Raw genomic sequence first — 71903 nt, forward strand, 5'->3', positions numbered from 1 at the left:
GAGTTGGACATGACTAAGCGACTGAACAACAACTTGTTTTTTTCTTTCCCACTAGAATCTAAATTCCATTAAGCTATAGACTCTATCTGTCTTGTTCACCATCTTATGCCCAGTGCCTTCACAGAGTCTATCATGGAGCAGCTCCTCAATAGATGTCTGTTGATGAGTAAATTAATACTGACTTTATTTTTTTTATTTTTTTTAATTTTTATTTAATACTGACTTTAAAGTTCACTATTCCCTAAGCATTCTATTTTATAAACAGTAAGTAGGAATATCCCATTTAAGCATAATACTGTATTTCTGATTCAGATTGGTACTCAGCAGCAAGCTTAGCTTTCTGTGTATTCCTAGAAAATTTTACATCAATGTTAAGTTTCTGAGAGTAGGAATATAAGCCTCACTCAGCAAAAGGTAAACATACTCAGTTTGATAAAAAACCAACTTGAATTGACACGCACCAAAAATGCACCAGTGTGTGTTGTTGGAAAAACATTTATTGCAATTCAGTGTCAAAAAAATTTTACAAAAATATGCCACCGTCTGGTACAAACAACTATAAAAAAAATCAGTTCGTCATGCAAGAAGAGAGTGCAAATAATTTATACAGAAGGACTCAGTTCACACAATATTAAATAAACATCTCTGCATGTAATTGGTCTAACCTTATACTTTTAGTTAAAATGTTCAATCCCCTATAGCATTTTTCATTAAAAAAGTACTTGAAAGCTTCTAAGCTTAGGATATGGACTTTCACATACACCTCCTCTAGCCAGGATGATTGGCAGTATCGGCAGAATAAAGATGGCGCCAAATGTGCTCAAGTGCAGAGCACAGCTTGGCGCCTTCTGTTTAACAGCCTTGTATATCATTAATTAAATTAAACATTTCTATACTCAAAGACAGAAAAAGTCATGTTCAAACTCCAGAAGTAATGTTGCAGCAGATGGAGTTTCAAGCCGTTCAGAGTTTTGAAGCAGCCATCCATTTTTGGCCAAATGGAGCAGGGCCTGAATTTTGAGAGCTCTCTCAGAAAACTTTGTTTGCTGAGTTCAAGGATACTTTGAAAAATGTCTAGCAGACAAAGTCATGAATATCCTGGTTCCTTGCTCCTTGCCGCCTCATGCCCCCTTTGCTTGTGAGGTTTAGCAGAGAGTGACCTTCCACTGGTAGAAGCTCACTGGGTCTCACAGCAGGTACCAGAGGACCGGGAGATGGAAGGGAGGGGGTAAATGTACCTCTTAGTCTAGGGCGAGAGGAAACCTGCTTGGTTACCATCAGAATCTTAGTTTCTAGAAAGCAATCCAGGTGCTCAGCGGTCATCTGTTTCAGGGGGCACCTCTACAATTAAAATCTGAGTACCTAGGGAAAAATGAATTTGTCAACACAGGCTGCTAACTTTACGGCAAGAAGGTTGTACTCACTAGTATGCCGTACCCACAGCAGAGTCAGGGTTCTGTAAAAACATTAAGAGGCTCCTTAACTTCTCCAGGAAGAATCAGGGACTTCAAATGTTTTTAAAAAGTTAACAGCCAGACACCTAACACTGGACCACCAATGTGGAAGTCTTGAGAGGAATCAGCTCTGGTGTCACGTGCGTCCAGCCACAACAAAAGGTGCTGCGGTAGAGGGCACGAAGTCAAGGCTCACAGAGTCCCAGGTTTATACTCAGGACCACTGCTGAGTACCAGCTGGGTTGAGGCATGTCTCCCAAATATTCTGGACCCACTACCTCATCTGGAAAGGCAGAAGGAATGCCAGACTCCATCATCGCTAACCTTCCTCCCAGCACTAAAGTCTAGCAGAGGAGTTTCCTTCCTCTGGAAAACCACGAGACTTGACTCTCCTTAACAAAACAGAGGAGAAAGCGTCTACAGAAACCGTGGAGTTGAAAGGAATTACGATCTTGTTTGTTGAAGACATCAAGGGCCCAAGCTATATCAAAGAGCCCCATCTCTGCATTTGCCTAGAGGTTCAGGGTGTTTCTGAGGTCTGTTTAAACACTAATAGGATTTTAGGCCAGCATCCAGTCAGAGGGATGGTTCACAGACTCTGAGAGTTGGAAACAGATTAAAACGAAAAAACACAAAAAACAACAGATGTCAACATGGAAAATGATGATAGAGTTTAGTTTAAAAAATTCACACATAAAATTACAGTTAAAAAAATTCACACATAAAATAGTGTTTGCATAGCAAGATGTAATTGCCCTACAGCCTGGCAGAAATATATAAACTCAGGTGCATATTTTATGATAAACATTGTATTGAACACTAAGCATGATATACTGTTGAAATGACTGAACTTCTTGCAAATCACACCACTTGTTTAGACAAATCAGATTCCAAGCCCCTTCTCTTCTCCCACATAAAAACAATGGAAACGAGGAGCCTGTGTTAATTGCAAGCTCCCAAACAGTTTTTGAAGAGAGAACTGTGGCAATAAGGTAATCACACTTGTTACCTTCCTTCATTGTTGCCAAGTAAAGCCCTTTGTTGCCTTGACAGTTTTGCAGTGTAAATCCAGCCCATCTAAAATATCTCCTCTGATCTACTTCAATATAAAATGGATCATGGCTAAACAGAGGTCATCTCACAACTGATCCTTTTGATCTCAAAACTGGAGATGTTTTCACATTGTAGTTTCTGCCACCACCCTCCCAGGTGACTGGTCCATCTGCTAAAAGTAACAGTGTTGAGTCATAATGTGATCTACTTTAAAATGTCTGGATCTTGCTATAAATTGAGTCCTACGTGAGCTTCACATATTCTCCTTTCCTCAAACGCTGTGCCTTCTTCTCAAGAAACTCTAGGATTGTTCAGAAATGTTCACATTGAAACAAATCATTACACTCGCGTGGATCAGCTTCTACTGTCCTGGACAAAAACTCTTTCCTTCTCTGGTACTCTCATATTCGACATCAATCTTGAATCCTCCTTTCCAGAGTTGCGGTGGGGATAGGTAGGCACAGCAGAGACAGTGCAGCATTCTGTCTTCTCCAGCACTTTCCACTGGCATGTCCCTTCTGGCTTTTTAGGCCAGAAGTTCTGAGACAGAGATTCTTTGTTTTTTGGTTTTTAGGTCAGGTTGTCCTGGGAGGGTTTGCCAATAGAAATTCTATAGACAATCAGTGCCCAGGGAACAAGCATCTTCTTTTAAACTTTCTGGTTTTACTTATACGAGAGGCTCTGGCCACACTGCAGAGGTGCCCCGTGTCACCAGTAGAGATGCTCACACAGCTATGCTCTTTGTCCCCGCCACCCCCCGCTCATGCCCAAACCACAGCAGCAAAGACACACCACCGCTATTCCTTCCCCTCTCCCTCGCTACCTGCCATTTCTTTCCTTATTTTCCTCTTCCAAAGAAAGGGAATCACAAGTATTGGTTTCTTTTTTTTTTCCTTAAAAAATTTTCCTTGACTCTGTCCACACCACCTCCAGTGATGTCAAAGGAGATGGGGAGCGTTTGGAGTCACGATCTAGGTAAACATTTCAGAAAACTGTAAGCCTGTTCCTTGTGGTAGGGTCATTTTGCGTAGCTGTTCTTGCTGCCTGGGGCCTGCGGTGTGGTCTTGAGCACTCGGACAGTCCAAGTGATACTGGTTCCCCAGTTTCGTGCTGACAGTCAAAGCAGGCGACATTTCTGGAAACGTGAACCTGAAGGTGCTGAGGAGTGTCTGTTTACACCATCAGCATGAAGGTGCTGAGAACATGAATTTGGGGCAAGATGTGAAAGGCTATGAACGCCCCAAGTTGCCAGAGTCAAAGGTTCCAGAGCCCTCACCACAACAACGATCTCAGCTCCACTCACATCTTTAAGGAGGCTGAGACCTTGGAGAGAACCTGCCTGAATTAGGGCAGAATGAGCCTTTGATTCCATAGTCTGGACCTGCATTCTCAATGTGACCTTGACTGGGGTGGGCAGGATCCTGTTAGGTGTCACAGTGGTTTGTGACCCTCCAGAGCTCAACCTTAACCAATATCTTATTCTTTAATATTTACTTTCCCTCAAAATTGAAATACAATTTACCTTTTTCTTCTTAGGGGGGTGATGATGAAAAAAAAGATATTGAGAAATCCATAGGCATAGGCCTTGCACAGTGAGGAACATCAACTAGTGGTCAAGTTCTTTTCCAGATACTGGTACTTGGGTTGTGCTTTGAGAAAGGGCACGAAGGGGTCCCTCATCACTAGCTGGTCCCTTGGCTTGTTTCTGTGCATTCTTAACCATCTCTCCCCATTTCAGGTCACCCCCAATTCAATCCCTAAGAATACACTGTTGCTCAACATAAATGTGGACCAAGTTCCTATTTCTGCTTCACTCATTGGCCAAGATCATGGAGGGTGCCCACTTTACGTACACAAAAAAGGAAAGCAAATACAATTGCAAAAATATATACACTGTTGTAGAAAAGCAAAGTTCTATAAAAGGTAAAAAACAAAAACATTCCCCACTCCCTTCTAGGAATATTGACTCCTTAAGTCCTGAGATTTCCTTCTTCCACATATAACTACCTGTTGGTATTTGTCTAGCAAGTTCCCCTGGGGTTGAACTCAAAGTACCTCCATCCACTCCCTGTCTGGCGAGAACACCAGGCTTTATCAACCTCATAAGAAGCCCTAGCTCAGGTTGACTAAATTTCGGCTGGATGTAAAGAAAACTCATCAACCATCAAGAAGAACAGCAGCTGATATGTAAAACCTGTTCTACAAGTCTTTATCAGGCCTCTGGCTCCAAACAGTCCCCAGAGACAGGCTTATCCATCAAGATACCCTAGGAAGCCCAGACAAGCCAAGAAGTTAAACAGGAATAAGAAAATCTTCATGGCTATTGGGTGACTCATTCCATTTTTCCTGCAGCAGGATTTCCTCTGGGACTGCTTTTAATTGGCCTTATGTTGCATGACATAAGCTACAACGTGAAAGGGAAAAAGGCATAGGTGCTTTGGGGTTTCTTCTCAAAGAGAAGAAACCCCAAAGAGTGTCCCATTCGTCTAAAAGGGAAGCCTGAAGCATGAGGAAGGATGCCTCCAATCTCTCTTCCTGTTTCAAATCACTTTTGATGAAGACACAAAACAGACAGAGACCGTCTACTGGACCATGCGGTTTGTCAGAGCGAGCGTTGCAGCTTTCCGAGGTAGACTATTGTGCGGTGTCTTCGGAAGATAAGGCCCTATCTATACCCATGTGGGTTTAAGATGAGTGGTGCTTCCATTGCCTTTGCCAAACAAACCCCAAATCAAAACCCAAAGCCCAGGGGTTTCTCACATGTAGTTTTTCTTCTTAATTTTTTTTCCCAACACATTTTCACATTGTAAACGAAGAGCGTTCTATTTTGTATTTGAATTTTGCCCTCTCTTCCACAGCTCTAGGGAACTATCAAGGAGTTGCAGTGAACTTCAAGAGAATTCCATTTTCACCGATGAAATAGAATTCCTGCCTTACAGTCTTGCTGGCAAATCGTTAGGAAAAAAAGTTTATTTACAGGATTTCTGTTTTCCATACCAATTCTAACGAGAAGTCCATATGCTTAAACTTCCAGCCAGCAGCTGTTCTCTCCCCTTCAGTGTCCCTTATCTCAGAAGTTTTGAGCCAATGTTTAACATGTACACTATTTACAAATCAAGTGTCCAAACTCTGGATTCCCAACCATCCAATCATCAGGGGAACCCTTCTGAAGTGCTGTCATGTGCTGGGATTCAGAACTTGAACAAGTTGATAAAGTCCTGGGGTGAAAGTGAAACAGAACAGCTCGCTGGGTTATTGGCTGTGCACGGGTGATCGGTGCCCTGGAAAGGAACATCATGGTTAGGTGGGCATTCTCCACAGCATCCCATTGGCTTGTGGTACCCTATGGAATTGCTGCTGCTGCTGTTCAGTCGCTCAGTCATGTCTGACTCTTTTGCGACACCATGGACTGTAGCCCACCAGGCTCCTCTGTTCATGGGATTCTCCAGGCAAGAATACAGGAGTGGGTTTCCATTTCCTTCTCCAGAGGATTTTCCTGACCCAGGGATCGAACTCATGTCTCCTGCACTGGCAGGTGGATTCTCTACCACTGAGCCGCCAGGGAAGTCCTGGCATTGCCCAACCTCAAAACAACATTCCTCTCTCAAGAACGCCCTGTATTATGCAAAAGCTAAAGAGTGCTATATGTGTCTGTGTACCTGTGCACAGAGAGATGGGGGAATCTGGGGGCGCTGCAGGGAAAGCTGACACAGTGGGGTAAAGGAAATGAAAGTCTTTGACAGTTTCTCTCCCCAGGGCCTGCATCAGTCTTACCTTCGCCTTCACCTGGGGGCTACAACAGTGAAAGAGCAGGAAAGCATTTGGCGACACAGTGTGGGTGTCACTGGCTCTTGGGGGCTGGGCTTGGGGGTGTGTGGCCACCGCCTCTGAGACACATACCTTCCAGGAAAGAATGTGGCAGTGTCTGCAGAGCTGAAGGGTGTCTCCATACTGCTCTTTCCGTGGGTAGCATCGCACGAGTTTAAAATACATCTTCTTCCAATCCAGCTGTCCTTTGTCGGACAAGATTAATCGCTTGCGGATCTAAGTATCAAACACATAAAAGTTGCTCTGAAAAGTTCTGCTCCTGCCTTCTTTCCCCACCGTTTTCATCTATACCCTGATGATAGCCAGGGAAAAAATAGCAGAGATATAAAAATGTAGCTTCTGATCTCTACCCAGTGAAAGAAACAATAGCTTTTAACCAGTCTTTAAAAGAAACAGGTGGTTGGTGACATCTTCTGGTGTTGAAAGTTTAGGTGATCTCCATAAACAACTTCAATCTTTTCACTGCTACAGACTTGAGTGATTATTTCCAGGGAGATGCAGTGACTGTTTGGCACAGTGGCTCTATTTTATATCTAAATATTAGTGGCTTCGTGAACAGACTCTGTTGAACTCACACTTCTATATAAAGAAGTTGGGGGAAAAAAAAATCCGAGGCAGTGTGCGGAGGGGAAAAAGGCCTGGTGTCCGAAGACCCAAGTTCAAATCCAAGGCCATTTTCCTCACCTGGAGAGCATGCCACTAATTTGGATATGTCATTTAGCCACTTGTGGCCTCAGTCCCTCTGTCTGTTTAAAGTGGGCATAATGTGCTCAGTCGCTCAATTGTGTCCGACTCACTGCAACCCTATGGACTTTGCAGCCCGCCAGGCTCCTCTGTCCGTGGGGTTTCCCAGGTGAGAATACTGGAGTGGAGTTGCCATTTCCAACTCCGGGGCTACCTTTCCCTGGGTTATCAGCATAAAATGAAATAACATCAGGAAAATCCTCTAGCTGTAAAATGTCATAAAAATGTAAGTTCCTTTGTTATAGAAAAGAAGGGCTGTTGCCAATTTTATGAATTGTTTTCAGAGCAAGCTGTAAAATGGGAATGGGTTAAAATATAAGGTTTTGTTTTTTTTTTTTTCCTTCTTGAATCACATAAAAGAAATCTCACAAGTATTATTTAGAAACTCCTCGGACTGCTTTCTAGTCAAACTAGGGAGCCCCCCAGGGTGGGTTTGAGAAAGATGCCAAGGACGCTTGGCAGGGTGGCGGGCAGAGCGGGAGAGAAGGAAGGAACAGCGGCGGGGCCACGCCGACCTGCCTCTCGGAGAAGTGGTACTGGCAGAGCTTCTTCCACAAGAGCCGGTCCTCACTGAGCACGTGCAGGCCGGGGGCCACCTGGCCCAGGCTGACCAGGTCTCGCCCGTCGCTCAGCCTCTGCATGATATTCAGTTGTAAGCACAAAGGCAGGTCTGTGAAGGTGAGGCCTTTGAAGGCAGGCTGCGGGGAGAAGGACGGTGTTAAGTTGCAGGGCGGAGAGCAGCTAGGCACCAGGCAACACCCTCCAAGGATGCAGCTGTCCCCTTGGCCTCCAGCCTCAAGCTGGTTTACTGATCAGAGCAGCCATTCTCCCTGCCCCGAGTACAAGACAGGACCCATGACCAAGACGCACAAAGATCAGCCTGGAGCAGCTCCGGCCAATGGTGCCAGAGAAATTTTCCTAAGTTGCACAAAACTTGATGCTTAAAAAAAAAAAAAGGAACTGTAATTGACATACATTATCCCGTTAGTTCAGGTGTACTACATAGTGATTTGATATTTGCAGATGTTATGAAATGATCATCCAGTAAGTCTAGTAACATGTGTGCCCATATAAAGCTATTACAATATGATTGACCATATTCCTTATACTGTATATTACAGCCCCAGTGGCTCATTTGTTTTCTAATGGAGGTTTGTACCTCTTAATTTCCTTCACTGATTCACACTTTTACTGTGAAGTGCTAAGTTGCTTCAGTTGTATCTACCTCTTTGCAGCTCTAAGGACTGTAGCTCACCAGGCTCTTCTGTCCATGAGATTCTCAAGGCAAGAATACTGGAGTGGGTTGCCATACCCTTCTCCAGGGATGGAACCTGAATCTCTAATGTCTCCTGCATTGGCAGGCGGGTTCTTTACCACTAGCACCAACCGGAAAGATTCTAATATTGTGAGCTGGATTCCTGTGCTTCACTCAATTACAATAGTCCTGAAGGACTCACTGCCCTGGCAGGGCACCCCCCAACCCCAGCTCTCATGGCCTGCCTCCTTGTGACCACTGATCCCCCAAAACAGGCTTTCTCACTGGTCCCCAAACACTGTCCAGAAGGCTGTCACTCTGTCCAGGCCTCTGCTCATGTACAAGTGACTCTTCTCAGATCAAGTTCAATCTCGTGCATGCTAAGTCGCTTCAGTCGTGTCCAATTCTTTGCAACCCTGTAGACTATAGCCCACTAGGCTCCTCTGTTCATGGGGATTCTCCAGGCAAGAATACTGCAGGGGGTTGCCATGCCCTCCTCCTCCAGGGGATCTTCCCGACCCAGGGATCAAACCTGCATCTCTTAAGTCTACCTGCATTGGCAGGTATTGTTTTGTTTTTAACCAGTAGCACCACCTGGGGAGCCCCTGTTCAAACTCACCTCCTCTGAAAACTGCTATTGTGTCTCCCTCAAGTCTTAGGCACTGCATCTTCCTAGAATTCCTATGATCTCTTTCAGATACCATTGTCTTTTTTGGCTGCACCAAGGGGCATGCAGGATCTTAGTTTCCTGACCAAGGACTGAACCCTAGCCCCCTCCACTGGGAATGTGGAGTCTTACCCACTGGAATACCAAGGAAATCCCCTCTTTCAGAACCCATCTCCAAAAGAAAGCTTAATGGAACATTTCTGCTAGGATATAAGCTCCACAGAGGCAGAAATTTTTGTGGTTTTTCATTGCTATGTCTAGAAGAGTCTAGAAGTGTGCTAGGATATAGTAGGCACTCAATAAATATTTGTGGAATAATGAAAATAAAGTAATAATTAAACAGGTAAAAACAACCACAGTAGAAAGACTCTGTACTAGTGTGTGTGTGTGTACACATGTATGGACACTTTGGGAAGGGCTGGTCAAGAATCTTTCAGCCTAAAGATCCATCCGTTCAGGCATCTCTATTGAACCTTAGGCTCTGTGGAACATTTTGAAAACTACTGATCTGTGGAGAACAAACACATTGGCAATTAATCATGAGCTCTTTTAGAAGCTTCTTCTATTATATCCTTGCATTTACAGTTAAGCCCTTTATTGTTTAAATTTGGATGAGCTTATGTTTAGCCTATCCAGACCGAGATCCTTGAAGCCAAGAACTAAGCTTGTAACCCTCGCAGACTAGTCTAGCACAAAAACCCTCTTCTGGCACTGGACTTGCTGCAAGGGTGAGAGACCCAGAACATATGCAAATTATTGGAGAACAAAGGTTAAATGCCACCAAGGAGACAAGCAGAAAGTGCTATGGGAACCATCTGTACAGAAGGTCCTCGGTAGTGCTTGTTGCTATTTCTTGAACAGCAACTAGCTTCTGCCATCTGGATAAGAAGTCAGCACAAATCGCTTGAGACCAAGACCGTGGTTCTTTGTCCTTCCCATGCAAGTCCTGGGTGAGCTCTTGAACTTGAACTAGTGACATTTTTAGCTCAGTGTTCTATCACCTCTGGAGGTCAAAAGAGGGAAAAAAAAAACACAACACAAACAAACAGGACGAAGAAACCTTTCCTTAGCTAGGGGAAAATATCCTGGGAATGGGTATTGAGTTCCCCCCTTGAAATCTTAGCTAACTAAACTCTGTACGAGGCATGTCAAGGCTGGACCACGCAAGATTCCAGGGGGACACACAGTGTCAGCAATTCCCCCCTCCCGTGCCCTGCCGTGTCTTTGCAAAGCAGGACAGGCGTGGAGAGGGAAGGTGGGCAGTCACAGGGTGCCCTGGGACGTTGAATGATGAAGAACAGGAGGTGGCGTGGGAGGAACATGGGATGGAGCAGCAGCAGATGGAGATCCCATGGGAAATCTGGGTCTCAAATTCTGTCCGTCTGGTAAAGAAACTGCCTGCAATGCAGGAGACACAGGTTCGATCCCTGGGTGGGGAAGATCCCCTGGAGAAGGGAATGGCAACACACTCCACGGCCTGGAGAATTCCATGGACAGAGGAGCCTGGCAAGCTATAGTCCATGGGGTCGCAAAGGGTCAGACACGACTGAGCGACTAACACTTCCTTTCATACTTCCTTCGTGTCCAAAATGAGCAGGCTTAGAAGTCTCTGAGGATCCCCTCCAGCTCCAACCATCTCAGACTCGGAGTAGCATCAGCCTCCTAACCTGTCAGAAGTGTCTCTGACTTGACAATTTATATTGCTCAGGCTGCCGGGCTGAACTTACAATTGTTTGCAGAATTCAGGACTTTGCTGGACTGCAGAAGGTCCTAGACCTATTTGTCATTTATCATCTGCGGCTGATCATATGAGCCAATAAAACTGCTGTGAGATTTTCTTTTTGTTTCCAGCACTTCAAAGCATCTACTTTTTTGGTTAAAACTCCCAAGCCAATTATTACATGAACTCCTATTAAAGTCCACTTGGCAATTTCACTCTCAAATTTTCAAACCTGAACTTTTCCAAAATCCTTGCCCAGACCCCATGCTGAGCCTTTACTCCTGATAAATGATTAACTGCTTGCGTACCTTCTTCTATTTGAATATAAACATATTAAAGAAAAAGAAGTCACTCTTGCTCCCCCTATCAAGTGTTTGGCTAAAAATCCTTTTATATTCACCCTGCCTTCCCTGCCCCCCGACACTTCCAAACTCTGCCTTGCTCACAGCACACTGTGATTCTGTGTGATTCCCCCCACCAGCCCCCTGCCCACCGCAAGCCACTTCTCTTCATGTTTCTCCCTTTTATTATTTACTATATTAATTATTTTGCCAATAAAAATTGGCTCCATAGAATGAGATAGGAAATTCTGAAAGAAAACAAGATTATGTGCTGGGGAGATACTGATAGAACTTTGGCAAACAGAAAACAATGACTGTAAATGTCACCTTAACATTTTCATGTAATAACATACTTCTCTTTGGTCCAAACTGTTAAAAAGTTTTAAAATACAGTCCACACTGAAGTAATTAAATCCCTTGGGTTTCCCTGGTGGCTCAGATGGTAAAGAATCTGCCTGCAAAGCAGGAGACCTGGGTTCGATCCCTGGGTCAAGAAGATCCTCTGGAGAAGGGAATGGCAACCCACTCCAGTAATCTTGCCTGGAGAATTACATGGACAGAGGAGCCTGGTGGGCTACAGTCCATGGGGCTGCAGAGTCGGACACAGCTGAGCGACTGACTTTTTTTCTGTCCACCCCCACTTTCTCGCTCTCTCTCTGTCCATCTTTCTTTCCTCTGGAGACGTGGGCATTTCTGTGAAAAGCACTTCAGGGCTCTGTGGGTTCCCAGCACTGCTGTCAAAATAATGTAGCTGAGAGTCATGGAGGGTTGGGAAGGAGGGCATGAGGGAGCAGAGGCTGATGGGTTTCTTAAGCCTCTGCAGACGGGCCTGGGTTCAGTCCATATCCTACTGGTGGGGAGGCCCCAGCCAGATTATTCTTAACCACTCAGTCTGATTTTTCTCATGAGACAATGCCTGGAAGTACTGAGCACAGTGGCCAGCTAATATTAGCTTTTATAATGACCCCTCCTTACAATTAGTCACTAGATGAGTTAATTAATACATTAGAGGACTTTGAGGAGTGCCACCGAGTGAGCCCCTCATAACAGTAATAACAGCTGATGCGTTTACAGTACTACATGTCAGGCTCCGCTCTAAGTGCTTTCATATACTAACTTATTAACTCTCATACCAGGGCTATGAGATAGGCATGGTTGCTCCTATTTCCCAAACGAGAAAAGAGAGGCACAGAGATGTTCAATACCTATTCCCTACCTATCCTGCAGTTGGTAAATTTTCATCCTCATCTGTAATACAGGGCACTATTTTGCAACTGTATTCCTCTGAACACTGAGCAAGTTCTTTAGGTAGGTGTAGGGAGGAGAGTTGCCTTCAATCACTCATTCATTCAATTAATGTCTACTGACTGCTACCTGCTTTGGTCCAGGGACAGGAAACAGAGCAGGGAACTAGATGGTACTGTCCTTTCTTTGTGGCGTTTATAAGCCAGTGGATGAGACAGGAAGGTGACTATATGTATGAGATAATCTCATTTCATAAAAGCAGCTCAGTAAGATGACAGAGGCTTCAACAGACTGGATGGTCAGAAGCAGCAGCTATCCTCAAAGCCCTGAGGTAGGACCAAGCTGAGAATAGCTTGGGCTGGCTGGGGTGCCATGAGCAGAGGGGAGAGTCAGATGAATTTCAGGGTCTGATCCATCCTGTGTGAGATTTCATTGGATTTAAAAGGTTTGCAAAAAGCTGAATCACTGAATACATAGTTGGAAGAAAGCTGGATTGAAAAAATTTTGGAAACCACTGATGCTAAAAAGCTTTGCCATTTTAGGAATAAGAAGCTCAGGGTTCTGACCTCAGCTCTGGCCTGATTGCTGTGTTACTTGGGAAAGTCACTGGGCTTCTCTGATCCCTCCTCGCCCCTCACTCCATGAAGGGTCACAGCAACTACAACGAGTCCCTCCCAAGAGAGTCTGTAGATCAACTAAGGAGGGCTTTGGGGAGAGCAGACGCATGAAAGTGGGCAGACGTGGCCAAGGGAGGGGGCAGCTCCTGTGAGGGAAACAGAGAGAACAGAGGCAACTTCTGGGCAAGTGGGACCATCTAAATGGGTGTTCCAAGTTATTGGAGGGAAGATGCCCTTGAGACTAATGGGATTTGCTCATTTATATCATTGATTAGGTATCACTGGTTTCTATGTATTGTGTGTATGTGTGTGTATGTAGTGTAGCCTACATAATTCTAAGGAAGTCATAGAACTCTGAGGTTTCTAATTATTCCCTCTGTTTCTGAGTTTAAAAAAACCCAAGGAACAGAGAGGTTATTAACTGTAAAGTCAAGGACACTGCATTTTGCAAGCTTCATATAGTGAAACACTTAAAAGAGGTCAAAGAAGTTTTTTTTTTTTTTATGTTTCATTCTCAAGAGACAAGGCAGACCCTAACTTTATCAGCCTGGATCCCGGAACCACTTAAAACAGCCGTGGTGAGTGATGAGATAAGTCAGCCAAGTGCCATGTGAGCGGCCTAAGTGTGTATGTCCATTAGGGAGCCTTGAGAGATTACAACAACATCTTTCTCACATTTTTCGTATGTCTTGGTCCTTCTGCTCACTCTCAAGAGGACAAGTGCTAGGGTGCCAGCTTGTGTTTTAAAAGCCAGAAGAAACTACTGGTAGTAGTTTAGCTGGAAATGTGGGGGGGTCTGGTTTATTTGTTTGCCTTGAGTGAGACTTGCCCATCTCTTTCCCCACCTGTATGTTTACAGTCTTTACTCAAAGGCTTCCTTTCCTTCCAGTTAATAACTGGAACTAGAGTTTTAAAACGCTGGTAGCACCAGTTCTCCAAGCCACCACCATCATAGCGCCTTTGCAATCCAGGCAGCATCTTAAAGCTATAAACGAACTTGTACTTTAAGAGGAAATGGGCAGAAATCTCCAGATCCCACTGAAGATTTCAGTGGTATAGCCCACATCTGACCCAAAGGTCAAGTTTCCAGTTTTTCCCACCTTTCCATTGGTCATCATCCTCCGTGTGCTTTGATCCTGCTCTGCCAAGTTCTTCCCCCCCTCCCTTTATCAGAAAGCCCCCAGCCCACCCTCAGCACCCAAGAGACAACATCCGAGCAGAGCTGTCTAGACTCTTCCATCATCGGAGTGGGTTTAAAGTCCTGGTGAGGCTGCCCAGCATCTCGGCAGAGGAACTGACTGCAGAGGGGTTGTTCCTGCTGGGAGGAAGCTGGGGGGTTCCCGCTTACCCTGGTGATTTGGATGTTATTCAGCTGCTGCTGCCAGTGCAGGATCGTCTCCATCCGATACACCCACATGTTGATGTTCCCCACCAGCACAGACTTGCCGACTCTTTGGACCAGTGTACATAAGGATGTGTAGAGTGTCTGCAGGAGTTCCCTTATTAGTCTAATGTTTTGCTGGTCTTCAAGGACTTGAGTGGGGGAAGAAAAACAGTAGGAAGAGTTTATGAGGCTAGAACACTCCATAATTTTACAAGTGGTCCTTTCTTCTGTTCTACTGTGCTTGTGTTACCCAGGTACACCCATGGGGGATATGGTCTTCTTTCTCACTGGTGTTTATTCTATACTTGGCTAAGCTTCTGCACTCGAGGGTATGGGGTAGAGTTTCCATTATCTAGGTCCCTCTTTGTTCTCTTCTCTCCGTTTTCTACAAAGACTGTTTCTCTTTTCATTGGTCCCGCCAGCACCACGGGCTCACCTGATCTGAAAGCAGTGTCTCTTGCTTAGCAGTGATGTGTCTTTCAGATGATCAGTGGTAGAAGCACGGGTCTGGGGGTCAGGAACTTGGATTCATACCCAGTCTGGCTGCCTCTTTGTGTGATTGTGAATAAACCACTCTTTCTCTCATGTATACAATGAGTCAGTTGAGCCAGAGACGTCAAGTTCTTTCTAGCTCAGAGAGTCTGTGAATCTATCCTGCCTTGCACCCTGCTCACTTTTCTAGGAATGTGGAATCTAGAAGTTTGGTAGCCAAGGTTGGGACATGTGCCTCCACTGAGAAGCCTGAGAGGGAGACAGCAGGACAAATGGATGATTCCAATACAAGGACAAGATGGTGATCGTCTCACCCTTTGTCTTGAGCACGAATGGCCCTCCTTTCTCAACTGGAATCTGGCACCCATGAAATGCATCTGGAGTCATTCATTTCCATCCACTCACGTCCCCTTAATTCAGTGACATGTCCACTGCATTGGAAAATCCATCTGCCCAGCCCCAGGCCTATAAAAAGGGGTGAGAGAGTGGGAAAGAGCTCACCTTTCAGTACCACTTTTTCCAAAATGTTCATGAAGTTCTTCTGGGCAATGCCACTCAGGGATGTGAGCTGTGACTTCGCTATCAGTTCCAACAGCTGTGGATAAAAATAGAAGTTGCCAGGCTTAGACTACAGAGATGTTTTTCTCCTCTAATCTTCACTTTTGAGTCACGTGACACGTAGACACGGATTGACGGGGAGAGATAAATGGCAGACAGGGCCACAGTGCAATAAAAAGCAGATGCTCCGAGTAAAAGACAAATGGGGGTAATTCAAAACCTCGGCATCAGGCTGAATATTTAATTGCTTTTTTTCTTTTAAATATAAAGAGCTTGGCTTCAGTCAGGGCTAATTCATTCTACTTGTCCTACTTCAACAAGTGAAGCTGAAGTTCTCCAAGGGGAACAAAACCTCCCATGACCTGTGATGTTGGAGTTCTATATAATCACTCCCAGAGGGAGTTCTTCTACCCTGACTTGAACTTCTCCCCATTGGCTGGGACTGCTCTCAAGGTACCTAAATGCTCAAGTTCAGCAGTGATGTGCACTTTTCAAGGAAGTGGCAATTCTTATCCAGATATCTCCTGCTTATGCAGTGCTCAATAAACATGTCCATGAATTAGAATCTTTCATCACACTTAACTCTTTGTAGAAAGATGCCAATGCATGACTGAATCCCTTGGTGTCCACCTGAAACTATCACAACATTGTTAATTGTCTGTGTGCGTGCGTGCTAAGTCGCTTCAGTCATGTCTGACTCTTTGGTGACTCTATGGAGTGTAGCCCACCAGGCTCCTCGGTCGATGGGATTCTCTGGGCAGGAATACTTGAGTGGGTTGTCATGCCCTCTTCCAGGGGATCTTCCCAACCCAGGGATTAAACAGGCATCTCCTATGGCTCTTGCACTGCAAGCAGATTCTTTACCACTGAGCCACAGGGGAAGCCCCCTAATTGGCTATACTCTAATATAAAATAAAAAAAACAATATATGACATAGTCAAGTTCTAATAAAAACCTGTAGAGTGAACAAAAGAAAGAAGCTAATAACAGGAAGAGAGACCTTCAGGGATGTATAGTGTATATATATATCTTTCTACCTAGAAGTTAGGATCCTTGTAGTTCTTAGAATTATGCGCAAGTCTTGCTTTGACCACTTATTAGCTCTGTGACTCTGAGCAACTTCCTGAGTTTCTTGGTGCCCCAAGTTTCTTCATCTGTACTTGTAATACTTAGAGTCTTCAAGATTGGTGTGAGTGTTAAATAAGGAAACACACATAAAGCCCTTAGCAGAGCACTTGGCATAAATTAGGTAGAAAATAGAGGTTAGTTGGTATATTGTGGGGGTATGGTACATTCCCACCACCCATGTTATCACTAAACAAAAAGAAATAAAGATAATAATTTAAGTTGGTGCACCCTTAGCATAATCATTCTTTCCCTCAAAAGCAAAATTCTTACAGATATGGCAAGATTTTTTTTTAAATAAAAAATTTTGTCATTGAAAAAATGAAAATTTAGACTGAAATGGGGTCTTAGCGATCATACAGTTCAACCCAGTTAACAAATGAGCAAAACGAGGCTCAAGAGACTAAACTTCACCAACTACACCACAAAGAGTGAAAGGGATCAGCAGGATCTTCTTAACACACTTCATGCTTTCAGTTATTGAACGAAAGAGTCGATATAAAGGGAAAGTAATTAATTGCACCCGGAACCCCACCAGGCAAAGGAAAACTGACTAGTCTCACAGCCAGTCAATTAGAACCAAGTCAAGACTCCCCTTTATGTTAAAGCTTGAGTCTCTGCTCCTAGGAAACTTTCCAAAGAAGTTTCATCTCCTGGGCCAGGCCCCAGCCCAACTTCACTTCAGGTCAGTAAACACCAAGTATGACACTGTGCTGGGTGCTGGAATCCAGGCTGAGGGAACTAGCAAAGTGACATTTAAAAAATTGGGCTGTAGAGAAGAATTGAAACTTTTGGATCAAAGCCCCAGGCAATTCAAAGAACCTCTGCTTCCAAGGCATTTGTTTAAAAATTTTGTCCCCATGAAGCTCCTTAGGAGCCAGTCGAACCATGCACAGACTTTTAATTTCCTGAAAATAATTTTGCTCGAAGTTAAAAATATACTTGGGCCACCTGATGCTAAGAGCCAACTCATCGGAAAAGACCCTGATCCTGGGAAAGACTGAAGGCAAAAGGAGAAGGCGGCAGAAGATGAGATGGTTGGATGGCATCACCGACTCAACGGACATGAACTTGGGTGAACTCCAGGAGGTGGTGAGGAACAGGGAGGCCTGGTGCGCTGTAGTCCATGGGGTCATAAAGAGTCAGACACGACTCAGTGACTGAACAGTAACAAGACCCCCAATCCTTCCCTGCCTGGCTTGGGTATCTCTCACACATGCCGGGAGACGTGCCATCTTTGGGCTGGGGGAGGATGATGAAGAAAGGCTGGTTTACTAAGATCAGTACTGGGGATCCAAGGCTGGATGTCAGGAACTGACCAAATGCCCATGAGGAGGGGAAAGAAGTGAACACATCAGCAGAAGCTGCGTCCCTGGGGCAGTGACCAGACTGGATGTCCTCTGCATGTCCAGTTCAGCTCTGTCACCAACCGACACGTGAGTCAAGAGAGGAGCGAAAAATGGCACAAAGGGACTGGCCAAAACTTCCATTTATCTCCCTGACCAACAACAAGACTCAGAAGGCCAAGACCACGGTCTATTAATACCCTGAGCCTCACATGACCAGCACAAAGCAAGATGAAAGCAAACAACAGTCTTGAGGCGGCTCTGGGAAGGGCAGTCGGCCGTGCGCCATGACTCATCACGGGGTGGGAGGTGGGGCGGGGGGCGGGGTGGGAGGAGGGGAGGCAGAACTCTGCCTGAAATCCGTCCAAAAGCCCCACTCCATGTGACTGCCATCTCACCAGGGCGTCAGCTTCAGTCTTGTCTAAAATTGCACCAACCCCAAGAACACAAAAATTCTCAAGGCTATGACTGTGCATTTGAAGGGGAACAAGAAAAACCCTTTGGCCTGACTGAGATGATCTTTGACTAAGGAAGAGCAGCAAGATAGAGCAGCAAAAATCAGTCAATTGGCAGAAGAATAACATGTCAACCGCCCTCTGTTTGTCTCTGTGTCAAAAGAAAGTCCTTCTTTTCACTGCCAGGCAGCCTCGGGGTCATGAGAGAGCCCTGGAATAGGAGGAGACCGGATGCTCTAGCTGGGTGACCTTTGCATCTGTCAATCACTTAGCAAGTGTTTTCTGCATGTCAGTTCTGTTCTAGTGTTGTGGTAGGTGACGTGGATTAAGACACACGATCCCTAGACTCAGGGGGGTTTACCGTCTAGTCTGTGATGTAAATCATTTTACCTCCCAGAACCTCAGTTTCTTCATTTCTGAAGTGGACAAAAAAAAAAAGACTACCTGGGACTTCCCTGGTGGCCCAGCGGTTAAGAATCTGCCTGCCAATATAGGGGACACCGGTCCGACCCCTGGTTCGGGAAGATCCCACATGCCTCAGAGCAACTAAGCCCGTGCACTACAGCTACTGAAGCCTGGGAGCCTAGAGCCTGTGCTCTGCAACAAGAGAAGCTACTGCAATGAGAAGCCTGCACGCTGCAACTAGAGAATAGCCCCGCTTTCCACAACTAGAGAAAGCTTGTATGCAGCAACGAAGACCCAGCGCAACCAAAAATAAATAAATAGCTTAAAAAAAAAAGATTACCTACTTCACAGGGCTGTAATGAGAATTAAATGAGATCAGTATATAGAAACCAAATACAGGGCATCATTACAATAAGGTACTATTTCTTTCCCTTCCAAATCCCAGTCTTTCAGTGAAGTTTAAAGTTGGTATCAAGGGTTACCATTTCCATAAAGTTTTTTCTGTAAAGGGCTAGACAGTAAATATTTTTGCCTTTGAGAGCCATAAGGTCTATGTTGCAACTACTTAAGTCAGCAATGGTAGTACAAAAGCAGCCCTGGACAGTATGGAAAAGAACAGGTGTGGCTGTGTTCCAATAAAACTTTATTTATAAAAAGAGACATGGGGGGCAGATTCGGCTCTTGGGCTACAGTCTGTCAACTTCTGATAGAGTATAGAGTTTGATATATATATTTATCACAGAGTTCAAGAGTGAGGGCTCTAGAGCCAAACTGCCTACCTCTGTTTCCCTAGCTTTAAAATGTACATGGTAACAACAGAATCTACTTTAGAATTGTTGTGAAGATTAAATGCATCCATAAAGCACTTAGAACAGTGCCTGATACCAAAAATATACTCAATAAATTATTATCATTGGTTTTTATCATAGCACAGAGAATATTACTAGGTAAAATTATTGCCAAGGAAGGCATAGTGAATTAGTAGGGTAAAGTACAGCTGGTTTAAAGACCTTTAGAATCGTTGTAATTCAATTTTATATATTGTCAACCAAATGCTTAAATTCTTTCAAATTCTCATATTCCTTTCTGTCATTTTTATTATAGTTCTGATACATTTAATAGCTTATTGTCGGATGATAAAAGTTAATGTTGCTACATTAGATGATTCACGTAGTTCCATCTACCATGAAGTCTTATTTTGTTAACACCAACTGGTGGTTGCCAAATGCCAGTGACTGTGCTCAGTACCTTATATGTGTGATCTTATTTCACCTTCAATGGCAACGCAATGAAGTGGGTTCTCCACTAGTCAAAAGGGGATTCTGTGGCCCTGAGAAATTATGCAACTCATCTAAAGACATAACAGCTGTAGCAAGTAGAGGAGCCAGGACTTGGGCCCAGATATGTCTAACAGAGAACATATTTATTTATTTATTTATTTTAACTTTTTGGCTATGCCAGGTTGCATGTGGGATCTTAGTTCCCTGACCAGGGACCGAACCTGTGCCTCTTGCAGTGGAAGCACTGAGTCTTAACCACTGGACCACCAGGGAAGTCCTGAGAACAGGTTTTTCTGATAGTTTAAGGACTTCGGTTTCTCAAGGCTAATCAAATTTGCATCTAGGCCAAACTTTAAAAACAGTAGTAATATCATGTATTGCTATGTTCTAGGAAACAGGGTCTGAAAACCTTATATCAATATTACCCTGTGATAGGTAATCAGCTTGTAACATTAAGAAAGAAATAACATCCAGAAAGGGTTAATAACACGTTTGTGTGTGTGTGTGTTAGTTGCTGTCAAGTCCAACTCTCTGTGACCCCATGGACAGTAGCCCGCCAGGCTCCTCTACCCATGGGATTCTCCAGGCAAGAATATTGGAGTGGGTTGCCACGTCCTTCTCCAAACAACACGTTTGTGTGTGTGTTAGTTGTTCAGTCGTGATGAGGCAATGTGTGTGTGTGTGAAAGTCGCTCGGTTGTGTCTGACTCTTTGTGATCCCATGGACTATAGAGTCCCTGGAATTCTTCAGGCAAGAATACTGGAGTGGGTAGCCTTTCCCTTCTCCAGGGGATCTTCCCAACCCAGGGATCAAACCCAGGTCTCTCACATTGCTGGCAGATTCTTTACCAGCTGAGCCACAAGGGAAGCCCAAGAATACTGGAGTGGGTAGCCTATCCCTTCCCCAGCGGATCTTCCCAACCCAGGAATCAAACATGCAGGGTCTCCTGCATTGCAGGTGGATTCTTTACCAACTGAGCTATCAGGGAAGCCAATAGCTTTAGGTAAATCACATAGGTCTACTTTCCACGTCAGTGTAATTCTACAGATCCAGAACCAGTATTGTATGAACTAGTAGCAAGGAGGACAGAACTGATTAATTTTACTTGTGTCAAGGGAGCTGTATGCCTAGGAGTGTAGAGCTGTATCTAGCAATTTATTTATCAAGATGACTTAGCCAGTTGGATTCTTTGCCTCTGGCCACAAGAGAAAAAGCAGAGGAAAACGGACTATTTGCAAATGGCTGTTTTCTGCTGGGCAAATTTTAGTCCAGGTGCCAGTAATTTGTGGCTGTGTTTAAAGAGAGGTGGGGGCGGGGTGGGGGTGAGAAGAGGGTTCTAATTCCAGGCTGTCATTACCGCGGGGCCGCCTGGGGATCCAGGAGGATCCTCAGTGACTAGCTGTGCTGTAACAGGACCGGTTCTGGGCTCCTGGAGGAAGGGCTGGTGGTCACCGCATGCCGAAACCACATCCTGCCCTTTGGCTTTGACTCATGCTAGTCTTAGACACACGGAGAAGAAAAATCTAGTTGCCAGCAACATCCTACAGCCAATCTTGGAATGGATGCCAACCACAGCTTGAAGGGGTGTGTGCAAGATGAATGGGCAGAAAACGACTGCCCTCATATCTCACTTTGCCGCACAGAAAATAGATTTCTATCATCTCTTCCATTTGGTTCATCATAGCATTCAGACTTTTTTTTTTAGAATTCAGACTTTTAAAAATAAATTTGCTCGAGTCACCTCTCTGCTCAAAACCCTCAAATGCCTTCCCTTGGCCCTTAGAAAAAAATTCAGCCTCCTGACCATGACTGGCTAGGTCCTCCCTGACCTGGTCTTCAACTCCCTGTCCAGCCTCATCGCGCCCAGTCCTTCCCCAGCTCACTCCGCTCTGATTCCATAGCCCACCTCTGGTTCCCTGAACCACCTTCTAGCTCATTCCCACCTCCCAGGCTTTGTCCCGGCCACATCTTCACGGGCAGCTCCATTCAGGTCTCGGTTCCAAAGCTGCCTGCTGAGAGCTCAGAGAGCCCTTTCTGGACTCTCCTAGATCTTACTACGGTTTCATTGTTCTTCATCATTCCATTTGTACATGTCTGAAATGATCTTGTTTACTTGCTTGCTGGCTGTCTAGTTGGGATAGAAACCTCAAGGAAGAAAGGGTTGTTTTGTTTACCACTCTACCCCAACCTGCTGGAGAAGACTCTTGAGAGTCCCTTGGATGGCAAGGAGATCAAACCAGTCAATCCTAAAGAAAATCAACCCTGAATATTCATCGGAAGGACTGATGCTGAAGTTCCAATACTTTGCCACCTGATACGAAGAGCTGACTCATTGGAAAAGACACTGATGCTAGGAAGGATTGAGGGCAAAAGGAGAAGGGGGCAACAGAGGATGAGATGGTTGGATGGCATCACTGACTCAATCAACATGAGTTTGAGCAAATACAGGGAGACAGTGAAGGACAGGGAAGCCTGGCGTGCTGTAGTTCATTGGGTCGCACGACTTAGTGACTGAACAGCAACAACTATGCCAACCTGGCACATGGCAGGCACTCAACTATATACATATATATTTAACACACCTGTCTGTTAGACTCAAGGAGCAGTATAGCTGGAGCGGCCCTGGATAACAGTTTACGCATATTCCCTCCTGCTATAGAAGAGGAGGCTCAGGGGGGTCAAACGGCATGATCGAGGTCAACAGTAGATGGTCTGGACTGTCAGGCTGGTATTCATATGGGGTCTGTTCCCAGACTGATACATTACTTATAATGCAGACATGTCACTAACACTTTCCAGGAAGGCAAGCAGCTGAGATTTAAAGGGACACTAGGCAACTGGGGCTTCAGAAGGACAAACAGAAAGAGCAGCTACTTGCCTTGTTGGTTCGAGGTTAGCCATGAAATATGCACACCCAAACATACTCTGTCTTGCATAGAATATTGTTAAAAATGTAATTCATCCCTAAATTCCTCCTTTTCCTATGACAGTAGGCTGTGAGGTTTAAAGGACATGCATGTCTGCTTAGAAAACATGCCAAAGGATTCTCAAACGTAGGAAAAAGCTTTAAGAAGCTTGGAGAAGCCCCTGCCATTTCTCCCATGCTCAGTACCCAAGCTGGGTGCCCATAGGAAAATTATGTCTTCTGCCATAAACCTTTGGTTATATCAGGCAGTGCTCTGTGTACTTCCAAGACCCTTATTTATTCAAGGGACAACCTAGATTAGAACCTGGAAAGTTTTGTCCTGACTTTGAGCCTGAACACTGACAGGTTGGAAGAGGGAGCATTTTGGCTACATTAATAATCTCCAGGCATGTCAAGATTGGGTAAATATTATTTGCAAATGAAACATCTCTCTAACTGAGGGCCAAGTTTATACAAATCAATTGTATTCTCAGCCGAGAGCAACTTGCCTCTCTGTCTTCTATCCATCCCAGAAAATTCTGAACTTAGAATGATGCCCTGTTCCCTGTTGCATCGATCTGAGCACCTCTGTTTGCCACAATGAGCCTGCTGAAATCAGGCTCCCTGTCTACTCAGCTCTTTACCTGCACCCTAGGATTGTACCAGGTTCACTGTCACACTGCCCTTGGCCCCTGGTCCACCATCACTCTCCATTTCTCTTTTTTCCATCTCCAGTGTGGGGCTCCTGCCATTTGTCTCTGCAAAGCCTTCTACTGTCTCTCCACCTGGGTAAATCCTGGCCTTCCTTCAAGGAAGGAGACTCTCAGGTTCAACATCTTCCAAGAATCTGCCTCCAGTGTTTCTCCATGTCCAAAGGGAAAGAAAATCAGGTAGAAAAATCATAAAAAAGTCAATCTCTATATTTTATTTCATCTTTAATTTCTATTTTCATATATTTTCTAATGCCTAATTATGACCCTAAAGATGACAATAGTTACAGCAACAATGGATGTACTGGGCACTGTTCAAAGGCATTTCAAGTGATTAAATTCCGTTTAATTTTGTAGCAACAGGACAGTAGGTACCATTATTAGCACCTTTTAGAGGTATATGGGGCTTCCCAGGTGGCTCAGTGGATAAAGAATCCACCTGCAATGCAGGAGATGCAGGAGACATGGGTTCACTCCCTGGGTTGGGAAAACCCCCTGGAGGAAGGCATGGAAATCCACTCCAGTATTCTTGCCAGGAGAATCCCTTGAACAGAGGAGCCTGGTGGGCTATAGTCCACAGGGGAGCAAAGAATTGGACATCACTGAAGCAACTGAGCATGCATGCATGCATATGTATATGTTTACAAATGAATTTATGAATATATATAAATTGAGAATATGTGCTTAAATTATCAATGTACTGTCAGGTGTCCATGGTCAAAAACACCACCATTCTGGTCTTTCAGCCTTCCTCCATTTTTGGGGGTGCCCCCACTTCGGTGGGTACCCCCAACTTTTGCAAGTACTCTGTTACTTTTGTCATTGTGTGGGCACCCCCACTTCTGTAGATAGCCCCCTACTTCTGCATGTACTCCTCCAATTCTTTGGTCATACCCTCAAGGTCTGTGAGTGTCCCCCACTTCTGAGGGCACCTAGAAATTGCAGGACCTCCTTGCCTAAATGCTTAGGATGACTGAGAAAGCTAGGAATTCTGAGATGCAGCACTGCTTGGTAAAATCACCAGCACCCTAATCAGCCAGCATTCACTTTAAGATTAGCTTGGGACCTTCACTGCTAATACCCTACAGTGCATTCTCCCAGTTTGCAACCACTTCTGCCATCATTTTAAAACAGGCTTAGGGCTCTGCTCCTTTGACTTTGTTGCCATTGGGAGGGCTGACCTCCTTCCCTCCATCCCCGTTTCTCAGTCCCGAAGAAAAAAGATACCACCAGTTTTAAGACCCAGGGGGCAGGACTCAAACTTTAAGCAAAGGAAGGCTGTGCACAACCAGATTAATCCAAGGTCACTTGGGCAGAGGGACCCGGTGCAGGGCCCAGCTGCCCGCACACATCATGACCCACCAGGGGCTTGGCAACAGCATGCCTTTAATTGAAGGCATTGGGTTTAAATTTGAGTCATCACTGTGCCATATTTCAGCCTTTCGTTTGCCAAACCGCCAGTCAACTTAAACTAAAACATGTTTTTGGAAAAAGATTTTTAGGGGGTGGTAAGAACTCAGTAACTTGCTGGAAACATTCAAATGGGACTTAGGGCTGTAATGCAGAAAAAAATAAAAACGTGCATCGGTTTAGGTTGTGGATGTTCTCTGTGGCAGAGGAACAGAGAGAGTGTGGTTGCAAACTTTTTGTTTGTCCTTCCCCAACTGTTGCACACAAGGGGCAATTCATTAAGGTCATGTGTGTGTGCAGGCTAAATTGCTAAATTGTCCGACTCTGTGCGTCCCTACGGACTATAGCCTGCCAGGCTCCTCTGTCCATGGGATTCTCCAGGCAAGAATACTGGAGTGGGTTGCCATGCCCTCCTCCAGGGGGTCTTTCCGACCCAAGGACTGAACCTGCATTTCTTACGTCTCCTGCATTGGCAGGTGGGTTCTTTACCACTAGCACTACCGCCACCTGGGAATCCCCTTCATTAAGGTCAGGAATTTGCTATTCAAGGTTCTTCCTGACCTAAAGACAGCTTCTAGAGTTACCAGGTACTTGGCCACATTCTCATGCCACAGAGAGAGCTGGGAGAACCAAAGATCATTCTGGCATTAAAGTGCTAAAGCCCTCTCTTGCACTCATGCCTCAGTGTGTCTTGTTTAAAAAATTATTATGCAAAATATAAGCTGGGCTCCCAAGTGGTTTCTGGGCTGGTTGGCAAACTTGAAAACACGCTAGCATCAACTGGTGGATAAACTTAACTAGCAATGCCAGGGTACCACCTTCAGCTGATGAACTTGAATGCACTAGAGGTGGGCTTCCTAGAGAAAAAAGCTTCACAGGTGATTCTAATGTGCAACTGTGTGTCTTCCGGAGACTTACTTTCTCTGTTGGGCTCTCTGTGCCCTGGACGGGTTAGTCAGCACTTGTGTTTTCCTGGTTACAGTTCTAATCCCACCACTGGCCCATCTCCTGGAATCTTCACTGGCTCCCCAGGGGAATTTCCAAAATGTGTTGGTCTTGAGGCATGGTGTAAACCCATTTTTTAAAAAGTGACCTTTCATAAGTGGGTAAGTTGCTGCTTTTAGAGATTTTAAATCATCTTTAAAAACCACAGTTAAAACTGTGTTTAAGCCACTGGTGGTATGGAGAGAAGTGGGTAGAGGCAATCAGTGTAGCCTAAAGCCAATTAAACAAAGGTACAAACGTTATATAAAAACCTCTCCAATTTATCGTCAAATTTCTGATTCTAAAAGTTCCACAAAATTTTCATGCTATCTGATAAAACTCATAACACTGAGATAGGAGTGTTGGCAATCATTTTCATTCCCTCTGCTTGTCTCTTTTATGGAGAGTGATAGCCAGTATGAACACGATACATTTTTTTAAAATGTACTTTGTCTTTAAAGAGGTTAAACAAATTTGAAGGCGTCAGAGTTGATTCTTCTGGTACTGAGGAATCATTGTAGTATTAAGAAACCATTAGGCCAAAGCAGTAAGATGAGGATAAAACACTGGCAAGCTACTTTGCAAAGTTGCTTTAAGGATAAGAAGACTATTTGAGAACAACTTAAGTGTCTTAAGTTCCTTAGAAGAAAACCCTCAAAATGTGGTGCCTATCATTAAAATGTTTTAAGCTCTTTATAAAAATAACATTTCTCAAATTACAGAGGACTCTAACAGTGAAGAGGAAAAAAAGATTATTCTTTCCAAAATAGATATTTCCCCCCTCTTTCTGAACCTAATAACAGAAAGCATTCAATAGTTTCTTTAACTTCAAGATTAGGAGATTGTGCTCATACTGTTAGATACAAGGTTCTTCATGCTGAGTTTTAATCAAAAGGAAAGGGCATTATTCTCCAGGTATTTTTTTTTTTAAGTAGAAAAACATTTTTTTTTTTTAATCAACCAAATTGAAAAGGTCTTTCAGGGAGAATAAACAATAATTTTTTAAACACACAAGAAGATTTAATAGCCAACTAGTCTAAAAATTAAAAAATTAAGTCTGGAAAAGCTTACCAATTATAAAATCTTGTCATTATAATAAAAAATATTAATTGAATTCCCAGAAATAAAATTGCCTTGTGTGATCAATTAGAGTTGATTCTTATAAACAGTAATTTTGATAGGTAGGTAATAACAAATATTAGTAGCTGACTTTGACTAACATATTCCGGTCTGCAGAAAATTTCCATGTATGTTACTGAGTTTCACAGCTACTCTGTGAAGTTAGGTTATTCCAAGTCCTTCTTCCACTTGGGAACGTAAGGGTCAAACAATGTGAAAGTAGTGGCGCTGAGATCTGACCACAGGCCATTTTACTTTCAGTCCTTTGCTTATATGGAGCTCCTCCTTGTAGCAGCTAAAGAGTGTGGACTTTAACTGCCGGTTTCAGATTTGGCTATCTTCCCTTATGTAGCTTTGTGACCTTGGACAGGTCATTTTACTTCTCTGTACCTCTCTATTTATGTAAACAGAGAATAAAAGTACCTATACTTTACACAGTTAATGGAAGGCTAAGAAGTATTAGTGCACATAATTGCTTGAAATAGATTTCCACAATTCAACTCCTTGTTCCTTTGCTTTATCTTATTTCTTGTGGAAAGGAGAACAGGTAGAAAGGAGAACCATCTAAAAACTAACCATATGCTGATCAGTTTGGGATCAAGACATCAGATCTGGGAGACTGGAAACTATTCACCTTCTTAGTGACAAGTTCCAGGTCTTCCTGGACCTCACTCCAACCAGCCTGCACTGGGTTGTGGGCCGAAATGACCTCCCAGAGTCAGCAGAGTCACACTGAATGACATGAACATCTCATCAGGAAGGTCTCTGATTGTTATCCCTTTTGGTCTGGAATAAGGGCTCATCTGAGCAGACAGACAGACCTGATCACGGGCTCAGCTCAAAGCTTCTAACCTACAAGAGGCCTGGGTTTGTGTGTGAGTGTGGTGCGTGTGTTTTAAAATCAGGTCAGTTGGGACAGCCAGGCCTGTATCTGCCCAGATGACAGGTGAACGATCCAGGCCTCAAGGGGGCTTGAATGTCATCGCTCTGGCTCAGTCTTTGCAATCATCTGACTCATTAACACAGCACTGAGAAGCACAACAACCCAGGAAAAAGAAAATAAAAACCCGACCGACCAACACCCAGAGCGGGGGTAAACTGCCTCCTACTTCTGATCCTAAAACCCAAACAGCTGCTACCTCCCGGATGGAACTGCTGAGAACAACACACAAGGGAGCCTGGGGGAAAAACAGCCACCGAGCAATTAAAAGGAATCAGTGACTTGAAGGTCATGGTTAGGCTTAACTTGTTTTACTACCTTCATCATTAATATTTTCCTAAAGCTCATTAATTTTTTTTTTCCCCCAACTCAGGGTTTAAAATAGGAAGCAACTGACCCCAGCAGGTAGTTTCAGGCTTGCAGTGAACCTCGGACTGAATATTGTCATCACGTGGCGGTGGAGGGGTGGGAGAAGGGAGTCAGGGAAACAAGGTTCCAAACGTGTCTTTACACCCAGCTTTGAGGGTTAAACCAAAAATGTCTTAGGTTCACCCAGAGTCACTAAAGTTGGGCAAGGAGGAAGGCCAGTGAGAATGGCCAGAGGGGCATAAAAACTATAAAACAAGCCAAGGTGCTTTACAACTTGTTTTCTGCTAAATTCTCTCTGGCCAATGTTGCTGCCAGGGCCCATGCTGCCCGCCCCATGGCTCCCGTGAGGGATTATGGCGTCCCTGTCTGGGGGCGCCGATCACAGGTACACCCTAACAGGATCCATACGGGAACCGGAAGTCCACCCAGGGAGGGGGACGTTGAGGAGTCCATTTTCAGCTTTCCTCAAGATGTCCAGGGTCCTAAAACGTTACTTTTATCGGGCAGGGGTGGGGGTGGGGGCTACTTCAAGACAACCTAAAGAGACACTTCAACTTGAGAGTCTGGGTAATCAATAGAGACTTACCCGTACAACGTAGTTAAATCTTCTGGAATCCAGAATGGCAGTTGAGAAGTCCAGCCTGTTGAAAGCTTCCCCCAGAGTGCAGTATCCATGGCGCTGAATGTGAAAACAGGGGGTGCAGAGGTCATGTTCTAGAATGATCTGCCTGGACTCTGCGGACCAGCTGGGTGGCTATCTAAGGTAACCTGCTCCTTTCCTGCACCATGATCAGCTCTTTCTGGGAAACTCCACCCCCCCACCCCTCACCCCCGTGAGCCACAAAGATGGGTGGTTCAGCAGACAGTTGCTTTAGTCAGTGACTGAAGCTGTGACGTGTCCCCTGTGGACCCTTGTCCTCCGCATGCACTTGCTTATTGAGGAAGGGTTGGGAGATAGATATGTGATGTATGTTGATCACGGGAACATACTTCTGGGGGGAGAATTAACCCTGTGTGTGTTAGCTCTGTCTGCCATCCTGCCTCACATCTCTAGGTCTTTTCTCACTGTGATCATCAGAAGTGTTTTTAAGGCTTCACGAAGGAGCCAGAGAAGTTTTGGTCTTTCCCCTGTGAATGCACAAGGCACTGAGGGTGGAAAGCCCTGACTCACAGCCCCACCTCTACTCCCAGTACCTGGGTGGTCTCGGGTATATCACTGTCCCCCTCTCAGGGCCTCAAATCACAGAGGGAACTAGTTCTCCCAGGTCCCTGACAGGGGTAGAAATTCTATCAATCTGCCATGCAAATTGAGATATTACAATGTCGTGTTCTCTTCTGCATCTTGGTTGTGCAGCATCACATCAGGCAGGCACAAAAACTTCTACTGTATTTAGTAATTAAACCTCCAGGGCTAAAATGAACCAAGTTGAAGTCTAAAAGTGATGTTAGAACAAAAGGGAGGCATTGTCCTGAGGGAAATGCTGGAACTTTATAACAGTTCCAGCCTTTGAGATGTGAATATTCATCTCCATTAAGCACTTTTACAGTCATCATCTCACTGAACAACTGGGGAGTCCACCTAGAGACTTTAGTCTCTCTCTCTGTAGCCCCAAACTGATGGTCGGCTAGGTAGTGGGCTGCAAGCCAGCACCACCCACACCCAAGGAGACAGTCCTATACTTTCCTAGGGCAGGTATAAATAAGCATTCTCATTAACAAACAGATGAGTGCTCACCTCTTTAGTACTTCCTTTGTGAACATAGATCCATTTTTCTTGGTGGAAATCTAAAAAGACAAACAAACAAAACCCCATAGCTTTAAAATTTACATGTCCAAGATTTTGCATTTATTTTTCATTTACTCCAAAGTGTTAAAAAGTTTTGACAGAACATACAAAGATTCTACTGACAGTCTAAGGGGATGCAAATGCCTAATTTCTGCAGTGTATAAATACCAGAGTTATAACTTACTTTGTTGAAGGCATTTCAAGTCTTTGATACTCAGATCGAGTATACCAAAGCTCCAAATTAAAGAAAAAAAAATCTAATACCCAAGTACAAGTTTGTGTTAAATGCCAAGCCTACAAGTTAAACAATGCCATAAAGAGTAGAAATAAAACAGATAACATGAAGAAGCCATGCAGTACAGATGGAATCAACTAAAGATCTGTAATTCCTGTTTATTAACAGAAATGTAGACTCTCTGTTCGTACATCCAGCATCTAGAACTGTTACTAGTATTTTTACAAGGAAAGAGGGGAAAAATATACATTCAAAGCCTCAAAACCCAGTTCCAAATGAAAGCACACACTGGTGCTTCAGCTGACCATATCACTGGATAATAACTAAACAATGTCAAATATAAGTGAGAAGCCAGGAAAAAATACCCCAACTAGCAACTGACTTATAAACACAACTATAAAGAATACATTAATCTCACTCATAAAATGCATAACCAGGTTTCTGAGTGCAAAGATCCCTGTAACCTCTGTCAGTGACACAGTCAATGTGAAAGCCAATGTCAAACATGTGAAGTGTGATTCCCCGCCCCAAGAACCAATCAAAACGATCTTCAGACAGCTTTCTTTCTTAAGTTCAAAACAAATGGCTTACACTGAGTTTTGGTTTTGCTATTCAGCATGTCCTTCTTTCTCTTCTTGGCTGCAACGTCATAGTTCAGGCTGTTGAAAAGGTTCTCCTTATTGTATACTTCCTTGCTGCAATAACTAGGAATAATAAGACCAGATAGGATGAGCTGTAACAGTTATACTTTAACATGAGCTGTTTCTATAAATAACTCACTGCAGTTCTAAAACTCAATCATATGTGCTCCTCAAACAAAGCAATGAAATAATCACTCAAAAGAAGTCTGCACAGGCCCAGTCTTGCCTCTTTTAGGAAGAAAATAGTGTCACGTCTCTATGGAAGACAGGGATGGGGGCTTCTACTCATTTTGAATGCCCAACAGTGTTTGCCATTGTATTAGATACATAGCTCTGCACTCTTTTAAGAGCCACCCAGGGTACAGCAACATTATTTTAAGCAAAAATTATGAATGGTGGGGAGAGAGGAAGAGGGAGGGCTACTGGCATCACTATAATATACAATATTTTCATTTTGCAAAAATCATCCACCTCAAGCTGCTTTTAAAAAAATAGCTTTATGGAGATATGAGTCACATACCATATCTTTGACCTATTTATTTACTTATTTTTAATTAATTAATTTTTTAATTGAAGGATAATTGCTTTACAGGATTTTGTTGTTTTCCGTCAAACCTCAACATGAATCAGCCACAGGTATGCATGTGTCCCCTCCCTCTTGAACCTCCCTCCCATCTCCCTGCCCATCCCAAGCTGCTTTTAACTAGCATGCTCCCCTCATGTCTTTAAAACATTTACAGAAATCTGACTTATAGACTGTATTTCTAGGAGGTGTTCAGCATATAGTATCAGTTGTTTAGGTTTCATATCATTCCTTGACTAACCCTAGGCATCATGTTGTGAGGTGAAGACCTTGAGTCCTAAATGAAACAAGCTGAATTTACAATTCACACATCTATTAGGGCTGAAAAGACAGAACTGGCCAATTCACAGGTCACTAAACAATGTACAGTTTCAACTTGAGTTGGGGCATATTTCCTTCAGAAAGCTTAGCTGTCTTTGGGGGGCTGATGTAGTTCTATCATGTAATGGGACTTGAGAGTATATCTCCAAAGAGTTTCCGCAGAAGGAATGCAGGAGAAATATTGAGAAGATATAATGAAAAGATCCCCCTACCCCCACCTCCCAACCCTCATGGGGTATGCATATGCCAGGCAGAATTTTTATTTTTTTCAGGCAAGATTTATGTCAACCTGTAAAACATCAACTAGGTTTTTTTTTCTTACATCAACCATATATTAGAGCCCTTTAACTTTCTGAATTCTTTTGCTGAATTTAAAATATGATTTGATTTATATCTTGTTTGGACCAACATCTGTTGGATACTATGAGGTACACTTGCACTTCTCCATGTTATGAGTATTATGTAAAAGAGAAGAGAGGGGTTGAAAAACAATTTCCAGTATCCTATTGCTATCAATACAATGATCTCTCCAGTACTTCAATAAGTACAATAAGTATCTTGCTAACATGCTTACACGTGATAGCACCAACAATATGCTCAGTGTTTCTGGACCCAGAGGGATAGGCGTGATGGATAATCAGTCATTTGTTAATCTTCCCTCAGAAGGCCAAGCTTAATACCATTTATTGAGCTTCCTAATATCATTAGCCTTCTCCTTCTCATTCCGGGATACAGGATACTTTGAGGTTTCTGCGGGTTTACTGTAGAAATGCCCTGTCTTAGGGAACACTAAGTCTCACTGAGCCCAGGGTGAATGTTTTGGGCCTGGCTTTGTATCACACGTGAGTGTGTATTTGCTTGCACAGCTCTAGGGGCACGAAACCATTGAGCAGCCAGCTGCCCGGTGCCAAGGTCAGCAGGATAAGAGGGGCAGCAGAAACGGGGAGCAGAATTCAGAGTTCTTAGAGCTAATTTAAGAAATTTCTGTCAACGCTGAGGAGAAGGGAGGAAAATGGAAAGTCACTTGACTGGTCCATGATGTACCAAAGCTGAGAACAGCTTTAGAAAACAAAGTTGAGGCCATTTCGTGTAAAAATATCCCACGAAGACTTATTTTTAAAGGAAACACACACTGGCACCATGAGCAGACACCTACAGCATGAATTCCACATAGACAGCGCCACAAAATGAAGCTGTCTTATTCTCAATCACACATTCAAGGTTTAGCAGAGCATTTCGGGGCCTGGGCCATAGATTGTGACCATTCCTTAGCAATGTTAAATATTTATCTTTCATCTTATTCTTTTCTAATTGAAAACATTCCTCAAAGGAATTTGAGCACTTGCCTTCCTCACAGAAATAACAATAACCTGCTTTAAGCCTGAGTGACTCATTTCCAAAGCTAGTTTTAAGAAGAATTCGACATAATTGATGACGCTTTCCCACTGGAGAATGTAGAAAAGCTTTAACCAAAGAGAAACCCTGCACTTTTCACTTAGGTTTTGGACTTCAGGGGTAGGGCCTGGGAGGAAGGAGCACGGGGTTTATTTGTGTTGCTTGCTTATATGTTTTCTTTTAAGCAATAATATATTCAGTTAGAGGCTATTTTGAGAGTTCAATTATGTCCATTTCAAGAAAATGCAAAGCCAATGGAAAATTACAACTGAAATTTTGAACAAGAAAAGCCACCATCATTTGGGAACCATGACTTTTTTTTTTTTAATAAGCAAAACCATTTAAAGAGGCTGTCTTCTTCATTAAATGCAGTAGTAACCAGTAACTTGCTATTTTATAGTCAGTTCTAACTAATCTTGATTTTTATAGGCACAGGCCTAGAATAAGAAAAAAAAGACCTCCTCCAGCCCTGTACTGTCATCACAGACATAGCAAGATACTTAAAGACAACTTTAAAAAAAATGCAAGATTTCAAAATAAGTGCATTTGGCAGCAGAGACAAAGGCAGGGAAGAAAAAAAAAAAAAGAAGTCCTAATTCTCATTTCATTTGTAATAGACCATTTGGAGAGAGCCGTGGCCTACCCCTAAGGGCTTAGTTGTAGATTAAGGCCAATGAGAGTTCTAGGCTAATTTACTCCAATACATACCCAAATTGTCAGACTCACAGGGCGAGAACCCCATTGTTGTGGTAAAACAAACAGCCTAGTGTATGAGGCCCTGAGAACACTGCCTTGCACACAGTAAGTGCTCATAAAAATCTTAACTATTATTTTATTTGCTTATTCACTATTTTATTTGCTTGTTTTTATTTGTGCACCCAGGGCACCAGGGTAAACTTCCTGCTTCCTGGTTCAGCCTTAGCTGTACTTTTGGAGTTTTCAGAGGCGTCCCTGCAGGCTTGCAGAAGGGTAGCCCACGCTCAGGGAGCTGAGATGACTCATCTGGGGGGTGGGGCAGGGCAGGGCTGGGGGTTATTGGTGAGCAGGACTGCTTGCGAGGTGGCTCAACCACCAGTTCCTTGAAGCCCTCTTGGATCACCCTAATTCCTGCTGAACTCTTTCCTTGAATTTTTTTCATCTGCCCAAATGTAACACTTGCCATTCCTCTTAGGTAGTTTCAACTTTTTCACAGGGCACCCTCCTTGAAGCTTATCTGAAATCCTCCCTTGATCTCAGTTCAGGGCACTTAGCTGTGATGGGGTTTTGGAACATTCTGCTGCTGGAAGAAGACAGGGCCCGGGGCACAGAGAGAATGGCCAGCAGGGTCCAGAGAAGGTGCTCTGGGCAGAGAAGCTGTGGTCCACTCACAAAAAACACCATGGTCCCCAGGTTGCAACATACCAAGGGCACCCTCACCCCCCCACCCCCGCGCCCCCACTCTTGTCCAGGCAGCTCACAGAATGGGAGGTGGAATCAGACTAAGTGCCTGAGGCCTCTTCTGCAGGCCTCTGTTGCACATCCACCCCCCTCCCTCTCTTTCGAAAGGGCCTGCCTTTTGTTTTCTCCTAACAGGAGAGGCATTCAGCTTCACCTGAGTAGGCAGGCTGGCCGCCCAAACCTGACATCACAGAGCAACATCACCAGGACTGAAAACAGGAGGGATATTTGAGCCTGCAAACCCGGGTTTCAGAAGGCCAACGGCTTTGAAGAAATTGGCAGACTTCTCATGTGAAGTAGGGAAGGGACTGTTTACAATTGCTGGGGAAAAAAAATACTCTGCAAACAAACAGGGAGCTGCTTTGCTAGGAGCTACCAAATGAGTCCTCAAATCTGACTCATCCAACAGCCCCAAGTGGTCACTAAGTGGATCACCATTTGTGATGATAGTGGTAGGGTGGCAGTTCTAGCTCAGATGGCCTGAAAAGGGAGGAAAGAAAGGAGGTTCAAGCGGAGAGAGAGGTGGGAAGCTAAGGGTAAACTTCCGTGGTAAGGTAAACCTGTCTCCAGGTCTCCCCTACTACGGAGAGAGGCACCCCTTTTCTAAATGGGAGTGACACCAGCTTATCTCCCAGAGCAGATTCAGTGTGAATGTTTATGCCAAGCAGAGCCTCTGATTTGGAAACTCTCCTGCCAAACCCACTGGTCTGTCTCCCACTGAGGAACATCCTATGCTTGTATCTGGGTGAGCCACTAGGACACAGCTGAGCAGACCATGGCTGCACCTCCCTAGGAAGAATCCAAACTGTCACCTCAAAATAAAGTCCAAAATATTAGATCCTCACTTCTTAGGAATGAGGAGGAAGGAAGGAAAGAAGGAAGGAAGGAAAGAAGCTTGCATTCTACTATACCAAAAAAAAAAGCTTTTAGTCCAGGGAGAAAAATTTAGACCAAATGGGCAACTAGAGTCCCTAAAAGAGTCTAGAGACAGCAGATAGTCTTTTTATTTTTCTGTAAATTTTCTGAGTTTCCATAAGTAAGATTTCTTTAGAGTGCTACCCAAACTCCCCAGGGACGACCTCAAAGTGTCTTTAAGGTAAAAGGTCAATGTGCTCTTGTCTTCCCTGGCAGACCCCCAAGATCAATTACTTTTATTTTTTTCCACTGGAAAACAAAAAGTGATGCTTCACAAATCACAAACAGGTGCGGGGCCCTGGAAGGCAGGACGCTGAAATAACCATATTTCCTTGATAGTTTTTGTAAAATTGAGTGCCAGGGGCTCAGCCAAACAACCATTGGTAAATCTGAGTGGGAAGCTGGCCCAGGTACAGGACTCTCCACCGAAGTCAGTCTAAGGGCTGGGGGCGGGGAGCAGTGGTTTTCACCAAAGGCCACGGGTAAAGTCACCCAAGGGTAAGCAGGCTGCACTGATCCCCTCTGGGCCAGATGGCAGCGCTGTGGATGCCAACTGTGGTGATGAGGACTGACAGACTCCAGGCCATCCAACTCCTTAGTCGCTGCTTCTGTGCTATTAACCGGGGCGGGGCTGGGGCTCCTCGGAAACTCAGATTTTCCACCACACTGACAGTTCAGGTGGAACTTGACTCCAGAGACTCACCCACGCCGGGTGGACTTTCTGCAGGGGATGGGCATCACTTGAAATGGGGGCGCACTCACTATACAAAGAAAACGCCCGACAGGGCTACTGAGGAAACAGGTGCAAAGACGCGGTCCTCCCAGAGGCCGAGGGCTTGTGGGAGCCTCAGCCCACCTCCCTCCCCTCCTCCGCAGCTCTGCCTCCTCGGGTCTTTACCGGCGCTCCGCCAGCACGGATGCCCCAGGGACCATCTGGTCGCCCCTTCCCGGTTACTCATCTTCCCTGCCCACTCTGTGGTCGCCTGTGCGTGGGAAGAGCCTGGAGGCGCAGCGGCCGGGACCCATGTCCAATCCCGTCTCAGACGTGTGCTCAGAGCCCCGCCACCCCAGGGTCCACCCCAGGATGAAGGTCATGCGGCCCACTCGCCGGCGCTCACTCCCCACCCCTACCCCCCACGCAAATCGCACGACGCTGGTGTCCTTTAAGGCAGTGGACCCCTGAAGTTGGGTCTAAGTTCTAGCGTTTGGGGATAAGATCAGTTTCTCAGAGGGACCAGCATTCTGTAAGAAGTGACCACTTGGAGACGCTGACCTTGAACAATAAGAGAAACCAAACACCCGTGCTCTGCCGACATCTCTGCAGAAACCCGGGATAATTCACTTCCATCCTTCTGGTCTGGGGCTCCCTCCTCACCCTGTTACGGCCTGCCTGCGTCGCATTCACCCGCCCCCCACTCCGAGAGGCCAGCCCGAGTCTGTCCACCGCCGCTGAAGTTGGTGGCGACCCCCTCACCTGCCGAGGTCGCTCACGAAGCTGCCGCTCTTCTCGTCCAGGAAGCGTTTCCAGCCATCCGCCGTCTTCACCCAGCTCTGCCCGGGGGACCGCCAGTCCTGCCCGAGGAATGGCATGGCACTGCCGAGGGATGCGACGGATGCAGGCGACGGACTGAGGGACGGGGACCTGCCCGGCGGCCTCGGGGGCGCGCCCGCCCTGGGCGGCTGCTTGGGGTGCTTGGGGGCCGGTGAGGGAGCCGCTGCGGGATCGGGGGTTGCGGAGCGAGGTGCCCGCGCTCGCGGAACGCCCTATGGAGGGTCGCGGGGCGCGCGAGGCTCGCTGCAGTGCAGCGCTGCGGTCCGGGACGCCGTATTTATCCTGGGCTGCCGGCCGCGGCTCTTTGTTGCCGGAAGAGCCGCCTGCTCTTAGCCCGGCCCCCCCAGCCCGGAGGCCACGTGGCTTTGTTTATAGGCTCGACTTGTTTTCCGAGGCGCCCGCGGCTCCTGCTCCTCTGGCTGTTGCACAACCGCTCGCCGATGGAAACTTGAAGCCGCACTGCGGGGCCGGGGCTCCCACTGGCCCCTCCGCCCCGGGCCCCTCTGCGCTCCCTTCCTGTTCGCAAAGGGCGCAGCTGCTGCGGCCCGAGCGCGAAGCCGGGCGCTTGGGGAAACTGCGCCCCGTCCTCCTGCAGCTCCCGGCCTGGCGAGGTGCGGGGAGGACTAGGCCCGGGCGGCGTCTGGATCGCTGCGGAGCGGGGGTGGGAAGAAAGGCTCCCCGCCTCCCAGCCCCGAGCTGTCACAGTCGAGCCCCGCGGTTCCGAGCGGCCTTGCGGGAGCCGACCCGGCACTGCGCGGCCCGGAGCCGGGTAGCGGGACGCAGCCTCCTGGCCTCTCTCACTGCCTAGACCCCGATCTCCTCGGCGGAGGAGGGGATCCGCCGCGAGGCGGGGATGGGAGGAGGGACTGTCTTCCACCTCCCTCTGCCCTCGAACTGTTGAAGAGTCTGTTGTCAGACCTGTCCCCCGGGTGGCAAAGGAAGGAGAAGGAGGCCGGGCGGCGGCTGGTCCCCGCGCGGTGAGAGTGGAGAGCAGGGACCGTCCCCCACCCCTCTGCGCGCCTAAGCGAGCGGCGCTGGCGGCTGCAGCGCCCGGCCCAGCACAGCGCAGCGGGGGAGCAGGTTAGATGTGTCCCAGCTCCGCTCACTGTCCAGCCTCCCTCTGGGACGCCGGGGCCTGGGCTTTTGTTCTGAAGAACCGCTAAGCCCCTTCCCTTTCCTTGCTGTTTGGTATCCGCTGGGCTATTAGGCCCTCCTCCGGGAAGAATCAGGCCAGGAGTTTTGTTTTAGTTTTGGCAAGAGTTTCCAGAAAGCACCCCCGCCCAGTGACTGATGGGACTGAAGGAAGTTCGATCAAAGCCCACAGTGAGGAGGCAATGCCCCCGGAGTCCTAGACCCTTACAGACCTCAGTTTATTCACCTAATCCTCCTAACCGCGAGCAGGGGGGCCAGTCTGGCAGCGATCCAGCCCCTGAGAAAGGTTAAGCCTGTGACTTAGCCAGGGTCACAAGGCTTGTTTCTTCACAACCCACTGTACAATCTGAAATCACCCCGTTTGCTTTTTGGTAATAAGCTACCACTCTCTGCAGAGAGTGTAAACTCCGCGGGAGCTCCAGCGTCTTGTTTGGGGAGCATCCCAGCTCCAGCACTTTGCCAGGCCTGGAGAAGGCCTTCCATAACTATTTGTCCTATGAGTAGGTGAATGCTTATGGGAGGCTGCTGACCTCAGGCTTTCGTCGTGCTCTTTCTGACTTCTACTTATGGTGGTTTATGATCTGTTCCTTCTGGTGACTGGATTGCAAAGAGTGGTCACAGCAGAGTAAAATCTCCATGCTCAAGAGTTAGCTTACACTTGCTTCCTTGATATCTCCACAATCCCTCCTCTGCAGCCACCAACTCTGCTACCTTTAAGGCTCAGAGTAGACAAATTGTGTGTCTCTTGGGAGGGGTACATGTTGGAGGGGAAAGGAGATGTTTTTAATAAAGTCTGTTTTCAAGTAGCCAGAGTTTTCTGATTCAGGTTTTCCACCATAAATAATTTATTAGTGTAGTAATAGTAAAAATAGCTTGTAAAAACACTGCAGAAGGTCCTAGACAAATGATAATCACTATGATCCAGCTCATAGATGAGATAGTGTTGGGTCTGGCATTTGTTGAAGAGAACTGATACCTGCAAGGGAGCATAATTAAGGGATGTGATTATTAAAGATGTGTGCTAGTTACACGTCAGCGAGCTATAGCTCTGTAGAAACTATGGAAGGCAGAAGATTTGAATTCTAATTCTGCTAGAGCAACATACTGTCTGTCTGACCTGGATGAATGACAAATTCTGGAGGCTCAGTTTTCTCAGCTGTCAGGAAAGAATAGAGCCTATAAATGTCTACCTTTCAGGATTGTTTAGAAAGTATTTTAAATGGGATTATTGTTACCAGTTCTTTTCCCCTTGGTTGTGTAATGCATTCACGTGGCACAGGGCCTCTTAGTAATATGTAATTCCCTGATTCTTTTTTAAAAGTTGAAATATAGTTGACTTAGAATATTGTATTAGTTTCAGGTGTAGAGCCTAATGATTCAGTGTTTTTATAGATTATACTCCATTTAAAGATATTACAAAATAACGGCTCTAGTTCCCTGTTGTACAATATATCCTTGGTGGGTACTTTGTACATAGTAGTTTCTATCTCTTAACCCTCTACTCCCATCTTGCCCCTCCCCCCACTATTATCCATGACTTTGTTAGGGAACAAAGTTCTGTTTTGTCTGTTTCTGTTTTGCTATAGATATTTGTTTTTTACTTTTTAGATTCCACATATAAATGATAACATAAAATATTTGTCTTTCTCTGTCTAATTTCATTAAGCATACTATTTTCTAGGTCCATCCACATAGCTGCAAATGGCAGATTTTTGTTCCTTTTCTATGACTGAGTAGTATTCCCTTGTGTATATACACCACACCTTCTTTATCCATTTGTCTGCTGATGGACACTTCTGTTGCTTCCATATCTTGACTATTGTAAATAGGGTTGCTATGAACATTGGGGTGCATGTATGTTTTTGAATTAGTATTTTCATTTATTTTGGATGTAGTGCCAGGAGTGGGATTGCTGGGTCATATGGTAACTCTATTTTTAGTTTTTTGAGAAACTTCCATACTGTTTTCCACAGTGGCTGTACTAGTTTACATCCCCACTAACAGTGTACATCCATATCGTCATCAACATTTGTTATTTGTAGACTTTTTGATAATAGCTGTTCTGATAGGTGTGAGTGATATCTTAATTTTGTTTTTATTTGCATTTCTCTAATAGTTAGTGATGTTGAGTATCTTTTCATGTGCCTGTTAACTATCTGTATGTCTTCTTTGGAAAAATGTCTACTCAGATCTTCTGCCTGTTTTGTTTTTTTTTTTAAATCACATTGTTTGTTTTTCTGATATTTGAGTTGTATAAACTGTTTACATAATTTGGGTATTAACTCCTTGTCAATAGTATCATTTGCAAATATTTTCTCTCGTTCAGTAGGTTGTCTTTTCATTTTGTTGATGATTTTCTTTGCTGGGAAAAAGTTTTTAAGTTTAATTAGGTCTCATTTGTTTATTTTTGCTTTTATTTCTTTTGCCTTAGGAGATAGATACAAACAATCTTGCTACCATTTATGTCAAAGAGTGTTCTGTCCATGCTCCCTTCTAGGAGTTTTATGGTTTCAGAGTTTACATTCATGTCTAATTTTGAACTCGTTTTTGTATATGGTGTGAGAAAATGTCCTAATCTCTTCCTTTTACATGTGGCTATCTAGTTTTCCCAGCACCACTTATTATTGAAGAGACTCTCTTTTTCCCAGTGTATATTATTGCTGCCTTCGCTTGTAGATTAATTGACCATAGGTGCATAGGTTTATTTCTGGGCTCTCTATACTGCCCCATTGATCTATGTGTCTGTTACTGCGCTAGTACCATGCCGTTTTGATTATTGTAGCTTTGTAATATAAACTCAGTACTTCCCTTATTCTTCACACTGACCTTGGCCATGTAGCTTGCTTTGGCCAGTGGGATGCTAGTGGATGTGATGTGAGCAGAGGATATCATGTGTGTGCTCATCTGATTGGGCTTGCCTTCTTGTACTTCTGCCAAAACCATGGCAAAAGAGTACTCAGGGTAGCCTCTGCTTCTCAAGCCTTGGTCCTAGGATGCGACTCATGGAGCAGACACCCCACTTGTCCCACAGGTATGGTAGCAAGAAATAAATTTTTATGTTTGAATGCCACTGTGATAATTGTGGTCTTTTATTACACAGAATTCCTGTGTCAGTTGCTGACTAGGGTTGAGTAGATAAAACTCTGTGGAAATTTTAATTTCAAAAATTTAAGCACAAGTAGGAAATCACAATTTTGGGGTCCTTGACTTTTTGGCTAAGAACTAATCTCAGGAAGCTTCAGTGTTTGTCTGTAGTCCTTTGGCTTTCTCCTTCTGTGACTATCATATCTTAGCTCTGCCATTACTAATGTATGAGTGACTGCTTTAGATTTCCCACACCATTAAAAATCCAACTTGACACTTTTTCCAACACATGGTTTCTAACCAGGAAGCCTTGTAATGCTGAGTGAGCCCTTTAAGATAAAGAATGTACTCGGCCATGTCTAGACCAATTACCTTGACTCTGCAAAGGCTGTGGAGTTGGAATCCTTATCGTGACTGAGCAGTTGAGAACCACAAAGACAAAATATTAGTGTGATGCCTGTGGACTCAAGATATAGAAGCAGAAGGATACTCTGAGAATTTCCCAAGGCCCAGTCTGGGTAGGACCAGCATAGCCTAGGGGCTTGAGCGGTTCACACAATGCAGCTACAGTGGCTGAGTTCCACTGCACAGATATTGAGCCTCTGCCTCTGCTGAACCGCTTTGGGTAGCAGACTGACCAGATCACAGGCTGGGTATTGGGTTATTTATCTGTGCTTCTCTGCTATGGGGCTGGGAGCTCCTTGTTGGCAGGGCTGAGTCATCACAGTGTCTAGCGTAGTGCTTGGTACATGACAGATAAACCATAAATAACACAGTGAATGTTGAGCTAACCGTGGCGTACGGGTAGTGCCATGTCTTTACCTATTGATACCTTATTATTTCTAAGGACATGACAGAATAGGGAGGTGGGAGAGTAACAATCCCTAGTCCTGCCCTGCATATCTGAATTCTCCAACAGTGATGCCTTACCAGTTGGTAAGACAAATAGAGAAGGTGGCAGCTTCCCTCAAAATGATGTTTTCATGTGCTTGTTACCTTGATGGCAGATAGTAGCCATACTGAAGATAGTGTGCCCAGAGCTTCGCAAATGTAATCCTGTTTAACAATCCTCACAAAACCCTGTGAGCTAGGTACCATTATTCCCATTTTGTAGATTAGGAAACTGAAGCTCAGAAGAGTTAAATAGCCTGCCTAGGATAACCCAGTTAGTATGTGGTGGAACCCAGGCTGGTACCAAGATCTAACTTCAATCCCAACTGGAGCCAGATTGACTGGAAATCATAGTTCCCTACTGAAATAGCTGTGTGACCTTGGGCCAGTTACTTAACCTCTCTGTGCTACTCTTTCCTCATTTTTGAAACGGGTATGATGACAGTACCCACCTCAGAGGGTACTGTGAGGATTTATTGAAGTAATATGTATAAAGTACATATAATAGTGCTAACATCAGTAGTAGTTATTATTATCTTCATGCAAAATTGGCTCAAGTCCATTTATGTTTTCCCCACCAAATTTTAAGTGTTGAGGACATGGAGCACAGCTCACTTAGCTAATTTCCAGATATGAGACGATGTGTCTATTGGAGCAAACTGTACAATGAAATGATAGTTTACATATTGTTAGTTATTATTTATTGCACTTGAACTCTGGAAGCGGGCCTTATTCTGTTCCAAAGACTGCATTTTCAAAGTTAAACCTGGCACAGTTGTAGCCTGATTACTACCATGTAAGGCTGTTTAGAGAAATTGTTTGTAGAAAGAACTGTGAAAAACTTGATAAGTATAATAAATATGATAAATACGTTTCTAATTCAAAATGACATCTTTTTATAGCTTTGGCCGAGGGACTGACTTCTTCTCACTGAAATGTAATGATATTTTGTTTTTTCATAGTTTCTCTTTCTAAAAGGGTGTTTTTTTGTGTGTGAAAAGTACTTATCAGCAGTAATTGTGAGTTAAAAATAGCTTGTTGGGTTGGGCGGGGGCTGGAATCAACAAGTCTGTTGGCTCAGCCTGTTCAAGTTAGAGTAAATTTTATAAAGGAGGAGTTAGTGTATTTTCAACCTGCTAGTGTTGTCACGAGGAATGTATGTTTAATGCCACAGAAATTTGCATATGACCTTGTGCCTTAGCTGTCTAGGGTAGGGCATCCTTGAAACAGTGTGAAATATGTCTGCTAGGTGTGTTTGAGCAGGAACTGCCAGCTGTGTGTTATTTCTGGGTCTCTGGCTGCCAGGAGTCCTGCCAACAAAATTAAAGTTGGTCAGACACATGTCACTGCAAATATTCTCATTACTTTAATGAGAATCATTTGCTATTCCTCAAACGGGGGCTTGGTTCTGTTTCTGAGAGAGGGTCAAGGATATTTTGCTATAATCCTTCTTTTATAGGTCAGCTTTAATGAAAATTCTTTTTTTTTTCCCCTCTTGATAAGTAGCAGAAAGGATTTGGAGACAAAACTACTAACTTTTGTATAATATAGGGAAATAAATAAAACTGCAATATTTACCCCAATAGCCCAGACTTCTAGTGTCTTTTTAAAAAATCCAGATTTAAAATATGTGAATGTTAAATTTTGTTATATTAAAGTTTTATGTTACCTTTGTAATGGATGTAAAGCTTTAAATACAGTATAAGTGCTTGAAATTGGTTAAAATTGTCTATAATTCTTCACATAGTATCTTGAATGGTTGAGTAGCAAATCTGAGTTCTGAGATTTCTCCTATGCAAAAGTAGCTCAAACTAAAGTTTGCCCAGGCTTTGTGTCTTGTGGTTTAGTTACTTATCAGCAGTCATGTTCACATAGCTTTGTGAGGTATGTGATTTATTCCGTGAATCCAGATGAAGATGATGAAACTAATGACCCAGATGAAGAGACTAATGCTCGGGTATGTTAACCACTTACTTGAAAGTCTGCTTATAAAAATCAGAACCAACTTTTAGAGGTTACCTGGTCCACTTCCAAAGAAAAGAAACTCACTCAGGAACACAGAACTAGTTAGTAGCAGTCCTGGGAACTGAGACACATGCTACCAAGCCAATGGGGTTAGAATATTCCATTAACCTTTCTGTACTGACCACGGTCCCTGAGAAAGGTAAAATTTGAGGTAAAATTCAAACCTTTGCTTTGCACATTCCAATGATTGGATTTTATCAAGAGTTTCATCAGTGAGTTTGATCCAAAGAATAGAAGAAAAATGGTCACAGGTATTTGAACCCTTAAAGAGACTCCTCTTCAAAGTTAGGCTCCTGGAGAAACAGCAGATTTGAAAAATCAAGTGCCTTGTAAGTCCTTACTTGACCATCAGATTGGATGCAGATGTACAGCTTGTTACATTTTGACAAACTGTAATCACTGCATGTTTGGACTTGTCAACCCTGGTGATTAGGGAAGGGGTTTGTGAGTTACGGTGAGTGTATTTCCTCCTATGAGTCAGCTACTGATTTGTCAAGTCCCAGGGAAGTCACTTAACCTGTTTGGTGTTCAGTTTTCACATTTATGTACACATATGTGGAATAGACATGGTTATACAATTCTATGACATCATTGGTTAAAGGGTGATCAATAACAATCATTACAAATTTCATTGGGAAATAGGAAGACAATTCTCTGCTGTGCTTTTTCTTGGGTCAGTTGTCTATCTCTGCCTGTCTTAGCCATGGTTTTCCCCAGAAAACCAAAGTCTGTAAGTGAATTTTCTTCTCTGATGTGTGCCCGATGCATGGCGCATAGGAGGTCTCTGTGTATGTACAATTGAATTTCTAAGTCGTGGCCTAGAACTGTGGTCTCTGAACTGAAAACCATTTTACCGTTTGCCTCAGGTGATTCGATAAAAATAAAATGAACCCATGATTTCTTTTAAACAACAGTACATTCATTTCAGGAAGAAGAAGGTAATTTTAAAAGAAGTACAGAATGTTCATCTTTCCCATTTTGACTACTGCCTGCAAAATTCAGTCCCTTAAGAGGCATAATATTTTCAACCAGGATTTACTGTTGATAGTAATTTAAGAAATAATTTAGTCTTTTAAACATCTGCTTTGCTAAAAATGGTATTCCATAAAAGCTTTTGCTAAACGTCTTCAAATGGTGTGTTTATTAAAGAGATGGAACGTAAATTAGATTGTTTCTTCTATCAACTAAACAAAAGAAGTAGTTATGTTTCTTCTGTTTTTTTGATCATCTTACAGGCTGTAGAATTTATTACAGAATGTCATTCATTCATTGACTCAGCAAGGATGCATCACACCTTTGCTATGTTCCCGGTCCTTTTCTATCTAAAGCAGCTTAGAGAACACAGAGATGACCATTTACTCTCAGAGGGTGTATAGGCCATAGGGAAAGAGAGACATATAAATATACACTCCTAAAACTGTGTGGTATGTACAGTGATTGAGGTTTGCGTGAAGTCGTTGGGACGTCCACAGGGAGGGATAAGCACCGAAGTCAGCCTAGGACAGTCAGGTGAGGCTTCCTGGAGTTGCTCTTGGGCTGAGTCTTAAAAGATGAGTAAGAACTGATGTGGGAATTCCCTCGCGGCTCAGTGGTAAAGAATCCACCTGCCAGTGCTGGAGATGCAAGTTTGATCCCCGGGTTGGGAAGATCCCCTGGAGAAGGAAATGGCAACCCACTTCAGTATTCTTGCCTGGGAAAGCTCATGGACAGGAGCCTGCTGGGCTACAGTCCATGGGGTCTCCAACAAGTTGGACATGACTTAGCAACTAAACAGCAACAGCAAAGAACTGATGAAGCAAAAGCAGATAAAGATGGGAATAGGGTGGCTACGCAGGTCGGGGAGACAGACCAATGACAAGAGGAGGGGAATGGCACTGGATGCAGCGAAGTTCAGACTGTGACGCAGGGAGTGAGGAGAGCTGGGGATGGAGAGCTTGGGGGACATGGCAGAGAGCTCAGAGAGGATTGTTGGAAAGCCTGGGCTTGCTCTGAGCGGTGGGAGCCAGGGAAGAGCTGTCAGCAGGGGAATCTCATGGTCGATGATGCTGTAGGTACGTATCTCTTGGGTGTCAGAGGGATTAATGGAGAAGCACATGGACAGGACACAGGGGACAAGTTAGGAGGATGTCTCCAGGCAGCAGCTGATGAGCATCAGAGCCAGCAGAGAGGCAGCTGGGGTGATGAGGAGGGGATGGGCTTGAGATGCTTGTAGGAGGTAAACACTGCAGGATTTGGCAATCAATTAGATGCAAAGGATGAAGACCAAAGTGCTGAGGAGGGCTTTCAAGATTCTAGCCTCGGTGAAAGGAAAAGTGAATGCTTAGATGGGAGGCTGAAGACTAGAGTCTCATTGTTTGAATGAGGCCTCACTTTCACTGGTTTAAGGTCGGGAACAGAACAAACTCTGTGTTTTCTCTGTCTGGGGGTGGGTAGGGGAGGTTGCCTGTGTTGCTGGAAGGACCTTTTCCTACTTGCCCAGACCTGCCCAGAAGGAGGCAGGAACTCTCTTTGGAACAACTTCCAGAGGGGCTCTTCTCTTTTGCCCTCCCCAATCTGGTCCATCTGAGATGGCTCTTCTCTGCCAGTTGTTGCAGCACACAGCCTTGAACCATGAAATGAAAAACTCCCTTTTCACAGGCTGTGAAAAATGTTACAAATATATATAGCGCTATTTCTCACTACAAATAAGTTCTAACAAACTTTCTTTTAAACAAAGGGAAGCCAAGAATTATAAAATGCCTAAAACCAAGTGAATGCATGTGTGTTGAAAATTTGTTGTGTATGTGTTTACCATCTGGTTAGTAGCACCCTCCTGCTAGCTTCCTGATTTAGGGGGGATACCCCACTGTGTCTTGGTGGGAGGTAGTGCTTATTTCCAAATATAGGACCTGAGGGGACCAGATTTTCTCACTCCCTGCTGTGGTCGCGCCAGGGACAGACATGTGACTTAGACTTGACTGATTACAAACAGTCCCAGGAGAACGATGGAAGGAAGTTGGTGGTTCCTTGTTGGAAGACATTCCTGGCCAGCATCACTGGAGGGGGTGCTGCTGCAGCTTTGCCATAGTCCTTGGGCTGTCTCGGTTCCCACCTATTTTCCACACCTGTTTCTTCAGTCTCTTGCTGATGCTATGGACCCTGATAGTCTTCCAATAAAATCTTTGTGCTCAAGAGAAATCAACAGGGTTGATTTCTGTTGCTTGCAAACAACAATCTTGACAGTATGGAACTCCCATGTAGGAAAGGTATTCAAACACTGGGTCTCACACACATACACACCCTCCCCTCCACCCTGCCCTCCTTTAAGCCCTGTAGTCTCATGTGCTTACGTGTAAACTGGGGCCAAGGGTTGAGTTAGACCAGAGGATGATTTGTAAGTATTAGGGCTTACCAGAAGAAATCATCTGCTGAGAAAACTGGACTCAAGCCCAGACAGGGGATTTTGGTTTGCACAAAACTGGCAGATTTAGAAACATTGAGACAGAGAAGAATGCTGAGCTGGCCATGTGTGAAAGAAAAAGATGAAGAATTGAAAAGCCGAAAGCTGTAGGTTTTTCTTGTAAATCCATGCCATGTGCATCGTTAGGGCAGCAAGACCGAGGCGGTGAAGTTTCCTTAAGGTATACATTTTGTTATAAACAACTTCTAAAATTGATGTTTCAGGTGTGGGATTTAGCTTGAAGACAGGCGGGATGGAGGAACATTTATTGAATGTGTATTGTGTGCCTGACTTTTCATCTACATTAGTTTATTTAATTCACCCTGAAAATTTCAAAGTAAGTGTAATATCCTGATTTTATTCACAAAGAAACTGTGCATAGTTAGACTTGCACAGCTTATAAGAAGCCGAGTTGAGATCTGAATCTGGGTCTTTTGACCCCAAAACTTATGCTCTTCCTATGACACCATTCTGCCTTCTGAAGTTTACATGAAACCAACAGGAAGAATAAAAGAGAGAGTAGGATACTAGACCTTAGGAAGAAAGTTCCTCTTCCTTGTAAAGGAGAGTTGCGACCATAGCTGACTGGTTTGTTACATAGCTGCCACATGGACTCGGGGAGGGGACCTCCATTGTCTTGGTGTCTAAATAACCAAGAAACTCACTTTAAAGCAGAAGAAATATATCACTGGCCTTTTGTTGACAAAATTAGCTGATCTGACTGAATTAGCCCATCACTCATAAGCTTGATAGAATCATAGAACGACCTAAAGACCGCTGGGAAATAATGTCCTAAAGGTTTGAGGTTCCTGTCCTAAGAAATAGAGTAAATATAGTGTTCCGCCAGATTTAGAATACAAGGTCTTGGAACCCAGGGGGAGGTGGGAGTAACTCCATCTTGTTTTTAGATTATTACACCTAACAATGCATTTAGAATGTTTTGGGGCTTTCTATCTCTGAGATCTTGGGTTGGTGGATTTGGAGGTCGTGGTTTCTACCGGGGACCACAGACATAGTTCCATTAGGGCTGAAGCTGAAAATGTCCCTGGCCATTTGAGGCTCCTCACTGACTTCCCAGGTGGTGCTAGTGGTAAAGAATTTGCCTGCCAAAGCAGGAGAGGTGGGTTTGATTCCTGGGTCGGGAAGATCCCCTGGAGGAGGGCATTCCAACCCCCTCCAGGATTCTTGCCTAGAGAGTTCCATGGACAGAGGAGCCCGGTGGGCTATAGCACATGCGGTGGCAAGAGTCAGACATGACTTAACGACTAAACCATGGTCGCAAGAGTCAGACATGACTTAACGACTAAACCATCACCACCATGCCACTGGACCAACAAGCAGTCGGAAGGTTACTGTGTTGGCTGGAGAGATTGATTGATGCTCATTATCAAGGAAAATCAGGTTACTGCCATCCAACAAAGCCAAGAAGAAAACCACATCCAGAGCCCAGAAGACTCACTGGGTCTCTTCTTAGTGCTCTCATGTACAGTAATGATGGTTAGTGAAAAACCATGACAACCCAGTAAATATTGGGTCACTAAGGGCTCCAACCCTATGGAAATAAAAGGTTGACTCATCTATCAAGTAAACAAAACTCCAGTCCTCTGCAGTGCTGAGAGTGGGGAGAAGGTGGATTGGGTGATGGAAAAAGGAAGTTTGGTTGTTGATTTTGGTTCCTTGATCAGCGGCTGAGGAGTGGGTGGTAGTTGCTGTAGGTCTTATCTGATCAAGTACAATTTCCTTTTTCTGCTTGTCTTTCTGCTACCTCTAGTAAAGGGTGTGTTACAGGTTAGGTTCCAGGTGAGAATGTGACTGTTCTGAGATCTCCTTTTCATGACAAGGCAGTTTGTGAGACTTGGTGTCTCAATAATGTTGGGGATGAGAGTTTCTTCATCTGAGTGAAGGACAGGATGGATGCTGAGTGGATGCAACAGGGTGGACCAGGCAGGTGACTCTCAGCATCTCTCCTTTTCCCTTCCCCACAATCATTTTCTGTCCTTCTCTAGACCTACGGGCTTCCCAGCTGGCACTAGTGGTAAAGAACCCGCATGCAAATGCAGGAGACATAAGAGAACGGGGTTCAATCCCTGGGTCGGGAAGATCCCCTGGAGGAGGACATGGCAGCCCACTCCAGTGTTTTTGCCTGGAGAATCCCGTGGACAGAGGAGGCTGGTGGGCTACAGTCCATAGTGTTGTGAAGAGTTGGACACGACTTGGGTGACTTAGCGCACACACACACACACACACACACACACACACACACACACACACATTCTAGGCCTAGGGCTGAGCCCTATAGACCACTTCATCTGGGCTCCCTTGCCCTCTGGTTTCCTTTGGGTTTGGTAAATGGGAGTTACAGGCAAAAAAATCAGAGGGTGGGAGGAGAGAAGTCAGAATATTTCTTCCTCTTTGCTTCAGCACCTTTGGCCTGAGTCCTCCATGACTTTGGTTCCTGCCAGGCAGCTCCTCTGCCCTGATTTCAGTTCTCATTGGATTCTGCAGAATTGTTTTTCTCCCCTTGCCCTTGAAGACCCAGAGGTAACAACAGCTTCCTGCTGCCCTCTTGAAAGCTGTCTCTTGAAAGCTCCCTTGACTCTATCCACACCTCCATAACTTATGCCTTCATTAAAACCTCTTACGTTAAACCATTGGAGCAGTTTTGTAACCTGCTGGGCCCATGTGTGATACAAATTGGGAACTGATTTCATTTCATTGAAGCAGAATGTTTTCATTTTATTGAAGCAGTCTTCATTTTCCCAGTAGTGTTTCTTGAAAAAGAGTTTCTGCAATATTTAAATCAATTTGATCTACAAATGTTTGATTTACATGCTGCCATGCCAGGAATCATACAAAATAAGAGGAGGAGGAGGGCTATTTTAAAAGTCTCTTTTACCTAAGAAAGTTAGGCAGACATATTTTCTTTCTTTTAAATTTTATTTTTTAATTTGAAGTATAGTTGATTTACAATGTTGTGTCAATCTCCGCTATTCAGCAGTGATTCAGTTATACACACATAGACATTCATTTTTAAAATATTCTTTTCTGTTATGGTTTATTGGAGGATATTGAATATAGTTCCTTGTGCTAGGCAGTAGTTCCCTGTTGCTTATTCATTCTATTATAAATATAACAGTTTACATCGACTAATCCCAAATTGCCATCCTTCCCTCCCCACCTCCCTTCCCCTTGGCAACCACGAGTCTGTTCACTACATAGACAGATGTATTTTCTTCCTAGTATTTCTTATGGTGAGTTACAGCATTTCTATGTCATAAACGAGAAAGTTGATTTCTGTAGACTTTTGGTAGAATTTAGCTGTTACTCTACTTTTTTTGATTCATTGTCATCAAGTTATAATCCTATGGGATATGCAGTAACCAAACATTCATTTATTCCTTCTCCAAGATTTTATGTGATACTTACTGAATACCTCTTAAAGTCCTGCCACTGGTGAAACAAAGATGAATGAGGGATTGTCCTCAATCACCAGCATAGTTGGGCACAGTGAGAGAGCCATGGGCAAGTTCAATCAAGTCTTTACTTTTGAGTGTCCTTGTTAGTGAAAGTGATACTAACATTTATTCATTTAAAAATTATTTGTTGCTATGTGCCAAGGCTAGGCACTGGAAGAATAAGACTGAAAAAATGCACAGAAAAGAAACAAATGCTCCAAAGCATACAAAAGCAAAAGCAAGATGAAATTAAAAAACCCCGAAGCCAAACAAAAAACCCCCAAGCGTATACTCAGATGATCTCTGAAGTAATAACCCTTGTAGCCTAGGGACCCATGTGGAGTTCTTGTGAGAGTTAAATGAGACGTTTGTGGTGCACCAAGCATATAGTCGATACTTAATAAATGTTTGAGATCATGATCGTCATTTGGGGAGACTGACCCATTGTAATAAAATGTCATGTATGGTACATGTGTGCAAAATAGTCAAGGGGCACAGTTGGAGGGAGGAACGTATTCTTTTATGGGGAAATCATGGATGGTTCCATAAAAGAGGCAACTTTTGAAGGACAAACCTCACTTCACTGGACAAAGTAAAGTGAAAGTCCTTCAGTTGTGTCCTGATTCTTTGCAACCCCATGGACCGTGGTCCACCAGGCTCCTCTGTCCATGGAATTCTCCAGGCAAGAATACTGGAGTGGGTTGCCATTTCCTCCTCCAGGGGATCTTCCCAACTCAGGGATCAAACTTGAGGCTCCTACGTGGCAGGCAGATTCTTTACCACTGAGCCAGCAGGGAGGTGAAGCCCTTTATTCCTTGAGCAAGCCTTATCCTATTGTGGAAACATTATAATCTAGTTCACTGATGCCCCCTTGGCAGCTGGTTTCCAATCCTTTGCTCTGACCACGTCATGGTAATTAACCTGAATACACACCTTTTCCCCGCTTACCAAAATATTTGTTGGTTAGGTTCCTGGGATGATAATTTCCAAGTCAAAGAGTGTAGGAATTTTGAACTTGACAGGGATTGTCCAACTGCCATCCAGAGAGGCTTAATCAATGTGCACCCCATCAGTAATGTGCCAGGGTGTGGGGCCATTATTAAGTAAAATAAGTGTCAGTTGAACACAAGCATGCAATATATACCATGACAGTCAATCTGATGATACCCAGACAGGTACTCGGGAACTAAGAGATGGGATACGCTGGATGAAGGAATGATTCACATCCCAGGCGGAATGGGGCAGGATGATGCAAGATTTCATAGTTGACCTTTTTACCTGCAGTTATACCCTCCCAGTTCAAACCTGTGTTGTTCAAGACTCAACTGTATTATGACCCATGATTTGTTACCTCCGCCTGTAACATTCTTCCTCAGGTATGGATTTTATCTCACTAATTGCAACTCATTCTTTAGGTCTTAACTGTGTCTAGGGAGGTTTTTCTGGCACCCAAAGAACAGACTTGTTTTCTGTAGTGATCATGGTGAAGCGGGACAGAAGATCAAGCACCCCATCCCATCCCCACCTCTTTTGGTAACAACTACTCCTTTCCTTTGGGGGAAGACTTCCCCCTTTATGCGGGTTCTGGTGGGGCTGATAATCACAGAGCCCGCCTCCCACCACAGGAGTTTCCAGGTAACCAGGCTGAGCCAGTCATAGTCATACTGATACCTCCGCCCACCCCCAGTGATTAGCCTTCCCATGGTCATGTGACCTAAGCAGAGCCCATCAGGGTCTTTCAAGACTGATTTCAAGAGACCTGGAGAGAGCGAGGGCATTTGTTTCTTATGGGGCTGCTAAGCTAGAAGCCTGTGCATCTAGGAATATCAAAGGCTTATCTTTCTCAGCAGTGTTGAGAAAAGCTATCTGCATTTGGAGAGAAAGAGGATAGGGCACAAAGGGAAGACAGAGGTGAGGAGTGGAATAAGAGTGAGAGCCCTCTTTAGAGATTAGTTCAGTTCATCTACTCTAAAATTCACCCTTTTGAACTATACAATTCAGTAGTTCTTGGTAGAGTCACAGATTTGTCAACCATCACCACTGATAAACTATATAATTCTGGAACATTTTTATCACCCCAAATGAAAACTGTCACCTTTCACAACCACCCTCCATCTCCCCTCCTGGATCCCCAGCCCCGGAGACCAACAATCTACTTTCTGCCTATTCTGGGTGTTTCATATAAATGAAATCATACAATATGTAGTCTTTTGTAGCTTGCCTTATTTCATTTAGAATAATGTTTTCAAGGTTTACCCATGTTTCGGTATATATCAATACTTCAGTTCTTTCATGGCTGAATAATATTCCATTGTGCAGATATACAACATTTTGTTTCTCCACTCATGAGTTGACAGACATTTGGCTTGTTTGGGGGCTTTTATAAATTATGCTTCTATGAATTTTTCATAAAATATTCCACAACATTAATAAATTATTTCTGTTAATTTATTAGATTAACAAGAAAATTTGTTAATCTCTGTCTTTCCCATCAGACTCTAAGTCTATGAGTGTAGGAGATCCTATAGGTTTTTAGTAATTACATATTTGCTGAGTGAATAAATGAAAGACATAGGAGTACGATCCCTATTTTACAGATAGGAAAGCTGAGGGTCTGAGAGATTAAATAACTTGTCCAAGTCCCATAACTAGTACATCCATCAGAGTTCCTAATTATAAACAACAGAAATCAACTCTGGCTGATTTAAGAAGAAAACTATTTTATTGACAGACTGTTGGGGAGCTCATTGAATTATAGGAAGACTCAGGCTTAGAAAATGAGGTGGAACAAAGGGAGGCAGTCAGGACTAAGGCCAGAATCATGCCTGAGAAGCAGCCTAGTAAGAACACTGCTGAGATCTCCCCTGAGCAGAGCACATTCCCCATGCACTGCAGTCACCATCTCTGTTCCCGGATATCAGACACTGCTGCTCTGCTGATGGCCTCACCAGAATGCCTTTCTCTTAACCTTACTTCTTTGCACCAACAGTTTCTCATTGAAAGCTCATGGACTCAGCTGATTGAATGTGACTTAGCTGCAAGGGAAGCTGGGAAAGTGTCTTTTCAGCTTCTATAGTGAAGATGGGCTCTGTCTTACCCTGGAACTCTTAGTGTGGAATTCTCTAGGATAGGAAGGTTTAGAATTGGGTAGAAAAAACATATTAAAAAAAACATTCTTATAGTAGGTGGAAAGCTAGGTCTCTCCATATTGAATACATTGTAGTTGTTTGATAGCTTCTGACGAAATGCCCAGTTCTCTGAACCTTTGAGTCAGTGAAAAGCTTACTGTGTTATTTCTCATCTACTCCCCACTCTCCAAATGTCAGGTGTCAAAACTTTGACAGGTCATCATGTACTCAAGAGGTCTGTTAATTTCTTATCTATCACGTACCTTTTATTTTAAAAGCAAATCCTGCCAGAACACAGTGCCCTTTTAAATGTAAACTGAACTGAGTGCCTTAAGAAAAGAAACAAAACAAAACAAAAATACCCAGAAAAACACTAGGGCTTCAGCTTCTGATCTTGCCACGTGATTGGGGAGTTCCCCTGCTGCTTTGACCTTGAGAGGCATGGCCTGGTGGCCGTGTCTGTCTCCCATATGGCTCTTCCCTGGGGTGATGTCCCCAGGACTTTTCATGGATGAACTCCCCATGTCATTTCCTCAACATCACATCAGGGGAAGCCAGCCCCAGACCATCCATCAGGTGTTCATTAAGCAGAATTGTGACAAGGTCCTAGAGGCTTCAGGCTGAGTGAAGCAGGATTTGATTAGTTGTTGTTCAGTTGCTCAGTTGTGTCCAACTCTTTGTGACCCCATGGACTGCAGTACGCCAGGCTTCCCTGTCCTTCACTATCTCCTGGAGTTTGTTCAAAGTCATGTCCATTTAGTCAGTGATGCCATCCAACCATCTCTTTCTCTGTCACCCCCTTCTCCTCCTGCCCTCAATCTTTCCCAGCATCAAGGTCTTTTCTGATGAGTTGGCCAAAGTACTGGAGCTTCAGTTTCAGCATCAGTCCTTCCAATGAATATTCAGGACTGATTTCCTTTAGGATTGACTGGTTTGATCTCCTTGCTGTCTAAGGGACTGTCAAGAGTCTTCTCCAGCATCACAGTTCAAAAGCATCAATTCTTCGGTGCTCAGCCTTCTTGGGCTTTGATTAAATCAGTGTAAAAATGCACCCCCTCTCCTCTGCCCTTGGGCACACGGGTAATTAAGCCACATAGTTGCTCACAACCACTGTGGAGGTGCCAACCTCCCTGTGTTAAAGCCAAGAGACTTCAGCTTTGCCAGATGTAGGGGAAGGACATTCCAGAGAACAAGGCCATTTCTCTTTATCACCTTGGATATTCCAGCTGGGGGTTGGAGCAGTGAGAATTCAGAGAGAGTCTGGTTCACCCTGACCATTTTACAGAAATTAGGCTGGAAGACATACAGTGCTTGCTTGAGCTTACATAGCTCAGAAGTGGTAGGGCCAACACAAACTTCAGTTCTCCATCTCTAAAATGGAAGTGATAAAAATAAGAAAATATCTGGGACTCCCCTGGCTATCCAGTGGTTAGGACTCTATGTTTCCATGGCAGGGGGCCCGGGTCTGATCCCTAGGTGAGGAACTAAAATCCCATAAGCCATGTTGGTGTGGCAAAAAACAAATTAATTAAAAATTAAAATAAATGAAATATTTGTGAATCAGAAGTTTGCTATGGCATCAAATAAGAAAATATTTGTGGAAGCAGCTTTATACAAATAGTACATAAATTTAGCACACCCCGAACAAGTGCTTAATCTCTCTGTACCTCAGCCTCGTCTCTTGTGAAATGGGAGTAACATCATCAGTCCCGAGTCACCCCCTGCAGTGGGATACCAAATGCTAACCACTGGACCACCAGGAAAGCCCCTGTGCCATCTTTGTGAACATGCAGCCTCGGGGTACTGTCCTGAGGGCTGAGCTTGTTCCACAACCTGGCTCTGTCGGTACCTACAGGCTGGCTGGGTGACTATAGGCTTCCTTTTTTGGGGGATATCCATTTCCTTGATTGTAAAAAGAGGGGGGCAATGGGCTCTTTTTAGTTTGAGTAGGAGGTGTAGATATTGGAACTGAATTTACTCATTTCCTAGAGTAGTTAAGCTTGTGGATTCTAGAATCAGAGTCCTGGGTTTGAGGACAGTCTTGCATGACTGAGCAAGTGCTGAGCCTCAGCTTTCTATCTGTAAAATGGGGATGAAGAGGATGCTTCTTCAAGGGTTGTTGTGAGGATGGAATTAGACAGTGCGTGTGCACTGCTTAGCCTGGTATCCGGCACCCCGTGAGCTCCTGGTAAGTACTGGCTATAATAGTAATGTTAGTCGCTCAGTCGTGTTTGACTCTTTGCAAACTTGTGGACTGGGGCCCGCCGGGCTCCTCTGTCCATGGGATTTCCCAGGCAAGAATACTGCAGCGGGTTGCCATTTCCTTCTCCAGATAGTATAAGTAGTAATAATATAATATTAATAATCACAGTTACTGGAATGGGGTTTCTTTTCTGATGTGGAGCATTTAAAAAGTCTTTATTGAATTTGATACAATATTATTTGTTTTATGTCTTGTGTTTTTTGGCCACGAGGCAGGGATCCCCAACCTGGGATCAAACCTTCACCACCTGCATTGCAAGGTGAAGTCTTAACCACTGGACCAACAGGGAAGTCCCATGGATGGGGTTGTTTCTAAAGCTAACTCTCTAGTGTTAGCTTCTTTCCTCCATGTTCTTAGTCTTTTCCTTTGAAGTCAAGTTCAAAGTTTTGGTTAACCAAGAGTTCCAGTTGAATACTGGTTAATCGAGTTGGCTCCCCTCTCGTTTGGTGGTTTATGCCTATTTATGGATGGAATTTGTAAGGAGCTTGTTGGGCATCAGGAGGTGCTTGTCTCAAGCACGTTTGTTCTGAGAGAAGGAAATAGGTGTATGTTCCCATGCAGGGAGAACCACCCTGAAACCTAGAAGGCAAGCGGCTTCTGGGAGATCCAGGTTAGACAATCTCTTACCAGAAGTAGAAGCAACTTCTTCTGAAAAAGAAAAAAATATATCTAATATCATGTTTTGTCTGAGTGCCACAGGAATGCATTTTTCTTGGAGATAAATAAAAAAGAAGCAACTGCCCTGTCCACACAAAAGTAATAAATGGCAATAAAATCTCTTGTGAACAGCCACTTCCTAGAAACCTGGACCCAAAAATGTGGGCTCAAAGTCAAGGGGTAGATAGATAGTAGATGCACCGCATAAAAACACGAAGAACGTGGAGAACTGGTTATGGATTTATGACATGTTTATGAAGCTGAATATTTGCTTTTTAAAAGTCTCCTTCCCATGGCTTTGCAGAGAGAGGAGGCTCTGGGGAGCATTTCCACTCGGCCTCCGGGAGAGCAATGGGGGGAAGAGGTTGGGGGAGACAGAGGGGCTGTTTGTCTGTTGATGGAAGAGCAAGTGAGCAAGTGAAATTTCTCGAGGCCCCACCCCTTTGCACAGGAAGTCGATTCAAGGGTCTTGGTTTTACTCAGCATCTAGACAAGTGGTCCTTCTGGAAGAGAGGTCCTGTGGGGGTTCTGCCTCCAGCCAGCTCTTGGGCTCCAGGCCATGGCGTCCTTGGCACGGTGGCAGTGGAAGCTGTCTGTCTTCTGTGGCACTCACTTTTGCACAGTTTCTGGTCCACTCTGCAACCTCTCTGTCCCTTGCACCTTGCTGTCTGGTGACTTCTGTCCCACTATCAGCCCCCTTCTCCTGGGCCTTCTTTCAGTGGGTTCTCTGCTCTCACCATCCTCCCATTCATCAAGCCCATCACTCTGCTCCATATCAAACAATTATAGTACCTAACTACTAATAAAACCAGGCACTTTCTTTGTACTCACTGTGAGGCATTTTACAAATGTCTCAAATCCCTACACAACCCCAGAGAGATAGGTATTCTGAGCTCCATTTTTCATACGGGCAAACTGAAGCTCAGCTTGGCGAGTTAACTTATTCAAAGGTACACAGCTAGTTAAGTGGCAGAGCCAGAATTTGATCCCTGACCTTCTTTCTCTTGAAGAACTGGGTCTCTCTAAAACTCCAGTGGTCTTCAACTCATGTGACACCATGTGACTTTTCTTGGAACCAAGTCACATGGAAGAATATAAATAAAGGTGGTGGTGCTCCATGGAGAGCAGGGATGAACACGCCTGTCGGAGGTTGACAGCTGTTCGCGTTAATAGCTCAGTAAGTTTTATTTATTAATTAATTCATTGGGATTGAGCTCTTCTGGGGCACATACCTTCTTTTAAGTGAGTTCCTGGGCAACTAACTTGTAAGCTGGTGATAATAAACCTCCTGGTAGGTTGTTGTTGGGTTTAGTGGAGTGTCTGGTACAGGGGAAGCAATGATTGTGGCAGTGATTATGATGACTTCACACGGAATTTTAGTCAAAGTACAAGATATGAGGATTTATTTCTCATTTAATGGATGACCTAGGAGGGTGCCGATTTCTTTAACGACACCAGAACCCAGGTGGGTCTGATAGCTGTCCTGGCCCATCTGCCTGGGGAAGGGGGAGGGGGGCTGGTATTAATAGATGTTTAAGCCTGGGAGGGGATGCTCACGGCTGCTCCCATGAGCCAGCCAGGCACACTACCGGCAGGGAATTTTGAAACGAGACACTTATAACAGCAAAGCAGTTCCACAGGTGCTTTGTAAACCTCTTCAGTTGCCTTGCTCCTTGTGGCTACTCAGAAGGGCTCTAATTCTGGCCTCAGCTGGCTGGGAATGGCTGTTTCTTCCAAACTCCTCCTTCACGGCTGGATTCCCTGCTTCTGGTTACATTTGAGTGTTTATTGTATGCATTATTTATCTGACTGCATGGGGTGTTAGTTGCGGCACATGGGCTTCTCTCTGAGGCACGCGGACTCCGTAGTTGCGGTGTGTATGCATGTGGAATCTTAGTTGCCGGACAAGGGATAGAATCCACGTCCCCTGCATTGTAAGGCAGATTCTCAATCACTGGACCACCAGGGAAGTCCCCAGGTTACATTTACAGGAGTGTCTTTTGCTTGGAGCTGAGCCAAGAGCTGGCCCACGTGGAGGGACTCAGGCCAGGAAAGCTGTGCATGGGGTGGGACTGTGGAGGAAGGAATGAACTATAGGTTCTCACAGCTGTCACTCAGAGAAAGAAAGTGGTCCTTTCCCTCTTTCTTCTGCAGCCATGGATTTCCATATGGATGCCCTGCGGGAGCTATGCCTGTTTCTGGTTTCTGCCGGACTGTTTGTTAGCATTCCCAGCAGAGGCAGAAAGAAAAGAGAATCAAGGGACCAGGAAGGGCCCCTGGTTGCATGGGGGTTTCCCAGGCAGAGTAAATGACTTGGCAAAGTCTACATGCCTTTGGGCTGAGCTAGGCCGAGAGAGGCCAGGTGTTTGAGGGTCTGTTAGGGCACAGAGAGACCGGAGGGCCTCCTGGGTCCTGCTCGTTGGCTTAGCATCAGAGTGTGGAAGAGCTGGGATGCAGGAGACGCTCCAGGGCTCTGGGAAGTTGTGACTTGCCCCAACAGGTACATTTCTTGAGCATATTAGCCAAGGCACTTGGCTGCAAACTCAGATCAGTTTAAGGAAAAAGAAAAGTGTAGAGGGAATGTTTTGGTTCAGGAGCACTGAAAGTCCATGGGTGGCTCTTGGGCTGTGGGCATGACTTGAGGTCCCCGTGCCTCTCTGTTCATCCCCACCCCACCCACCTCGCCCCATTATACCTTCTTGCTCATCTCTGCGCTGGCTTCAACACCAGGCAGGCTTTTCTCATCAGTGACGAAGGCAGCCATTGGCCCCTCCCAGCTTCCATTGTCCTCCGAGTAGATTATCTGAGAAAAAAAAAGAGCATCATTCCTCAAATTCCAGTCTAAGTACCAGGAATGACACGATTGACCTGGCTTGGGTCACCTGCCCATTTCCTGAAGCAAAGCTCCACCTAGGAGCATTCTGATTAGCGCTGTCTGAAGCTCAGAGGCTGGGAGCCAGCCCATGTGAACCACCTGGCTGCAGGTAGGGGAGGGGTATACTTCAGAGATGCTGGGCAGACAAGAAGTCTTACCTCCTCCACAGTGGGCACCTCCCCTGCCATCAACACCTTAGTGAGCACCCATGATCCAGTTCTGGCCCCAAGGAACTCATCTTTACCCTGGCTCACTTCCCCCCCACCCCCAACACCCCATCCTACCCAGATGGAGGTAATAAGAACGCAAGTTTTAATTAGCGTTGAAGAGCTTGTCTCTAGGTGTCTGTGTGTGACTTCAGAGCAAATCATACTTACAGTAATTAACATTTATTGAGCACTTACCATGGGACAGAAAATTGATTACATGCTTTATATTTTAACCGCATTGAATCCTCAGAACAACACTGGGGGATATGTACTTGTGCTCACTTTACAGGTAAAGGAACTGAAGCTGATCTGCCAGAGAAGTTTATAAATTTGTCTGAGGCCACTCAGTGTATAAAGAAGGCTGTTGGATTTCAGAGCCCATGCTGTGACACATTAGGTGGTTGCCTCCCAGGTCCAGCTATGCTGTATTCTGCATAGCACTTCACTGCAAATGTTTACAGGATTGTGAGTAAGGGCTCAGGGCATCCGGCAGGGCCGCCATGTAAGGTTGTATGGACTATGCACTGCACAACTCAGGGGGGGCCATACACGTTGTCATCTTTGTAATTGTAAACACTGGAGTTGTGCAGTGGACAGCCTGCACAAATATATATGGCTACTCTGAGGCCTTGGGGCCTGCATAAACCGAGAGCCAGAGGTCACATGGAAATGCCAGGAGCTCAGTTGGGGAGCTATTAAAAACTGCTTGGGAGTTGGTGTTGAGATTAGGAATCAGGGAAACAAGCCAAGGTAATGGGAGAAGGAACGCGGAGGACTCTAGCTGGGGCAATCTGACAGAATCTGCTGGATGGTTTCTTTCATACCCAGACTCACACTAAGTGACTTTTTTAAAAGGGGGAGGGGCTAGTTTCATTGCATCATAGAAGTATATACGCAAATTGGTGAACATTTGGAAAATGTAGAAAAGTTTAAGCATGAAAATAGTAGTCCCACATTATCCACAACCCAGAGAAAACCACTGCTAATGTTTTATTGGATTTTTTTCTAGGCTCTCCTCTCTCTGTTTCTTGATGGGTGATATAGATAGATAAATAAATAGTTACAGATGTCTGAAAGTGAAAGTGTTAGCCGCTCAGTCGTGTCCGACTCTTTGAGACCCCATGGACTATAGCCTGCCAGGTTCCTCTGTTCATGGAAGTCTTCAGGCAAGAATACTGGAGTGAGTTGGCATTCACTTCTCCAGTGGATCTTCCCGACCCAGGATTGAACCTGGGTCTTCTGCATTGCAGGCAGATTCTCTACCATCTGAGTCACCAGGGAAACTGTATATAAACATATATGTCTGTATTTATCTAGATATCTGTATAATATCTGTATGTATACATAGGTAGATAGATATAGATACAGGAATAATATAGACATTGATTTGTACATGGTTTATCATGTTAAGGGCTTCCCTTGTGGCTCAGCTGGTAAAGAATCTGCTTGCAATTTGGGAGACCTGGGTTCGACCCCTGGGTTGGGAAGATCCCCTGGAGAAGGGAAAGGCTATCCACTTCAGTATAGAGTATTAGCTCATACTATTTGCATAGTTTTCCCCTGGTCCTCTGGAAATGGTTCAGATGGGATAGAACTGACTCTCGCTGATCCTGGAGCATCTTCAAGGTCCCACCTAACTGCTAAGACAAACTTTTGAGCAATTCTTTCAAGAACTAGTGGGCCATAGAATAGAGAGGCCATTAATAGAACTGATCATTAAGCTGGTGGCTTAGAATCTGCCTGCAATGCAGGGTTCAATCCCTGGGTGGGGAAGATCATCTGGAGAAGGGAATGGCAACCCACTCCAGTATTCTTGCCTGGAGAATCCCATGGAGCCTGGTGGGTGATAGTCCATGGGATTGCAAAGAGTTGGACACAGCTGAGTGATTTTCACTACACTACACTAATAGAACTGAAGGGAAGTAGGAACAGTCATTGGAGTGAAGAAGAATATGTCACAGTCAAACCCAGGGGTGCTGAGTGTTGAGGGGCCACTGGAACCTGTGGGCCAACACTCAGAGTTATGAGCCAGCTAGTACATCAGGGGGCTTGGTGACCCTGCAGATCATGAACTTGTCCTGCTGAAAGGGACCTTTGAGGTGATGTGGTCCAGCTTCCCCCCTCCTCCTCATCACCTTCCTGCCCCATCTTGAACACACAGATACATTTTCTAGATGAGGAATCTAAGATCTAGGGAGGTGCCCTGCCCTGCTTGAGACCATAGAGTGAGTCAGTGGCAGAATTCAGGGCTACTGACTGCTTTTCAAGAATCCAGAGTGTCTGAAAATGTGTGTCGGGAAAGGCCAGACTTACCATATACTCTGGAATAAAGAAGTGTTCCATGGTCAAAGCAGCGCTTCGGTCAAAGACTGCATACTGTAATCCTCAGTTTACTAAAGGCTCTGATAAGGCCTGCAGCTAAGAAACCTGTTAAACTTGGTTCAAGGCATAGTTTCCTGAACTTGTGAAGACAAAGAGCTCTTTTCTCATGGATCATCTAGCCATGTCTTGAGGTACATACTGGGGGGAAGAGAGGCTGTGTCATACTCACCATGCAGCCTGTCCACTTAGGCCAGCAGAAAGGATACCCGAGGATATAAGAAATGTCACACTGGGTCAGAGTCATAGTTCTTCCAGCCTGGGAATGTGCTCTGTGATAGGGCCACCACGAAGAGTGTCGCAAGAGCCCTCTGCTGAGGCCAAATGAGGAGGCTGGACACTGGATTTTCATGGCCTAATAGCTCAGTAGGATACTGTGGTCCCCAAATGGATTTAAACTTTAGAAAATTCCAAATAGCACAGTAAATAAATTCCGTGGGAGCAAGTTCTTGTGTGTCTTGTTCTTTTCTGTGTCCTTGATACCTCTGCCCAATACATAGTTAGCATATTCAGCAAGTAAAGACTTGCAGAATAAATGGAATTAAATTTACACTGTCCTTATTTAAAGAAAAGTTTTTTTGATGTAGACCATTTTTTAAAAAAGCCTTTATTACATTTGTTACAATATTGCTTCTGTTTTATGTTTTGGCTTATTGGCCCTGAGTCATGTGGGATCTTAGGTCCCTGCACCCCCTGCATTGGAAGACGGAGTCTAAACCACTGGACCTCCAGGGAAGTCCCTCCACTGGCTTTTGAGGGCTGCAGAATTCTATAATCATTTTCCCCTGAGTGACATACACTCTTTAACTTTCCTCTTTGAGGCTTGGAGACTTACAACTTATGATTGAAATTTAACAAATACTTATTGAGTGCTTAATGTATGTGACTCCTGGGCTAGATCTGTTCCCATATAAGTAAGATCTTAAAATTGTCAGCGACCCTGTAAAGTACTCAATCCCAATTTTTCAGGTGAGGAGGCTGAGGCTTGGAGGTGTCAAGCGATGCTTTTAAGAAGTGGCAAAGCTGGAATTTCAACCCAGGTGTTCTTAATAAACAGCAAAGCTGAGATTTATGACCAGCGCCAGGTGTAGCTTATTCATGGACTCCACGTGGGATGATCAAGATTGACGTGAGATGAATCAGCAAGAGGTAGGTCCCGGATGAAGGCTCCTCCGGATTATCAAGGAAGGCACTTCCTCTTCTGAAAAGTTGTTTGCGGCAAGGCCTGGTCACCGTGGCTTTCCTGGGGGCTATGTGGGGACCCGAGGCCACCTGTCATGTGTCCTTGTGGAAAGTAATTCTGCCTGATGCAGGGTAGCTCTGAGAGCTGAGAAACATGAACAGGTCACAGCTGATGGAACAGCTGAAGCCCTAAGCCTCCCATCCCTGGTTACAGGAACACAAACTGTAACATGCCAGCCTGCCTCCCATTGGCCTGTCCACTCAGCAGGTTGATATTTTCCATCCAACCCATTGAATGCCCAGGCATTGATCTTATTAGCACTAGAGTAGCCTTTTTTTTTTTTTTTTTCAGTTTAATTTAAAAATTGAAAAAAGACAACTGTTGTTAATTCCTGGCCACTCTCTGAAAATTGTCTGCTCCTCTGACCCGGGGCACAGAGTGGCTAATTAAACTGCCTTCAAGACAAAGTGTGTATTTGGATGGGAGGCCTTGGTGGATGGAGGGTTATGTCTCAGTGGATTCATGGGATGTTCAAACTGGGCGCACCCTGGAGGTCATTGGGTTCCTCATCTTACAGAAGAGGAAACCGAGACTCTGAGGTCACCCGAGGTCACGTAGCTCTTGACTGGGAAAGCTGGATTTCAAACTCAAGTCTTGATTTTTGGTGCAGTTTTCTTTAATCTGCAACATGCTGCTATCATGAATACGATCTTGGTTTCATCATTACACAACTATTTAGCCTCAGATCTTTACCCATCTGTTAAGTACAGGCAATCATAGTTAGCTACCTCATGGATTTATGGTAAAACATAAAAGGGATTTTAGCTGTAAAGTGCTTTCCCCATGCACCTGGTACACATAATTGCTTAGTAAATTAGAACTTTAAAAATTTATCTATAGTATCATCTCCCGAGGTGGGGGAACTGGCTTGTGAGGCGGAAGGGGTACCTCTGTCTGCCTACCCCCTGCAGCCTGGGGTGTGGCAAGGACACGGCAAGATGTTGCATTTGTGGGGCATCTTGCCTGCCAGTCTCCGTGCTCTGACGTACACACGGTTCGGTCGCTCAGTCGTGTCCAGCTCTGCAGCCCCGCGGACTGCAGTATGCCCAGCTTCCCTGTCACCAACTTCTGGGGCTTGCTCAAACCCATACGTACAGTGTTGTTGTGAAATGGGACTTTTCTTGCCACTGAGAAAAGCGATCTGATAAACCTACTCATATGAAGGGTCATTGATGATGTTTCACTCCTCTCAGAATGGCTCGGAGCTGATACTCAATGCAGAGGAATTCATTTCTGAGCAGGGAATCTCAGGTAGTGGTTCCAGGTGAAGAGGAAAGAGAAGCAGCCTTTGGGGCTTGAGCTTCACTGGAGCCCCTCCAGTTAAACGAGAGGAGGCGGTGGTTTGCTCGGCCCACACCTGGGGCTCAGCCTACAGGCCTGTCCCTGTCATCCTGACTATGATGTGCCCGTACATGGAGCTTCCTGTTGGGGAAGCTGGTTCTGGGTGGTGGGAGGGCAAGGGCTGCCCTCTCATCTTCCGAGACTAGGTGCCCGGGGTGCGAGCTGCACTGAAGAGGCTTGAATGTGCAGCTTGTCCACTGTCATCTCCTCACCTCTGCCTGAGCTCTGGGTTCAAAATCAAAAGCTTCCCACAAGTGAAATTAGCTAAGTGAAAACCTCGTGCACTTTCTAGAACTATTAAAAAACACAAACAGAGAAAGTCTTATGTTAGCACTAGTAGTAGGAACAACCCATTTATTTATTTATTTTGAAAGCTTTTTTTTCGTATTGGGGTACAGCTGCTTAACAATGTTGTGATAATTAGAGGTGGACAGCAGAGGGACTCAATCATACATATTCAGGTATCTCCCCCAAACTCCCCTCCCCTCCAGGCTTTCATATAACTTTGAGCAGAGTTCTCTGTGCTATATAGTAGGACCTTGTTGGCTGTCCATTTTGAATATAGCAGCAGTGTACAAGTCGACCCCCAGCTCCCTCACTATCCCCTACCCTAATCCTTTCCCCTGGCAACCATAAGTTCATTCTCGAAGTCTGTGAGTATTGGTTTTGTAAATAATGAATACCTCATTTAAGTACTGTGAATAAGTTTCAGTTTTATGACATTGTGCTAATTTAATTCAACATTTGAATCAATATACATTTTTGTACAAGGTACAACTCTGTGCTAGACAGAACCCAGAAGTGCTTCTGTGTCCTTCTTCTGCTCCATCCCCGTTTTAATCTGGCATTGATATACTTATAAATATCTCTTGAATCCATCTTTATCCTTCCATTATTGCCATTGTTACCCCATCATCACTCCATTCCATACTGAAGTGGCCTCCTCTATGCCCTTACTGGATCCTTCTTCTCTAGTCTTTATTGCGGAGTCTCCAAAACTTTGCATACCATGTGATGGCCATTGGGGTGCAGGCAGAAAATACTAGAATTTTTCTTTTTATTAATATTAGGAATAAAATTTTACTTATATTCAACAAGTGGCTTTACCCGGGCTCCTTGCCCCAATCCTTGTACCAGACAGTCTTGTAATTTTGGTTTAACAGGCACGCTGGAGGCTCCAGAACATGGCAGGGCTCAAGGTTGCCCTCATGGTTTTCTGCTTGTTGGTTTTTTTCCCCCAAATTTATTGATGATTACAAGTTGTACATATTTAATGTGTATAGTTTGACGATTTTATGTACATATACACTGTGAATATGCACAACAATCAGCTAATTAACATAGCCACCATCTCATTGGGCTACCCTTTTTTGCAGTGAGAACCCTTAAAATGTACCCTCTTAGCAATTTCAAGTATACTGTATAATATTCTATAGTCACGTTGTTGCATAGGTGGGATCTCTAGAACTGATTCATCTTGGATCACTGAAACTTTGTATCCTTGACCAAGCTCTCCCCATTCTCTAGCTCCTGGTAACCACCATTCAACTCCTTCTATGTCTGACTATTTAGATTCCACATATAAGTGAGATCATGTAATATTTGTCTTTCTGCATCTGGTTTATTTCACTTAACATAATTCTTCCAGGTCCATTAATGTTGTTGCAAATGGCAGGATTTCCTTTTTTTTTTAAAAAAAAAAGACTGACTAACATCCCATTGTAATAAGGGTGCCACACTTTCTTCATCCATTCATCCACCAGTGGATGTGTAAGCTGTTTCCATATCTTGGTTATAGGGAATAATGCTGCAGTGAACATGGGGGTGCAGATACCTCTTTGAGATCCTGAATTCATTTCATCTGGATATACTTCTGGATATATTCCAGAAGTAGAATTGCTGGATCACATAGTAGTTTTTTAATTTATTGAGGAACCTCCATACTGTTTTCAATAGTGACTGTACAAATTTGCATTCCCACAAGTGTTGCACGAGGGTTCCTTCTCTCCGCATCCTCACCAATCCTTGTTACCTTTCATTTTTCTGATCATAGCCATCCTAACAGGTGTGAGGTGATCCTCCCTGTGGTTTTGACTTGCATTTCCTGATTTGTGAAGCTGAGCATCTTTTCATGTACCTGTTGACATCTGTATGACATCTGTTGACATCTTTGGCAAAGTCTATTCAGGTTCCCTTGTGCATTTGTCCTTAGTGTCTTAGAATGTGCTGCATTTTGTATGTTCTCCAGGAGAAGCTGTTTATGGATTCCATTAAGTAACTTTAATTAAATGAGCTTTCAAAATATGGACAAGCAACTTAAAATGATTCCTGCCTCATAGCTGTAGATTGAATACCTAAAGCAAGCAAGGGGAAGTGAAAGGCTAGTGGCTGAGCCATTACATCTCCGTGAATGAGTAACGACAATGATAAAGTCTTTGGATCTAATCAAGTCAGACACCAAGTTGGCCCCCGAATTCAGAGTGGTCAAAAATATCACATGAAGGGACTTCCCTGGCAGCCCAGTGGTTAAGACTCTGTGCTTCCAATGCAAGGGGCAAAGTTTTGCTCCCTATTAGGGAAACTAAGATCTCACCTACCCCACAGCATGGCCAAAAATATTGATTAATGATAATACATAGCCATCATCAATTTTCAAGAAAATCTTTTCTTTGTGCTCATTTTCAAGCATACACTGAAAAAAAAATAGTAATGAAACTCCATGTACCTACTACTCTGCTTCAATAATTATCAGCATTTTGCCAAGACAAGACTTTGAAAACTATTTCTTTGTTCCCTTTAAAAACTTCTATATTTGTTTGTTTGATAATGTACACAAACTATACAATATATATGAATATACAAATATACAACACATAAAATTACATAAAACATTTTTACTCTTAAAGATGTATAATCCAGTGTTTAGAGAAGGCTGCTCCACCTAGCAGGTAGGAGACCTTTTTGATGTGAAAACCTTATGGCATACATCTCAAGGGCTTCTCCTTGCTTTGAAGGAAAGTTCTGCAAAGATCCATCCAAGTCTCTTGCCTTGCTCCCTTCTAGCTCCCGGTCCTGTCTCTGCTGTGGTCCATTTGTTGACCATGCAAACTTTTGCATGGTGCATGTGTTGCCCCGCTGTTCCTCCCGCCCAGGGCCTTCCTGCTTTCTTCCTCTGCTCTCCTTCTCACCTCCAGGGCCACTTTCATAGGGAATCCTTTCCTTCCCTCCAGTCCAGATCATATTTCCTAAATGTGATCCATTCTCATTGGATTGAATTCTTTCCCTTCCTTTTGTGTGTCTCCGTCTGTAATATCTAACTATAGACTCATCTGGGTGATGGCTAATGTTTGTCTCTATTGACTGACATCTCCCAGAAGTCTACCCTCCCCAATGTCTAATGCAGTGCCTAGCACATAGTAGGAATTTGACACCTTGTGGACTAAATGAAGGCTATGTTATAGTGCAAGGTTAAAACAGTGCAAGGGTGAGAGGTGCATGCTCAGTCACTTCAGTTGTGTCTGACCCTGCCACCCCATGGACCGTAGCCCGCCAGGCTCCTCTGTCCATGGGATTCTCCAGGCAGGAATACTGGAGTGCCCTTCTCCAGGGGATCCTCCTGACCCAGGAATTGAACTCGGGTCTGTCTGCGTCTCCTGCATTGCACCTGGGAAGCCCCAAGGGTGAGAGGTGATCCCTATAAATCCCAGCTGGTAGATGAGTCATCATTGCAGGAGAAGTCCAACCCTGGAAGAGATTATGAACAATACAAGACACCGGTTCAAGTTCATGGACAGTGTGTGGTTAATTGCCAAACAAGCACAGCGGGTGTCAAATGCCCCCCTCTGTGGGGTGGGCTTGGCTACTTTCTGAAGGTATTATCTTTTGAAATATAAAAGTCACATGTGAACAAACACAGATGGACATCCTGGAAGCTGAAATCTTTGTGTGTGATACTGTAAGCGTAATTTAATTTTGATATACAAGAGTCTCCAATTCGACCCTGAAGACATAATGATAATGTCATCTTTCCAGATCATTCCAGCGTGAATGAATCTGCCATTTTCTCAGGCTTCACATCTATTCCTGCCTTGAAGATGAGGCTGTGGTTTATCAGCAGCAACATCTTTCCTTGGGTCTTGCAGCTGTCTTTCCCAATTTGACTTTTGACCGGGGCTCTCACATGGTATTTTCTGTGGTTTTGTAATAAGGGGGGCTTATTTTTATAGATCTGGTAAATAGAGAACCAACTTGGTATTAATTTAGAAGATTGGAGGCTGATTTGTGAAACTCAGCCTGACATTCATACGATCTGAGCTTGTTCTTGTCCAAGAGAAGCTCTGTTTGCATCTGTTTTTCTTTTGGCACGCACTTGTTTATTTTCTTGGTTTCTTACTTGTCCCTTGCCATTAGAATCTAATCCTCATGAGTTGTTGTTCAGTCACTAAGTCATGTCAGACTCTCTGCAACCCCATGGACTGCAGCACACCAGGCTTCCCTGTTCTTCACTATCTCCCGGAGTTTGCTAAAACTCAATTGTTCATTGAGTCAGTGATGCCATTCAACTCTCATTGTCTGTTGCCTCCTTCTCCTCCTGTCTTCAATCTTTCCCAGCATCAGGGTCTTTTCTGACGAGTCAGCTCTTCACATCAGGTGGCCAAAGTATTGGAGCTTCAGCTTCAGCATTAGTTCTTTCAATGAATATTCAGGGTTAATTTCTTTTATGATTGACTGGCTTGATCTCTTTGCTGTCCAAGTGACTCTCAAGAGTCTTCTGAAGCATCACAGTTTGAAAGCATCAATTCTTTGGCACTAAGCCTCCTTTATGGTCCACCTCTCACATCCATATAGAGCAAGGGCCTTAATGGTCCCCACTGTAACCTCAGCACCTAGGAAAGGGCTGGCACAGAGCAGGTACTCAATAAACATTTATTGAATGAGTGACTGTAGGGCAAAGTTCTGAAGGAGAGGTTGTGTTTGAAAGCACGTTGGCCAGAAGGCTCTTTACCATTATTTCAAGATCTCTCAGTCTTGTAACTTGAGGGAAGAGGACAGTTCTCTACCCCCTATTTCTATATTTCCTATGACACTGGCTACTACCAGGTACTGGTTCATAGTAGACTGAGGACATCAGCTAAATAGAATCTATAGAAATTCTAGGTAGTCATTACAGTAATGGAGAAGAAGGAGGAGGAGGTGGGAGCTCTTGAATGAGAGGAGCTAGAGTGAAGTCCATTTCCCTTCTCACTCAATGAGCAAACTTGGGTGAATCACTAGATTGCTCAGCCTCAGTTTATTTATCTGTACAATGGGTATATTAACAGCAGTAGTCTTTGTCACAGGGCCATGGGGAGGCTGTCTGTCTGGGAAGGGCTCTGTAAACACTGAAATGTCCAGAGATATGAGTTGCAGTGGACTCTGGCCAAGGCAATTACGAAATACTGGAGATGCCCATAGGACTGTTGCCAGTGCCCTTGGCCTTCAGATGGACACTGGGCTCAGAAGCTGAACCTGCTGGGTCCAGATTTCCAGGTCTTTGCTTCTATAAGCTCCTCTTGTCATCACCTTCTTTTTTACCCTGCTCTCCCCCATGGCTTTTTCCTCCCTCCCCCACCTCTGCTCTCTTTTTATGCTGGCTCATCCAGCCGGTCTGGATTGCCAGATGAAATGTAACTTGATAGATAGCCTGAGTTATCTAGAATTACATTCCAAAAACATCTCTGTGTTTCCTCAGTGGGGGGAAGGGGTGGAAGGAAAACAGGAACCAGGGCACAAGAGGGTAGAGAGGACACTCTGTAGCCATGGTCTACCTTTTCTTTTATGAAATCTGGCTGTTGGCTTCCTAAAGCAATTTCCCCAAACAGTGCCAGCCCTGTAGGTAGAATAGAGAGTCTTCTATTGGATATGATTTGAAAGGAATTAGAAGACCCTGCCCTGATCTCTCCTAGTGGTCTGACATTCTCCCATTTCCTGCAGTTTTGATTCTGAAGCCAATATAGTTCTAGTTGAAGATCATAATTTTTATGATCTCTTATTATCACCTGGGCTCCAGTTAGGGCTATCTCAGACTGCAAGGGCATGGAACACAGAAGATAGGAAAGACATGATTTTTTGATAGAAAAGACATGATCAGGAAAGTGCAACCTGGAAAGGACCAGAGGGAAGCAATTCAGAGTTGTGGGGCTTTAAGATCTGAACTGGGGGAAGGATGGAAAAATTGAGAGGGAGGAGCAGGGGAAAGGGCTGGAGAAACTGACCTGCACACAGTAACTCTGCTCTGCCTTGGAAATTTTAAGCCTCGACCAACTGGTTCATTATTCATGATCATGAGTTAAGGTTAGTGGAAGTATTATTATGTTTCACTCCATTTTAAGGCGCTCTTTATTTGGTCAGGATGAACATAGTCCTGTTGATCTTTTAGACTTTCATGATAACTTTAATCTCTTCATCTCATAGTTAAATTATAAAATCATGTGGAGAGGGACTTCCTTGGT

At 44.5% G+C, this 71903-nt stretch overlaps 1 protein-coding gene across 2 annotated transcripts; it reads right to left on the reverse strand.

Moving 5' to 3' along the window:
- Window positions 1-479: 479 nt before the first annotated feature.
- On the reverse strand, window positions 480-37575 carry FBXO32 (F-box protein 32). 2 transcript variants are annotated; one of them, XM_043483273.1, is made up of 9 exons: window positions 37194-37575; window positions 31019-31131; window positions 30142-30191; window positions 28993-29085; window positions 15302-15395; window positions 14273-14457; window positions 7595-7777; window positions 6408-6551; window positions 480-5788 (listed from the first exon to the last, which is right to left on the reverse strand). In XM_043483273.1, exons 1-9 carry the CDS (start codon window positions 37307-37309, stop codon window positions 5699-5701), a joined length of 1068 nt encoding a protein of 355 aa, XP_043339208.1. In that variant the 5' UTR covers window positions 37310-37575; the 3' UTR covers window positions 480-5698. The 2 variants fall into 2 exon arrangements, with proteins under 2 accessions (XP_043339208.1, XP_043339209.1); XM_043483274.1 differs by lacking the exon at window positions 7595-7777.
- Window positions 37576-71903: the final 34328 nt, after the last annotated feature.

The sequence above is a fragment of the Cervus canadensis genome, chromosome 12 (genome assembly GCF_019320065.1).
Source record: "Cervus canadensis isolate Bull #8, Minnesota chromosome 12, ASM1932006v1, whole genome shotgun sequence".
Lineage (NCBI taxonomy): Eukaryota > Metazoa > Chordata > Mammalia > Artiodactyla > Cervidae > Cervus > Cervus canadensis.

Coding starts and splice junctions, on each gene's coding strand:
- FBXO32 (XM_043483273.1), bottom strand. CDS start 37,309: ATGCCATTCCTCGGGCAGGACTGGCGGTCCCCCGGGCAGAGCTGGGTG. Junction 14,458..15,301: donor GGAAAAAGTGGTACTGAAAG/GTGAGCTCTTTC, acceptor CCCCCACTCAAG/TCCTTGAAGACCAGCAAAAC. Junction 5,789..6,407: donor GCCACATTCTTTCCTGGAAG/GTATGTGTCTCA, acceptor GTTCCTTTCCAG/GGCACCGATCACCCGTGCAC.